General features: G+C 39.2%; 1 protein-coding gene across 1 annotated transcript; it reads left to right on the forward strand.

Moving 5' to 3' along the window:
* Positions 1-9677: 9677 nt before the first annotated feature.
* On the forward strand, positions 9678-48435 carry LOC140924970 (forkhead-associated domain-containing protein 1-like). The gene is made up of 32 exons (XM_073374963.1): positions 9678-9719; positions 11284-11449; positions 11714-11989; positions 12149-12282; positions 14372-14530; positions 15392-15417; positions 16323-16521; positions 18506-18583; positions 20726-20830; positions 22830-22937; positions 23604-23774; positions 24491-24559; positions 26052-26150; positions 27311-27401; positions 27568-27643; positions 29263-29503; positions 30049-30159; positions 31625-31739; positions 33459-33669; positions 35011-35290; positions 35932-36051; positions 36620-36758; positions 38202-38326; positions 39089-39193; positions 39907-40026; positions 40677-40777; positions 41988-42039; positions 42831-42944; positions 43603-43683; positions 46017-46088; positions 47364-47432; positions 47974-48435. Exons 1-32 carry the CDS (start codon positions 9678-9680, stop codon positions 48034-48036), a joined length of 3918 nt encoding a protein of 1305 aa, XP_073231064.1. The 3' UTR covers positions 48037-48435.
* Positions 48436-53932: the final 5497 nt, after the last annotated feature.

The following is a 53932-nucleotide window of genomic DNA, read 5'->3' on the forward strand; positions in this document are numbered from 1 at the left end:
GGCATTGATTTTGTCTTGTTCAAATACCCTGTAATGGAGGGGATCATACTCAGCCCCTTGGAAATTGGAAATGATAAGGCCAATTACTTGGGCTACCTCTACAATAAAAGGTTTTGTCTTTTTTAGACAAGTTGTGGTGAGTTGTTGACATCTTTTCCTTCATGGTAATTGAATTAAGGATGAAACCAAGGAATACAAGTATTTGTGTAGGGCTAAATATTGATTTGGTAGTGTGAAAACCTAGTTTGGTGAACAGTTCCACAGTACTGACAATGTTATACGTGTACCTACATTCTGCATTTGTATCTCCCTGCAAGTTCGAGACATCAATATTTTTTTTTGTAATAATGAAATCAGAATACAAGAATACAGAAACATCACACTAAAAGAGAAAGAAAGAAAAAAACTAAATGGAAATTATTTACGTTACGATACTTATACTAATTTACAATAACATTGATTACAGTTTACATTATTAGTCTAATTACACATGAGAAGGTTATAAGAGATAATGATTACTTCAAGTTAATCTTTCTATTTTCCATTGTGTTCTTAAATTAGTTTATAAATTGCATATGGTTAAGGGGTATTCCATTAATTTTACAGCTATATACATACTTTGTAATAAACAGGATGAATAGATCTAGTCGGTGTCTGAAGTTATTATTATTTATAGGACCAGGGATTTATATTTTGGCAACAGAATTTGCTCAGGGGAAAGATTTATGGAAGTATTATGGGACACATTAAACCAAGGTAAGATTTGATGATAAAATCATCATTAGTTACTAAAATTCTATGGTAACCAAAATCTCTGAATTTATTGTCTTCCGTCGATTTATAAATTGTATCGAATGACTGTTCCCATCTAGTAGGGAAGTAAGGATGGAAGCTAGACCAGCATTTAATAGCTGTAGGCTCTGTCATTTGACATACTTTCCTGAAATAAGTTGTGATAATCTTTACATCTCAATTTAGTCAAGGAGAGTGGTCTATTGTCGGAAAAGTAGAAAACCTCTTGTTACTTAAGAATGTCTCTTTTCATACAATGTAACTAATTTGGATAAGCCCAAGGTCTTAACCAACCTTGTGCATGCAAATAAAGTTAGGTCTCTTGCTTGCCATAATTATATTCAGATTAGTGTCCATTTTGCAAATGTTGATAAAGAAATTTAAATAAGTTATGCTTGTTGTCATGTTTGTAATACAATTATAAGTTAATTCCTAAGGATTTAATCAGTTCTTTATAAGATTCAAAGCCTAGAGGTTTAGTTTCATTATTTTTGGCTGAATCAATCCACATTGCTTTTGTTTTTTCCTTATTTGATTTAAGGCCTGATGTGGCACTAAATTTTTTTATAAAATACATGTTTTCTTTGAGCGCTTTTATATCCCTCCATATGAGAGTGGTATCATCTTGGAATCGACTAATTTTGGCCTTCCTTTTTGGGCCTTTACCTCTTCACCTAAAACAAATATTAAAGGACGTCCTTAAGGGGCGTCCTTGTCAAATGCCTATAGAGACTTTAAAGTAATTAGTCAAATAGCCTCTGTTTAAGACCGCACTTTCTACATCACTTTATAGTACACAGATCCATTTCCATTGTGTCAAATGCCTTTCCAAAGACAATAAATAAACGGATTCCTGGTAATTTTTTAATGTCTGTATATTCCAATAATTATATCGTCTAGTAGTCTTACATTATTTGTCTAATGTATCTTCATTTAATAAAGCCTGTTTGATCAGAATGAATCAATTTCAGCAATACTGATTGAGTAAAGTCAAGAGTGTCCTCGACCCTCTTAGATTATAATTACAGATTTCAGTTTTAAAAAATTCTTCTATGTAGCTTGGGGCTTTCTTATTGATACACTCACCTTACAATAACTAAAACCAGGGCCTGAAATTGTCCTCCTTGTTCTAGTGTTTTTATACCAACCATATTTAATATAATGATTATAGGGTCTAAGAATATAATTATTAGTGTCTTCTAGCTTTTTAACTTGACCTCTTCCAACTCCAAGCAATAGCTGAGAACAATATTATACACGTAAATGGAGCAAAATATATGCTTTATATGAAGGATATTACATGGTGGCGCGAAGATATGAATTTTATTTTCGAGTGGCAGAACAATATTTTACGAACGAGCGCAGCAAGTGACTAAAACATTGTTTTTGCCATGAGAAAGTAAAATTCTATCTTCAAGCCGCCGTGTACTGTTCTTTTTATTATATAGACAAAAAGACATCAATAAAATAATAGATGTTTATTTGCCAAAAGGTAATTGTGACGGCTCAAATTCACAGTACTTAAACAATATACATAGAACATCGTTTACAATAATCTTGAGAAAAATAACTCTGACCTAAATAGGGCTCTGCAATGACAAATTATAAGCAAAGCTTTGAAACATCTGTATTTAAGTAAAATTCAAAACATGATAAGTAATGAAAAGCTTTGAATTATAACAGAAATAATTATTTTACCGTATGTTAGTCATAAGGCGGCAAAAAAGATGAGAAAAAAAGCATGAAAAAAGGCCAAAGAATGATTTATTGGCTTTCATCGCTGCTATCAATAACAATTCTCCCTCTTTTAAACTGATGTATTTTCTCAAAATCGCTGCCTTTTGGATTCTGCGAATTTGTGAAAATGTTCACTGTTCCTACCTGGCACTGGTAAAGAAAGGGCAAAGTTCCTGCACTTGTGCTGGGTTGAACTGTAGATACCGGTGTAATTTCATCTACTGTTACTTTTGGCGAAGACGAAGTAGCAACAGAAGTAGAAGATTCCCCTCTTCTGGATAATACTGTAGAGGTGTGCTGCTGTCGTCTGTCAGATATAGCAGAGTAGTTATCCAGTGAATTGATGATTTTGTGTCCAGTTATTTGCACAATTTCATTTGGTGCAATATTATTATCCACAAGTTTCTGGACCAGATGCTCTCTTGTGCTGTGGTTGACCAATTTCTTGTCTGAATGAACTTGGGAGGCTCCTAACATGTTTGTCACCATAGATCTAAGTGAATTTACTCCCAGTGGAGCTGCCTTGAACCATTTCTTTCCTGCCTTCGGAACTTCTGTGTTGACAGCGAGATAAAACAAAGAGTCGTCTGCCATCATTTCTGGTGGTCTATGTTTGCTTATAGGCCAAATAGGTGCTGACAGGACAGCAATCATCATTGTCAAGGTTTTCGTACATCTTTGGCTTGCTTTCTCTGGTGATAATTCTTGTGTTTTCACCAGTTCTCATTTTTGTTTGGTGCTCGGTGAAAAACTTCATGTAACGAAGCCCGTCAGCATTAGTTTTCAGCTCTAAATATCTCGTTGCTCCTGTCCAGGCCTCATGCCGAAATAGATACAATTGTTCATCCAAACTGTATTCAGAAGTGCTCATGGTGTTTTATTTCCGAGCACTCCTGCCCGGTAGAATTCCTCTATTTCTTCATCTGTTAGTGCATCGGCACTATTGGGCTTCTTTCCCTTTCCTATGGCACACTCTATAATCGCAAATTTGGCTCACATTTAGCGAGTTAGCTGGTGGGAATTTCGAACCCTGATGTTTTGAATTTGTGGAGGCGTACTCTCAAAAAACCTTCATACCTCTTTGAGTACTTTTCCGTATGCATCCCATGAGGCCTTTGGGATTTTGAGAGTGAAGTTTAAATACACAATTGCACCACGAGATTTTGTCACGATTGGTGTTTTTCAAATTATCTTTTACGTCTCTGCAATTACCATTCAGGGATTCCTTGTCAAGCATCAGCTTCTCCAAATTCGTTTTAATTTCTGTTAGGACCCTCCATAATTATGTCAGTCAAAGAAGGAGTATTATTCCCGCTTTTGTCAGACGCCCTTGCTGCAGTCTGATTTGTATGCTTCAACTTCTTTGTGATGGACAGTTAAAGGACCTTTAAAACTTGTTGAACTACCTATTGTAACTTCTTTCTTTTTCTTCTTCCAGATTTTGTTACACTCGTCTAAATTCACATATTAGATTATTCTGTTCCTCTCTAACGAGCAAGCTCACTAATAGACGTCCATCATTGACAGCCACTTGATCCAGTCTCCTTTTTTTGTAAATTTATTAATAAGCCCCTTGCTTTAAATTACTTTGTTTAGTATTTACAGAGAAAAACTATTGAAAGATTCACTTGACCCTACAACTACATAGCAAAAATATTGCACAAATGTAAAGTTTGTGATGATAGACAGACATCTTCAACAAAAGACGATTTCAGCATAATATACTAAAGGTGTTTCTTTGCCATCTCAGGCATACATAGTACAATTTGTAACAAACTGGGTATTGCTTACAGACACTGTACTGATAGCGCGCTTTTGAGGGCGGCTTTTGGAAGAGTTTTACACAAAAAATAATTTTTTTAATTGGTTGCATTTCTTCTTCTCTTAAATGACTGTTTCTCTATCACAAGAGAAGTTACACGAGCCTTTTCCAGCACGTTAAACTTTGCGTGACAATTTACTTATCAATGAAATAGGCGACTCGCAATTTTACCGCAAACTCAAATATTCAAATTTGGTAGAATGAAATTCGATAATCACACTGTCTTATTGTGTGACGGGGTCCTAATCTCTTTAATTATACTTCTTCAAGTGTTGCTTTCTTCTTGACGCAGTGCGAGAAAAGTACAGTTATGTTTCCTACGCGGCCTTGCATTTTATTTGCAGAATCGTAGAATTCAACTGAGATTATGTGAAACGCACAAAATTTGTCTGTGACTTGAGGGCATAAGGAGTTTGCATAAGGAATTCGCTTACCTGTTATACAATTCAACAGAAAATACATGATACTCACAAAATTTGGCATCCTAGTGAACAAAACTACCTCTTTGTTCACTTCAATTAGAGATAGCAATATTTCCAGGGGTGTGCAAAAATTTTGGAAATTCCGGAGGGGAGGGGGGTAAATTTGGGGGCTGATTTTGGAAAATCCAGAGGGGAGGGGGGGATCATACGGCAAATCTTTTCCATGGAGGTGGTATGGATATTTTCTGGAACCACACATTTAAATAACAGTGCATTTACAGCAGTAAAAAGGGATGCAAAGTTCAAAGAATCCCTTATGATTAGAAATTACAAGTTAGTGTATGGATCCTATACAAATAACCACTGGGTTTACATTATGTATCAACATCAAAATGTCTCCCTCTGGCAAACCCTGGGTACATCAATGGGTCATGCAGGGGTTTGACAACTTACTGTAGTTCTTACTGAGGTGGGGAATTTAACACAAAACAAATTGCATCATTTTTCACGTCTCTAATACCATGATGAAAATCATAGGTTGCATTTGCATTAGTCACTGGTGATTGTTCCTGCCAAGAGAGATGGCTAGATGCATGAACCAGTGACCTCGTCTTTGATGTAAATTGAAAAAATTGATTTACATTGTATGCAGTAAGTTCACCAGAGGTGACAATTGTACTCCAAGCTTCTAACACTTTTAAATTTTTTAAAGACAAAACTTAAGTACTATGCTGAGCCCTTGGATTATTATATTGTCAATGTCATTGTAAGGTTAGCTACAGTGTATGTTAATTATGAGAAAATGTGCTGATTATGTGATAATTATACTTACAGGTCATGGTGAGTTTGGTGATAAAAACATAGTCCATTAAGCCAATGTACTGTGTGTGTTTATAAACAAGAATTTATTGTTAAAACTAGAGGTATCCTCGAAATGCAATGTTTTCCTCTTGGTGTGAAAGCATGGTTGTTTTTAAGGAGTAGGAGCAGCTAGGGCTTGAAAAAAGTCCCATCCGGTCGTCCAGAAGAGTGAAAAATCTAAATGTGAAGGTAGCTAAAAATTGATGTGTAGAAGGGGTTTCGATTTTTTGTATGCTTTAACTGCTTCAAAAGTACATTCAACCAGCAGTTATGGTAACTCGAAAAACCCAGTTTTAGTCAACTCAGCGTGCCAAGAAAGTCATATCCGATAGCCCAGGGCTAGTGGATTTTGCTATCGGGCTAGTGATTTTTGTTCTCAACCTGCCTGACGGGCAAATGCTGTTTTTTGGGAAATTCAAATTACAGAAGGATTGCATGTAATCAATCCTGCTAATCAAAAGGGTTTGGGGGCTAGTTGAAATGACTTGTGGGCCAGAACATACTAGCTACAGCTTACCCGAACGGCAGGCTGTAAAACTGGCTTTCTTTGCAGCCTGTCAACTTTTTTATGATTAATATTAGTGGTAAAATAATAGTAAATGTTCTCTGATGTTGGCAAAGTCTGGGTTGGAACAACCTATGAAATCCTCAGGGCCCGGTTCCTGAAAGGCCGATTAGTGCTAGTCCAGGATTAAAAATTAATGTTGTTCTCTTTTCGTATTAACCTTCCCATGTATTGCTTAGAGTAACATTTTGTCTTATCATTACCATATCTTGGAGTGAAGGCTCAACAATATTTTGTAAGCTTGAGTTGCGTTTTCTTAGACAAGAAAACTTTGATTAAAATTTTGCTTAATCCTGGATTAAACTTAACCATCTTTCAAGAAACCAGGTCCTTGCCCTGTAAACCTTTTGTGCACAGTTTAGTGACTTACTTGTGTAGTGGTTGTTGCCAGCATCACAGATGAAACTAACTCTGGTTAATTCCGTCTGTGAAACAGCACTGAAATCCTTGTTCTGGGCCCCAGCTGTGTACCTGGATTCAAAAACTGTTAAATATTTCTTTCAATATTATTTTGTCCCCATTTTACAATGCAAAGAGTTTTTTAGCATACAGTGTAGCTCAGAGATAAGCGACCAACGGAGACGCAAAACACACGCATGTTTTTTGCGTTAATGCAAAATCGTTAACTAGTTTGAAAGCACGTTTTTAAAACTAGCTTTCGCTTTTGTTATGCACTGTTTAATGCTTCATTGTTTTCGCTTTGTTTTCCCTACCCTGGGTGACTACATGTATAACAGATTTAAATTCGACAATCAAGTCGAGGATCTAGTTTCGCGAGACAGAAAACAAAAGATTCACCCAAAACTGATTTCTCAATATAAATTTCACATAGACATAAGCTGTAACAAAACACAGCATGGTTTATTAGCACAGATGACTGTATGCTCGAAACAAGACAAATTAAAGTTATAAAGCGAATTTTTCTTCAAGGACATCTATATGGTCTTACCTTCAATACAAAGTGTCGCTAGTATGTCGGTAATGTGTCAGTTAACTGTCGATCAGTTATCTGTCAGTTTAGGATAGTTGTTCTTCACAATTACCCATTGTTTTGACCCGTCACAAATAAGCCGTGACCATGCTAAAATTTGTTCGGCCAGTCAACATGACTGGCAACAGTCCAAAACCTACTTTGTGCCCTGCTGTTACTACCACTGTATCCTTGCTTATTAATTTTCCTACTTTATTGGACAGGAATAACAAGCAGTGAGTAAGCAACATCTATTGAACTATTCAGCACCACTTATCATGGTATCCTGTTTTAATGGAATCACAGAATCATTAGCAAGTGAGTAGAGATTTAAATACAGCTAGAAACTTAGTACAGAAGAGAATAATACAGTCCAACCTCTTTAATACGGACACCAAAGGGACTAGGGAATGTATGATTTTTGGCATTTCTGGGATCAAACAAACTGTCCGTAATAGAGATGTGTCCGTAATAGAGAGGTGTCCGTAAGGAGAGGTTAGACTGTAATGTCATAGTGCCTTATTTTTGGGCACATGCACAATGCTATGTTCAAGGCTTGTGGCAGTCGTAAAAGTTTAACATTGTATGTAGGTGTAAAAAGTAAAATGCGAACAAGTTTGTTCCAGCTTTTGCTTCTCTATGCTGAAACAGAAGAAGAGAGAGACAGGGGCAAAAAGCATTAATAAATTGATTTTTAGGTTAGTAAACATTGTGAATGAATAGAATGCTGGCCAGACTGGGGAGAGATGTAAGAGAGATGGCTTGCATGCTTTGTGCAAAGAAAACTATTTTTATAATTGAGAAAAATACAACTATTTTGCAGTCTATGTTTGTCATTAATAAAATGACACAATGGATGGTTGTTGGCCTAAGGGGAAACAGGGTCAGTGGAACGAGGGATTCTGCTCCTGTATTCCCACTCCATTTTTACATTTTTATCCTGCACTTTTTTTCATCGCTTTTTGGAATCCCATTTTTTGTTTCCCAAGTACATTAGTTGAAAGTCTAATTGCTGCAAAACCCTGTAAATGTATGATGTAGATATTTTGAATCATACCTCAGTATGATGGAATGGAAGGAAAAAAGTGGAAGAAATGAAGAGGAAGAGAGGAGGGTTTTTCCCCCTCTCTCCCTACTCCCATCTCCTCAATGTTTTTTCCTGCTCACTTTTCTTTGCGCCTCCTCCAGTATTTGAACACCTGAACAGGCTATTCTCTGGAGCTAGAAGACTCGTCTGATTTCAGTAAGGGAACAGAGCTGAGATCATTGTACTGTTTCCCATAAGTTTAACTGTTCAAATAATTTTGAGATTAATGATAGATGTAAAAGCTTGAGCAATCACTAGTATGCTAGGACCACAAGCTCATTCCTGGCATCCAGTTGTAAAAGTGGGGCTTTAGTCTGCTTGTCTGTTTAGTCCAAAGGATCTCAGGTAAAAGGTCTTTGTTTCAGAAACATCCATTGTAAATTACTTTCTTTTCTACATGTTTCTTTTTTTTAAAGAGGCATCGGCAAACATAGATGTCTGTGTTAAAGGTCAAGTTTTGCCTGATCCTGGAAAAGAAGCTCTAGTCAGCCATGTTGATCAAAGACATAAATTTCTTCAGTCCTCGTAACAAACAATGGTAAACTAGCTATGTGTAGTTTTTTAATCTTTATGTGTCACTTACATGTACATGACTTGTAAAGTTTATTGTCTAAACGTATTGCCCTTATGGAGTTAAATGGTATGGGACATATATGGCCCAAGTTTGGAAGTGATCAATATGGGAAGAGCTATGGTCCATATATGTTTATTATGTGGATTTGAAATGGGCTACAGCCCTACATATCAAACCCATAGATGTCTCTCTCTTTCACTCTGTTGTCTATTGCTATGGGATGACTGTATAATTTATTTCGTAAAGGTCCATACATTGTCCACAGCTTTTTGCTTGGGAATGGTATTGGTGTGCCCCATAGCAGTACCTTAATCCTCACCCTGTTCTGTGGGATTGCTATGTATTTCGTAAAGTTCCATATAATTCCCATAGTACAGCATAGATTGATCAACTGGCAATGGATATGGGAGTGCTATGGGACCTTTGATTCACATCCCATATCAATACCATAGGACCCAAAAATTACCCTCACAAACTATAGGAAATGTGTGGGCTCTTACATGCACCCATAGCAGGGTCCGAAATTATGCCTTCCTGGTCGCCAATGCGACTAAAAATTTAGTCCTGGCAACCAGAATTTCATAGCTGGTCGCCAGCTAGCGACTTGTAAAGCTGGTTGTTATTGTGGACTTAAACGTTCGGAGAAACTGACTAAGAATTGAAACCTCGAAGCTATTTGCCAACACGTGTCTTACTTTTTGTCCTGCTGATATTTTTTAATTAAAAGTGAAACGAAGCTTCCTGTAATAATACCTCCACAACAGCTACTATCAATAGGAGTTGAACGTTTCCAAGCCGCCATTACGAGTAATGTGGCACAAAAAAAATGTGGCCTGGTACGAGCAACATGGAGGCTATGTTTCGTGGTTGTTTTGTGGATTGTTTTGTGGTAGTTATCGGAAGAAAATAGTTTTGATATGTTCCGGTGCAGTCATGGGCAGACAGCTTTCTGTTCCTACGTTCTAGATCAGATGGCTTTACATGTATATCTCCAAAAAGTAATTTGTGGAAAAAATGAGACCACTCGTACACGTACGGTTTCTTTCTGGTATCGGGAGCGGAAGTATTGCAATTTTTAAGCACAAAAACGTCCATACCATGCATTTTTTATTGGTGTTTAAACTTTTATTTGAAAAAAAGGGAGGGGGAATTTTTGGCGACCACAATTTGCCCTCTGGCGACCAAAAATTTATACTTGATCGCCAGTTGGCGCTCGTATTAAAAAGTTAATTTCGGACCCTGCATAGGCAACCCATATATAGCTCAGTTAGTTTTCAAATACATGCCCTCAAAAAACCCATATGATTTCCACATAATGACTGTGTAAACATATTCAACTGAGCAATGGGAGGGGATTGCCTTTAGTTACTAGCTACTACCATTAAACCCTTACTGTACAGGCCCTGTCCAATAATGTCAGTATTTCCTAAATTAATATGCAGCAAAGCCACTGTTTGACATTTTCAAAAGCTTTAATAAAAATGACCATTTAAAATCTCTGAAATTCTTGTAAATACAGCATTTATGTCTTATACAAAAAAAAGAAAAAAAAGATAACGTACTCGTTCAAAAATGACACAATGAAACAGAAGCCGTGAAGAACTACAAAAGCATCAAAGATAAATAAATTCTGAAATAATATTAAAAATCCTCATGAAAGATACTGTACATTCAGAGTCAAGAAATTTAAATCTAGAACTGTCCTAGTGCCTGTTTGCTACGATTTGCTTCCTGTGGCTTTGCAACATGCAGTCTTTAATTGGGGTCTTCTTATCTCCACACTTTTCATATTAATTTTTTGCACAACTTGACTTGGCAAAGGGCATTCTTTGGGAAACTTAGCACAAACTTTGCCTGAAAAAAAGGAAGAAGCAGAAAAGGAGAGTTAAAAGAGAAAAAGAAGTTTGAGCCTTTCTCTGACCCTGTGTTACAAAAAGTTTCACTATCAAAAAACAAGATAAAACAAGAGGCAAGACATAACCGGTATTTTAATTACCCTTGCATCAAGAGCCTGGTCAGACCGGGGTAGACCGGGGTCAAAGCCTGGCCCAAAAGCCTCGGTCAGCCTGGCGATTGGCCGAGCTGGCCAAGCGATAAAAATCTGGGGAAGCCGCGGCTAGCCCTTTGAAACTCAAAATTATTTTTGAATACAAATTCTCTAGACTGATCTCTGCATACATTTTGTTAAAGAGTTAGTCGAGAGAATTTGATAAAGGATCAAAGCATTTCTCCTTTGTGATCATTTTACTGATTCTCATAACCTTCTCTTGATAATGCATTGATTTTGTTGGTAAAAGATTGTTGTTGGTCACTCTTAGTTTTTATTTATTAATAAATATTAATTGTTTAATCTACAACTGATTTGTAACTTCCAGGTGCCCAGTTGCTTCCTATGGAAGTCAATGAAATTTACAGTGTAGTTTACCTTTTTCCTTTATTTTTTATCATGATAGTGTTCTAATGTGGAGCGGCAGCATGCTGTTATAGAATACAACGAGGCAGAGGGTTGTTTTGTGGTTCAAGATCTAAACTCAGCACATGGTACTTATGTAAATGATTGTCGTGTACAGAATGCAGCTGTGAGACTTGCCTCCGGTGATGTAATAAGGTTTGGATTTGGTATCCTTTTAAAAATGACAACAACAGTAAAAGAAAGTGTGTGGTGAGTGTAGTCCTAATTAATGCCCCAATATGACTGTTGTTGACAGTGACTGACATTTCGACAACCGACAACCTTAAGTCATAGTCAGTCAGAGTCAAAGTCAGTTGTATCTTTTCAGTTGATGATATTTGATATTTTGCTCAATATAGTTAAATGAAGTTACAATGCATACCTAATGTCTTTGATTACAGAACTTCCTTAACATGTGTACAACTACACAGGAAATGCAGGTTTTGAATTTCTTGTTGATTCATCCTCAACACTTCATTACCCATCCTTGGGTCTGTCTAAGCCATGGGAATCATACAGACTCTGTGTTCTGTCATCACCAATGGCAACATCACAGTTGGGTGGAGTCACCTCCCTTCCTTATATCAACACTGTGACACCAGTGAGTACTGATGGTGTATCACTGTATACAAGCACTGAACCAGTCAGTTTGCCTGAGACTGGTGGCTCAGTATCAGAAATAAGAGGCCCATCTGATCCAAAGGATAGTAAGTTGTTATGAATGCCAGCCTTCAAAGAAAGTCATTTCTGATAACTTGGGGGTGGTAGATTTTGCAATCAATCTAGTGTATATTCTTTTCTCAACTTGCTTGACGGGCAAGTAAAGATTTTTGGTGAAATTGAAATTTTAAAAAAAACCGAGGTAGATTATTCAGTCAGTGACACAGCTGCAGCTCGAAAGAAGAAACCCAGTACTTCCATTAGGAGTGGAACCTATGACCTTGTGGTTACTAGTTCAGATGCTCTACCACTAAGCTACATGAGACTCATGGGAGCTAAGGTTACTTAACTGGGTTCATGTGACAAACATATTGCATGCTGCTTGGACTAGAATATTGATATGTGATAGAAATGTGATGGCGAATTCAAGGCCTGGTATATATGGTACCTACATTCAGGTAAAAGGTTGATTCTCAGTTTTCCTTGTCTCCTAACCCTAATAATATAAATGCGTTAGAGCTAGGATACAAAGAAAATTGAGAACCAACTTAGGTTAAAATTTTATCGTGAGTTTAATTTTGACCTAGCTGTAACAAATATACAGTCAAGAGGTGTTTATTAATTGACTAAGTGACACAGGCAGCTCTGAAAAAAAATCTGACTGCTCCCAAGGAGCAAGGAGTAGAAACTATGATCTTCTGGTTACTAGACCATGCTCTATAAGGCTTATTGTAGTGTGGTTGTTTTTCAGGCTAATGTTAAGCCACACCCTCTCTGAGATCTCGCCCAACAAGTGCTGGTGTTACCAGGACTCGACCCAGCTCTGCTGGCAGAGAAAGGATACCTGGTCCTCCTGTTGCTAGAGGTAACTATCATCATCATTATCATCATTATTATCATCCAGCCTTTTCAGTTGGGATGCTGTGAATAATGATCTTATTCCATGCATTCCCGTCTGACATTGTGCTCGCAAGGTCCTCCCTGTTAATTCCGGAATTTCTCAAGATCATATCGTTGAATAAACACGGCCACTTAATTGGTTTCCGTAGAAGAAGGGATTGAATGATCGCCCCCTAAAACTATAATATACCGTAAAATTCCGAAAATAAGCCCCTTCAAATATAAGCCCCCCAAATCGGTAACGCAAAAAACTCTCTGTTAAGTCGCCCCTCCAAATATAAGCCCCCGGGGGCTTGTACTTGGAAAATTGCCCTCAAATACAAAGTAAAACAAAGCAAAAACGGTAAATTTACGTCCAACTATAAGGCTAGCCCAATCGATTTTGAAACGCAAATTTCCCTCCGTAGATAAGCCCTTCAAAAACGGCCTTTGAAAAATATGAGCCCCGGGGCTTATTTTCCAAATTTTATGGTACAATATTAAATGATAGTGCAAAATACAAGGGAAAGCAGTAAATACAAAAAAATGTTTGAGTGAGGTAGGGCAGCCAAAGAAGAATATTACATTTCCGTTAGCAAGAAGTTTAATGTGGTTAGTCCAAGAGTAAGAAATGAGAGGAAATGGAGTTTTTAGGAGAATGTTCACCAAAAATGGTACACTGCCCTGTATACTATTTAGGAATAGACTAATCAAGTTGGACATTCCTGATTAAAAGTGAAATTCTGAACATGACTGGACTAGTCTGGCCAGTCTGCATTTCTGATGGAGTTAAAGTTACAAAGATTTGTTTGTTTTGGTTGCTTATTTGCTTTATTTGCAGTGGGCAAATGAATGCAACAGATGAATTTTATGCCTTTATAAATTCGAGAAAACGTTCTGTTGGGGATGCAAACTTCTAAACAGAGTATGTGAAAGGGGTACCATTTGTCAACAGAGGGTGTACAAAATGGGTCCCTTTTTCGTGGAAAATGGTGTATAAGACGATAACGGGTTTGACCTCGGAGTGGAGCCTCCCCGTATAAACACTTGTTCAGTACACCCCCCGCCCCCGGACGCAAAGTCCTTGTGTAGAGCTATGAGTTATTTGAAATGGCGGATGCTATAGAAATATTATGTTACCTGGTAGGCCTATTTATCGTTTAAAATTGTCTCACAAAAGTCTTTGTCATTGATTGCTTTGTTTCGACTGCATACTGCTGGTCACGCGATGGTGTCAAGTAAGAACTATAATAATGTTAGTAATGTATTTCGTAATTGCTTCAGCTTGGTGCATTATGGAAGCCACAATGCATACTGCATATTTTTCAGGACAAAGGCTTAGCACGGACCCTTTTTTGACCTTGAAATTTATCCTTTTTTACATCGTCTACGGTTCTCAATTTTAGTGTAAAAAATTGAATCAATTTTGTGTGCTTACTTTTCCGACTAAATACCCTCAGAAATTGTTGTGTCACAACTTTCCAAATCTTATCCTTATCTTGCCTATCTTGTGTCACAGTTTGTTTTGTTTTTGTTTTTATTTTCTCCAGGAGGAGCGTCTGTTACGCATGGGTAATGAACTGAGCCGACTAGCTTCATACGAAGCAGAGTGTCATCGTAAAGATGGTGTCATTGCAGCTCTGAGAGATGAGGTTGTTGATCTGAAAGGAGTTATGCAGTCAAGTTGCAGTTTCAGGTCATTTGCTCTTGTTAGTGTCCACTTAAGACAGTGGTTAGCTTGTTCCAGGCTCTAAGATGGTCGGGTCTGTGAGAAAGTGCGAATGCGAAAATAGAACGGAAGGAAACCTCCTTTTTCCAGATTATGCGCTCATATTTTCGCGCGCCTTTCACTTACGCGTCATCCCTGCCGTCTGATAGTGAAATGATCTGAGAGCCTGGAACAGGCTAGACAGTGAGTGATCCATCTTCATAAAAATTTTATTGCAATTTGTTCTGAATAACCTTTACAAATTTGTTGAAAATGTACATCAGAAACCATGGTCGTGTAATCTTGTCGGTTGAAAGTAGTTCTTTGCATGTAGTCAATGAAGTAACTGACATCTGATTCAACTTGGCAATAAAAAAGACCAAAAATAGCTAACGTTGCTTATGTCGAATTGGTATCCGCATTTGACTTGCAGTGACGTATACGTTAACGGTACATCTTTTGTTTCCAATTCGAATTCTGGTTTGTCGTTCTAGTCAAGACGATAAAGTGACTGGTTTTGAGTAAATAGAAATTGCCTTTTAGAGCCCTTCTTTAAAGATGTTTTACTCGCATTGAAACGCGGTTTCTATTATAACAGAAGACAATATTCCTACCGCACATTTTCCTACCTGTGTACGGTCGCTAGATTCGAGAATTATTCTCTCTTGATTTGAGCCATGCTTCGGAGAAAAATGGTCAATTCTGAGAAGAAAAAGAAGGTACAAGGAACAAGGCAAATGTAAAAGAAGGCTCGGATGGACAAAGTTTAAGAAGATTGAAACGGATTGCAATTCTGGGTTTTTAAAACTAATTAGCCTTACAGTTATTCAAAGTTGTTTGCAGCATTTAATATACTGCTTAGAAGGCATGGTTGTTTGACAAGAAGTTGTAAGTTTGTCATTTATAAGTAATTTCTTTGCTAACGTTAAGTTTCATAGCGCAGGGGCGCCAAACGAGAATATAGTTCAAAACCACTTAAACATAACATTGTCAAACGTATTTTAGTATTTAAACTGTAGATATAGGCATATTTCTATCCTCTAAAAATTTTTCACACGTTCGGATTTCCTAGCTGAAGGTCTAGTGATCCGAAAATTCAGAAAATTATGCGGATCAAAATTTACCTTTTCGAAAATTTCAGCCAGAAAAAAGGCCCCCGACTTTTTAGGGTACAAATCCGTTAAAAATTGGGCAATTATACCATTTTTTAGATGTTCGAAAATCCTAGGAGAGGCAGGCAAGCAAGAAATTTTACAACGAATGTTCTGAAAATTCAAGTTCTCAAATCGTCTTCCGAACAGATATTTTCCGAAAATGGACGTTGGGTGTCCCTGATAGCGAATTAGGAGGCGTAACTTACAATATTGGCAAAATAAACTAAAACCGTCTCTCCCAGAAAAAGCAGTGAAAAGAACCAAAAACAACAACTCGTCAGGTTTATCAAATTTTTTGGTAAGTTTTTTAGCCGCCCACGGCTTACTGCACGACAACAACGTGGCATTCTCTAATGCAACGTTTTATGGGGTGTTAACCCGTAAGCTGAACATTCGTTAAGGAATTCTACTCTTGGTAAAGTCACCTGCATTTGACATATTGAACAATATAAAAAAATCCGTGACAATTCAATATTTGAAAGGATTCGAAAATCGTCTTATTGGTAACTCTTTGCTACTGTCGCCTTTGTGATTGCTAAGCTATTGCAAAGCCGCTTGTGATCACTTTAAACAATCAAAATGCTGTTTGAAATCATTTCACGACCATTATGTGATGCTTTCTATTTTTACTATTATCAGAGCTGGAGGAGAGGATTCAGCGTTTTCTAATGCAAGTATAATTCATCAGCTTCGTGAGCCAGTATCGCAGTTGCAAGCGATTGTACAAGAAAAGGAAGAAAACGAGAAGGCAGCAGCGCAGAAACTAGCGATGTACCAGAATCAACTGCACGCCAAAAACGATGAAGTTGCTACTTTAAAGGACCAATTGCAGGCACAGGTTTGTCCTAAATATTGCCAGTGGAGATACTCTCCATGATGCCTATACGGGGAGGCCCCGCCCAAAAGGGGAACCTTTTTCAGGCTTCGGGTATATGTACAGGGTAAGGATTTCGTGAGTTGAAGTATAATGTATGAAAGTGTCGGGAAAATCGTCTTTTTTATGGATGTTCAGAAGGGGCTAAACTTGACTATTTCGAGCCGACGCATCTTACGGCCGTATCAATTTTATTTTATCAAACGCAAAGCAAGAAGATTAACTGATAGTAGGTATGAGATAGGGGTACCATTGGTCAATGGAAGGTATACGAAAAGGACTACCTTTTCTGCCAAAAAATGGTACATTAAAAGGTAACAGTTTGGATAAGGCCTTTACCTATGGAACGTTGTTGAATCCTGATTATATGAGCTTTGCTTCTACAATTATGAAAAGGGTTTTGAGGGTGTTTTAACTAGCCGGCCGTAAGCAAGATTATAGTTGTTATTATGATTAATAAACATCGTACTTGTTCTCAATGAGGGATGGCAAAAGCACGGTAGAAGAGTATTAATTATAGCTGGAGTGTGGTGAAACAGGGAATGATTACAAGCAGAATGTTTTCAATCTGCGTGTTGCTTCATGTGCTTTAAGCGCCGGCAACCGGAATTTTACTTGAGTTACTATGAAAAACTATAGAGAAAGTAGGCTTACTGCAGTAAATTTAAGGAGAGAATTTTTCAAGGCTTTTTTTTTCAATGAAGGAGGAAGGATTAGCACAGTTGGTTAGTACGCAGCCTTCTGTGCGGGAGGTCCTGGAAGTCGGGAGTCAGGTCGTTTCCCTGTTAATGCCCTGACGCCACCAGATTTGTATTGCTAAGTGTTTTAACTCTTATAGAGACAATTTGCCCAAAATTAGGGCGAGGCCACTAGGCAAAAGGCAAAAACACTACTTCCAGTTGACGTGCATCGTTTCAAAATGTCCTTTCTTAAGCTCACTATTGAACCGTTGGAACTAAAGCTACAAAGCAGCTTAAGCAACTACGACGGCGACGGCTACGAAAACATCACTTAAAAAGTGAATTCGCGTGGCTTTAAACTTTATCGCGCTTATTCCATCTCGTTCAATTCGTCAAATATTGACAAATTTTCCAAGAGTTGAACTCTAAAAGACTGATCGAAGTTCAGAGAAAGAAAAAGAAGGTCGTTGTCTTGTGTTCACGTCCTTCACAAAACGTGAAATCAGGAAGTTTCACGTCGTAGTCGTGCAGTGACGGCAAAGAAATGTACAAAAAAAGCGTGATGCACGTGCAAAGTTGTTGTTTTGCCAATCTAAACCAATTGCTTTTTTGCTGTTCTCGTTGACGTCGCCGTCGTCGTTGCTTAAGCTCCCTTACATGTCACTAAAAACGACAACGTTCAAAGTGTCCAATCTCCTTTTAACATCCTGTATAGTATTTTTCACTTAAGGGTTAATGAGGGGCACCCAACGACGGTTTGCTCCTAAATACATTGAAAACACTTTTTAGGCTATCCAGAGTACTTTAAGATATCTAGAAAAGCATTCTAAGCGGCGTTGTAAAATTTGTATCTGTTCGGTCATCCTAAGGGAACATGAGTCTTTTCGAAATTTCAAGGGCTTCAGTATTATTTTCCCGAACATTTTAGATGAAATTTGACGTATTACGAAAGTGAGACATTTTCTTATTCATATCTCCATCACATGTTTCCTTTTTTCAATGAAAAATAACCTAACTTGGGAAGTAAAATGCGAAAATTAAACTTCAGAAAATCGTAGGGAATTTATTAGATACGCTTTGAAAATTGTTTATGAATGGAACGGTCATCTAGAAATTTTTAGCCGTCGTCAAGTGACAGATAGAACATTCTAGGGAATAGTTGCTTTTCCAAACAGATATTTTAAACAAAACAGTCTTTGGGTGCCCCTGGGTTAATAAATATGTACAAACTGTATGTAACAATCAAGCTTTCTTTCTCTTATTTGCAGCTGGGAAGGCAAAAGGCCCCTAAAGAAGTGGAGAAAGAGGCACAAAAATTAGAACAAGAGCTTTATGCAACAAAAGGGGTAAGAATTGAGTGATCTGTTATAAAGGTCTTCCCATCTGAAACATCACCTTTTTTTATTTTAGAGTTCTAGGTTTAACACCTTGTAATCGGTCTTATAATTAGTAAACAGCCAGTACATAGGTACAGTTTCCATCGTGTTTCATTTTCCATTATGTGGAATAATGATTAAGGATGTACTAAAGAATTAGTTAATTTAACTATCTTAGCCATTTCTCCAAGAGCCTGTTTACATGGAGGTGGGGGACCCAAGGCAGGTGAGGTAACCCGCCTGTCCTTATAATATCTCATTTTAATTTGATCATGTTTACATGATAGGTGGGGTGACCCGCCACATCTTACTACACCTACCTGGGGTCCCCCACCTCATAAACAGTCGCTAAAATCATGTGCTGCTCTTCATTGAAATTGCGCCCGCAGTGAAATATTAAATTCACTTGTCAAACGCTACCAAGGACCTTTCATTTGGTCAAAAGTCAGTAGTGAGCTCAGAAACTTGACAAGCCTCAAAGCATTCAAGAAACACATACGCGGTGTGGACCTTTCTAGCCATATAGATAATAATAGTAACTGCTGTGACTTGTGTAAATTCTGAGTCATGAACATTTGTATATAGTTTTAGGTTTTAGGTAAGATCATTAAAATAAAAGTCATGTAATAGATTAGGGCCAGTATTTAGGAATGTGTCCCCAGTTAGCTAATATAACTGTTGAACTAAATACATTGACAATAAAATAAAGTTATTATTATATTTGTTATTATTATTATTAGTAGTATTATTATTATTATTATTATTATTATTATTATTATCATTAAACGCTTAAAACTTTTTAGTACATTTTTTTATTACATACATACGCAACGGAGTGTTAGAGATATGTTAAGCCTATATTTTTCAGATGTTTACAGGATAATTTGGTAGGCTTAATTTCATAGAAATTGGTCAAATATTCGCAGAGTTAAGACGCTATGAGGGATTAATTCATGGCAAGCCTTACATAACTCTAATCAACAATGTTTTTTTTTTAGGTACATGATAACCCCCTTTGGCGGGTTACTTTAACTCCTCAGTATTAACTCCAAACCTGGGGTGATTTTTACTCCTGAAAAAGAGTTCTTTAATCTCCTTTTTGGAGTAAAGATAACTCCGAAAAAAATAACTCTACTGTAAGGAGTTAAATTAACCCAACTAGAGCTGTTATTATAACTCCTTGAAAATTACTGTGTGCTCTTAAACTTCCGCTGTGACTATATTACGCTTGCAAATACGTGCAGCTAGCGTGCAACAGGAAGTTCGTTTACTTGTTTACTTAGTGTAATAGTTTCGGCTTTTGAGCTTTTGTGTTGTTGATACATCTTTATGTTTTGAAAACAAAACGAGACAAATGTCCTTTCAGGAATGTCAATAAACTGAATAGTTATGTTTCCCTGTAGTTTCTTAGTTAATACCAAAGAAGTCTGGATTGTCCAAAATCAAGCATGTTTTATCAGAAATTAAATATCCTTGTTTCTGTTAATACTCTTGTCTTTCGCAAAATTTCTGTTATTTTTTTCTTATTCCGTTGTTTTTAATGGGGTCATAATTCGTTCTATATTGTCTAAATGTCTAGGTTTGTTCTGATCTGAGCGGCTGACAGGTTTTCAGAGTCCGTTGAAGTTTAATGAATGTCAAGCCACTTGAAAAAAACATGTAAATTTTCTGCACAGGGCCACACAATATTTTAGGTTTATCGGGAAAGTCACACTTTAAATTTTTGCGGAAAGTAAAGCGTCCAAGTTTCCACGAAAACAGCTACTGGAAGAAGCTAATACCAACAGTAATCACAGTTTTATTTCGTTGTAGTTGTACATGTGATAATTTCAATACATGCTTGTATTGCAAGCTCGTTAGTGCAGGTAATTCCTTGTAACTAATTGCTCGTTTACTTAAGTAGCTTTGTCCTTTTCTGCCGGTTTTACATGCATTAAGTTTAGCCGTAGGATTATTTGTAAACGGCTTGCATAGACAGTTCATTGAGATGGATCATTTGCGCATCGTTACCCAAACCTGTATTCAAACAGTGTCGACTATTGTCTGTTCGTGTGAATGAGAGTACCAATTATGTTATTTTACTTCTTTGATTTCGTTTTTTGCCGTTTTCAGAAACTTCAAACCACAGAGAAGCAATTGAAGGAAAGGATTAAAACCATCGCTGATTTAGAACACGAGTTAGAGAAGATGAGAGATCATCTCAGCGAAGGAAGACAGGTTAGTTGCCATAGCACCTAGACTTGAATATCCCGGATGTTGTACCTGAATCAGAGCAAGTCTGACCACATTGCGGAAGGTCATAATATTACCAGATTTTATAATTCTCTTAACAGGAGTCGAGCCTATGGCCTTCTGGTTATTACCTTTTTATAGGAAATTAACGCTTCACGAATTCAAGTCGCGTTTATTTCCTAAAACGGTAATTTTCCCGCCGGTAACATGGAGCGTAGCCGCCCACGAAGGTGTTTTAGGGGAGCTCGTATTTCGTCCGTCCCCACAAACGCCTGCTCAACCGAGAACAACATTCCTTTCTCAAGCTAAGCCAATCACATTGTACCTTCCAAATTCTGGAAGGTTGACTTCGACCGCAGAGTAACCCGATGTTAGTCGATCTGCATAAAACACTGGGACAGCTTTATGACCTATAATAAATGTTAGACTCAGAGCGACAAAAGCAAGATTTAGTCAGATTTTAGAATAACCCGTGCACTGCATAACCTTAGCGATAGCCTGCTAGAGCACCCGGTTTTTTCTGCTCTAGTTTCACCCGCCGAGAAAAACCTTCGGAGGGAGAGAAGCGACACCCGGAAATACGTCTGCGGCTCGCAGGCTAACTTAGCGAAGGAACGAAAAAAAGGAAATAGGTAACTCTAGGGTCGCGCTTTTACACTACCACGAGATTATGAGTCGTGTTTAGCGTGTCAAAACTTTATTTCACTTTATTTCGAAACTGTTGATTGGTCACTTACCACGCAAATAAAACAATGAGAAAATAATGTTGTTCTCGGTAGAGCAGGCGTTTGTGGGGAGGGACGAAATACGAGCTCCCCTAAAAACGGCTGCATGGGAGGCTATGTGAAGTGTTGATTTACGCGACCTTGAGATTTCCATTATTTTGGATACACTTCGGACATTCTTCACACGTACAAAAGAGGAGTGTTTTATAAGGATGGAGATCCGCCAGCAACAGTGAAACTGCGAAGAACCCTCGAAGTGGCCAGACTTCTTCGTTAGACTCCCTTCCTGCGTTAGGGAAAGTACCTCGAACAAAGTTTCCATTTCAGATTATACGTTTAAGGCCCAGTTCAAACGTCGAACTTTTCATGTACCGATTCTAATCCCTTCAATTAAGAACATGAAGAGATCGACATTTGAATTAATTTAGTGCGACATTTTAAATTTAGTTCGACCCATGAATTAAGATCGAGTGGCCCACATGGGTTTTTCGACTGTAGAGCGACTACGTTTCAAACTTCAAACTTCGAAATTTCATGTGCCGAAACTAACGCATAAATTACTAAATTCATTTCACTGATAAGCACTGTAGACCATTGTACATCGTGAAAGCGAATTAAGTCCGACTAATTAAGTTCGACGCCTGAATTAATCGTCGAATTGTTGTCATTTGTGCCGACCCAAATAGGTATTAAGTTTGGTACACACAAAGTTCGACGTTTGAACTGTGCCTAACTTTGTTTCTGTTGTCTCAACAAGTTTAGTTTCTTTGTGAGCATCCCGTTAATTTTCTCCATTTTGAACTGTTATTTTCTCTTCCTCGTTAATTTTCTTTATTTCAAAGTCGTTTTCCTCTAAAGTCGCGTTAATTTCCAATACCATAATTTCATGAAGCTTTAATTACCCAAAATAGGGTAGTCCACATGCTCTACAACTGAGCTTCAAGCAACTTGAGGACAATAAGACCATTGAGCTGGGTTCACTGAGGAACACCTTGTAGGTTGTGACAATGTAACATCGACCCAGGGGAGGTTTTGTGTCCAGCGGTTTTTAGTAAAAATAAGGGTTAGTGGTGGTTGCTCAGTCTTGATTGCGGGCTCAAAAACCTCCCTTAGGTTGATCTTATTTTGTATTTACCCACCTTGTATACTTAAATAAGTCCCATAATGCAGTTCGACAAAAACCGACCCAGTCCCACCCACGCTTAACCTTGAAAATGACCCAGTCAGGTAATCAGTAAACAAACCTTCTCTCTTAAAAGAGCGACAAGGCGATTCAGCAGGAACTGGATCACGCTAAAGCTCAGTGTCTGGACGCACAAAGAGCTGAGAAACTGCTCAAGGTTGACTTTCATCAACTGGAAAAAAGAGTAAGTGAACTTGGATTTTACAGTAACGCATTTTATTGAAGCACTGATGACATGGCTTTTTTGAAACAATGAAACAATGTTGCTAGGGAGAATACTCCCTTACATCAGTTTTATGGGTAAAGGGGTTAAGTTTTTGGTCGCCTTTTGGTTTAAAACAGAAAATAGCATTTCAACCGTTTGGGTTTGATATAGGGCATGGTTTTGTGCTTTCTGTGGAATTGTGTATCCATTAGTGTCTTTTATCATTCGCCATTCTACAGACTTGATTTTAAAAAGAGCAGGAAAAATCAAATATTTTGCTCTGAAATATTTGTAAAGAACGGCTTTACTATCCCCAGCTTCTTGTAGCTTGCAAGTAAGCAATAACATTCTGGTATAACAAATGACATTCTCAGCCAACAGTTAGAGGCAAATTTCTTGGATAAAATCCGCAGTATTAACATGTCCTTTCCTAAAGGTTACACTTCACACTCCCCCGGCAATTTGTTATATCAGGCTGTCATTTTATTTGGGTATCACGGGAATTAGGTCACGTGCAAGCGAGTAGCCAAAGCAAGAGAGAATGATCTAGTTCATTCTCTCTTGCCAAAGCGATTCACAAAATGGGAATAGGTGGGGCTTACAGAAATTTCTTCAAAATGGCTGTGCATTTATGTCCTTCCGTAGTTTGATCGTTTCCGGCGGAAGTTGGTTGAACACACATTCCGCGGCGATGTTCAAAGAACAGTTGATCATGAAATGGATGACGATGAATTGCTTGATCACGTGAGGAATCTGGCTCAAGAGAAGTTAACTCTAGTGGAAGAAATCCAGCACTACGCAAACTCAGAAAGTGAAGTGAGTTCAGTATTTACTGAAGAGCCTCGTTTGTTTTGAGTGTGAACTTTACCCCGAACATGACTTTTTTCATTTTTTTTTTCCTTTAAAACTGCCTTCTCACTTCTCCCCTCCTTCAGAAAACGAGAGGGAGTTGTGCGCTTCGTCACCCACATCCACGGCTTTTTCCCTCAAACGGAACGAGCTCCTCTTTCCCCTACCCCACCTCTCTCCTCCACCCCAACTAATACTCGCGTTATCCGGATAACACTGGGAAAATTAAACATCAATTATTTTTATGTGATTAAGAAGATGGGTTTTTTCATAACAGTTCCTTCGCGCGGAGGTTTTATTAGGGGGTGTGGTTAACTGATCTGTGAGCCTTAAATGTTATCCTTCGGTTAAGAGATTCCGCGTTTTCCCACCGTAAAAAAAAACTCCTACGTTACGTTACGTTACGTGACGTAACTCCTAATTAGAGGCTGAACTAAAACTGAAAAACTAAAGTTCCGCACCCCCCCCCCCCCCCTCCACACTCTTAAATTTGTCAGTCAATAGCGACCCTTCTGCCGCAGCCTTTTTTAATTTCTTAATTCAGTTGATGTTGTCGCTCATGGACGTACGACAGCAAGCTTGCTAAATCTGAATAAATGTGTTAAGAACTGAAAAGGTTTCCTCTTTTGGTAATGATCAGCTTTTTAATCATTTACCCTTTTTGCTTTCTTTGACCATGGTAGAAAGAAGCAAAAGACAAAGACTTAAAAGATTCAACGGGTGAACTGAGGAAACATCTAGAAGGCATGCTGGTGAGTAAATCACAGGACACCCAACATTAGTCCTCTTAAGGCTGGTTTTCTCTAGCGACGGAGTCGTAAACGGAATCGTAAAAGCGCTTACGACTTGTTGAAAATAAAAAATCGGAGTCGTCAGCAGTCATAAGCGCGATGGAATTGGAGTCGGAAGAAGCAGAACGTTTTCATTTTCTTCTTACTCCGCTTATGACTCCGTCGTTTACGATCAAGTAAAACCAGATTGTTGGAGTTGGAAGCATAAGCGGAAGGATCAACCAATCACAATGCACGTTCCCACGCTTTGTGATTGGTTTAGTTCTTCCACTTCAGCTTATGACTCCGACAACCTATTTTTCACTTGATCGTAAGTGTCGGAGTCGTAAGCGGAATCAGAAGGCTCTTTTCACTAGATCGTAAAGTTCTTGGCTTCTGATTACGACTCCGACTCCGTCATTATTGAAGACCAGCCTTTATGGTGCACAACATTCTCAACAATCATAAGTAAAATTTATCGAGACGTTTGCAATAACAGAATTGCAGGTTACCGTGTTATTGCATGTCATTATAAGATTATACAGCAAACGAGGTAACAACTCAATTCACAACTCTAAATCTGAACGCGCGAAAGTGTGAAGTGTCACAGACATTTTTTGTAAAAGAGAGGAGGATAGAGAAGTTAAGAAAATGCAATTTTGGTACATAGATGTTACCTTGGGAGCATTTGAAACAGGTAAACTTATATTTTTCATCAACTTATAACCAGCTGACAAGTCTTCACATTTTTATGGGAAATCTCTTTGTAAAGTCTCAAAAATGTCACAACTTACCTATTTTATGGCGGCAAAGAATGCCTTCCGCCATAAAGCAGGGATTACATCTCACTCTCTAAAACGATGCCTTTTATTTGTAATCTATTGGGCTAAAAATGCATCATTTATTATAAAGACTATACCATTGAATTTTCATAATTTTACTTCGTGGACCGTGCTTTATAGGTTATTATACATTCCAGGAGTTTTTCTAGTAATGTTTTCACGATAGTGGGAACTTCATTGAAAGTAGTATTAGCAGTCGTTTTGTTACGTAAACTCATGTTAAGAAAGATCATACATTTCTATGCAGTGTTTTCCGGAGACGGTCTGAACAGCAAAAAAGCTGTACTTTTTATTACTTAAGCTCGTATTCAGAAAGATCGTTTATTTCTCTGCTTTGTTTTCCAAAGACGCTCTGAACAACAAAGAAGCTGTACTTTTTATTACTTAAGCTCGTATTCAGAAAGATCGTTTATTTCTCTGCTGTGTTTTCCAAAGACGCTCTGAACAGCAAAGAAGCTGTACTTTTTATTACTTAAGCTCGTATTCAGAAAGATCGTTTATTTCTCTGCTGTATACTCCATCGGATCAACCCAACATTTTGCCCCAAGTGAGACGCAAATGTTAACGTTGAGTTAGGGTAGTGGTAGGTGGGCAGTTTCCCGGAAACCTAAATTGGTCCACTCCATCCATAGAAACGACTGTCAAAGTCAGGTCGGACATGCACTTCGCTGGAAGAAGAGCTGACTTTAGTTGAGGAGCTTACAACGCATGATTCACTGTCATGGATTAAGGTAAGATTATTATAACAAAAAGTTTACCTACTTAAAGCTCCTTATCCGGCTTTGGAATTAAAGAACGAAGATCGCGAAAATAGGTGCCTAAAAAAGAAGGGGAGAGGATGAGGTTATTATTTTCCATCTTTAAACAGAGAGATCTACCAGCCTTGGAAATGTTTTCATTTACTATCAATGGTTAAAATTATGATTGTTATTAGATAGCTTTTGTATTTCTTATAAATAGGTTAACAGAGTTTTTGCATTGAAGATTTGATTAGTTAAAACCATAAATAGAAGAGAGATTAAAAACAGGTCGCCCTTGGAAACACTACCATTGTTAATCAAGTTTATCATGGTGCTTTGCTTCTATAGCCCCGTGCAAACGAACGCAACATTGTTGGCAAAAAACTCCCAGCATTGTTGGATTTTACATGTTACGTCCGTTTGCATACCCTGTTGCACGTTGTTACGTGTTGTTGGGATCTGTTGCATCCGTTTGTACACCAGTGCAACATAGACTACGAGTAGTCTCCATTTTTCCTCAGGGATAGTAGAGCGAGTGAAACGCGAACGCACGTGAAAATCACCCCACGCGAGAAAAGGCGACACGCGGCGGGGAGAGAGAAAAATGAGGCGCGTGTCGCCTTTTCTGGCGAGGGGTGATTTTCACGCGCGCTCGCGTTTCGCTCGCTCTACTATCCCTGAGGAAAAATGGGGACTACTCGTAGTCTAAGTGCAACACGGACGCAACAACACGCAACATTGTTGGCGCAACAATGTTGGAAATCATTGCCTCCCTTTTTCAGGTAGCTTATGACCAAATAGCCCACGTTCGATGTATTAAAATTCTAACATGACTCTGGGGCTCTCTGGTCATTTTTCTATACTTTTGGTTTGGTTTGTGCTCAAGTCTCTTCTGGGAATTACCAGACGATGGATTCGTGAAAAATTTCCAATTTTGTCCCTAAATTCTCGGAGTCATGTTAGAATTTAAATATATCGTCTTAACGGCCGTGCTCGCCATCAGATCCTCCACAGCTTCGTTGGTTAAAAGGTCGCAATAGTGATGTGAACCGAGCGAGAGAATGGCATCTTTGTTTTCACTAAAAGTAGATAGGGAGAAAAGGGCTTTGTGGAATGAATTGTAACGTGGACTTTTTATTTTATTTTTTCAGGATTTTGTTTGTAAGACGCTGTCTAACGAGGCTGTTTGGCAGCAAAAGGCTGAAGACGCTCTGAAGAGAGCCACAGAGGATTCCGATTCTGGTGAGTAAAAACTTCGGGGTACCGAACGTCGCCTTCGGCAAATCTTCGTGCAACATTATGGTGAGGTTTTGGAGTCTTTTCTTAAAATTTCGAAAGAGCAGAAAAGGCCGAAAACCTGTATCACAACTACCGAGCAACTCATCTGTTTTTGCTTTAATTTTGGCAGAGACGTCTATCAGCGTGGAAGATATGTGTCGCCAGTTAAGAGATCAGAAGGAAGAGTGTCGGAAACTCAAGGGAAAGTAAGAATTCCAAGCTCACTGCACTCATTTTTACTCTTAAAGAGCCTATGTCTGTACAAGGATATTTCTGTTTTAGGTCAATTCTGTGCCGAAGCTACTACTTAGAACCTTTACCCCAAACACAAAAAAAGAAGATATCAAGCAGATTTCATGGGCGTTTGTCACATGGCGGCCATATCAATTTCGGTTTTCTGGGCTTTTCCGTCTGCTCTCAGGCAAAAGCCGTTTTGGGTTATGAATCGTCTTTAAAGTGCTGTACTCGATTGTCGAAAATGATGAGAAGCTTCCGCTAACAGTTTTGCTTTGCCGTCATTATTTTTGCCAATGGAGTGTTCGTGTGAGCTGTACGTTCGAGAAGAATAAAAATGTAATCGTCTAATTCCAGTCCTAGCATTGTTTAACCCTAAAACAGGAAAAAAAAACGTAAATAGTTTGATGTAGAGGCTCAAACACAGGGCGCAGAGGAGTTATTTGTAACCTTGATTGCAGTTTTAAAATGTTACAGTTCGATTCGCGATTCGCCTTTGTTTACCGCAGAATCGAATATGAACTTGACCTATCAAACTGTCATGCGATTAGCTGCTGTTATTCGTCCACAGTCATTAGCTTCAGCGGTTTTCTGGAGCATGCCATAATATTTTATCAGGTTTATAACACCGAATGACGGTTTGCTCGATTCAACAGTATAAAAACAAATGCGATACTAGGGTATAAACTGCAACCTCGATCCGTCTGTTTTTGATCTCAATAGAACACAAGGGTAGATTTTAAGTGTCTTCATAGCAAACAACAGTAGAATTTTTCAGATCAGTTAATAATAATGATAATAATAATGGTAATTGAAGTACTTCTATAGCGCTATTTACATAAAAATGATCAGTAGCGCTTTACAATAATTCACTTAAAAATCTATTCTAAAATGATATAACTGTACAATGTAAAATGTGAAATGTAAAATGCAATTGACTAAAAATTAATTAATTAATAAATCAATGAAATAAAGATATAGTATAATACAATAAAATCAGATCAAATTAGCTAAAAAAAGGTCCAGATGAAATCGAACTTCTAGTCTAACCTATGCGAAGAAGGTACGTTTACGTTTAAAAATAGTTAATGAATGAAATTCGCGCAATTCAGCAGCCTAACTATTCCACAAACATGGCGCAGCAGCATAGAAGGATCTGGCACAAAGCGTAGAAAGCATTTTCTCTTTAGGCGGCTCAAGTAGAAGACTACTATTTGATTTGATATTGTAAGAGGACTTCGATCTAACACTAATTAAATCCCTGATATATGGTGTTGCAAGTCCATGAATTGCCTTGAAAACTAAAATTGACTTCTTAAAATGGATACGAGCGCGAACTGGCAGCCAGTGAAGATCTTAAAGTGCTGGTGTAATATGAGAATACTCGCCGATGTTCATAGCAAGTTCTGAATACGTTTCAATTTGATGACAATCTGTGACTTAGGTTAACCATACAAAAAAGTGTTACAGTTCTTCATTAAGCTGGAAAAGCTATGTAAATTCAATAATTTGGGTTGTTTTTGTGTCGATGGAAGACTAGTTTTGTAAGTAAAACAAATTTCAATAATTTTCTTTTCTTCATTGTGTGTAGGATTGCAGAAATGGAGGAGACGCACCAGGAAGTCGTGTTAAAGTTACGAGAGGACATGAAGAGAGAGGAAGAAAAACACATTTCCCGCGCAGTGGCTCAAGTGAGATCTGAGGAAGAAGAAAAACAGCGTGAAATGATGCATGAGTTTAAACAAAAAGAGCGAGAGCGGATACAAGCAGCAGTGGATGCGGAGAGAAAAATCATGGAGTCACAACGTGGTAGCGTTACCCAATTACAACAGGTACTGAACAAATGCTTAAAGGCCTGTTTCAAAAATGCGATAATACTGTTCGTTGTCCCTCCGAAGTTTTGCATAAGCATTGTTTTCAATTTCTCTTGTGACTTATAATCGCCCCAAGAGAAATTGACGGAATGCTTCAGCAGAAGTTTAGAGGGACGACAACCAAGACTATGATATTTTTAAAAAAGGCCTATTCGCGAAGATGTCAGTCACTGGAAATAGGCCATCAAATTTAAAACAACAGTGGGAGCTGCCACCAAATTAAGTAAACAGTAAAATAACCGCTATTTAGCGGACGAGGGACGGTTTCACCACTGTAAACCCCTGGCCCTCCGCCTCCGTATATTTATAGCCAAGAGGGCTGCCTGTAACGTAGACCACGAGCGATGGGCCTGTGGCAAGCGTTTCCGCGCGAATTCGTTGAGAAAGTTGGGAGGTTTGCTACGTAGGCTACTAAGAGCCGCGCACGGCGTGCGAATAAAAAAGACTTCTCGCAGGCCAGGGTTGGATCGGCGGTAAACTGAGTTACTAAGTTTTCTATGCAGGTACTTAATGAACGACAGAAGGAGTTAGAGAATCACAGAGTTGCCTTGGCAACAGCAAAGTCCCAGTACGAACAAGCTAAAGATGGATTACACAGAGCTAAGGAGACTGAGGTACGTTCTTCAAAGTTAGTGTTTCTGCACCTCTCGTATTTATATCCTCAAGCAGAAATACCGTTTTCCCTTACTGTCTAATAACCGCCGCCTACTTAACTCAGTTAGGAGAGCGCCGGTCTGCTGAGCGGGAGTCGCGGGTTCAAACCCCGACCGGACCAAAACTCAGGGTCTTCAAAATAACTGAGGAGAAAGTGCTACCTTTGCAATGACATCTGCAAACGGTTAGACTTTCTAGTCTTCTCGGATTAGGACGAAAAACCGTTACCTGTTTTTTGCCTAAAAATGAACTTAAATTTTCCTATTACGGTTGCCTATAACGATTTGCGATTTGTAATTCAGCAAAGAGCGGACTACACAATTGAAAATCAAAGATCGGTCTGAAAGATAGGTTTTTATTGTATTTTATTGTTTTTATTGTTTTTATTGTATTTTATGTTTTTTTATTGTATAGGATTTTTATCATCTTCATCAGTCCTGTTCGTTCAGCCCTCTTCGTGGCCGAGTGGTCAGCGCGTCGGACTCGCAATCCCGCGGTCCCGGGTTCGAATCTCGCTCTGGCCACTTGTAGGATTTGTTCTCGGTCTTCCCGAGTTCAAATCCTCGGCCACGTTTGTAAATAGCCAACTGGTTGCCTCCCTGTTGGGATTTTTAATAATCGTATGTTGTATTTGAATTCTTTGCTTCTAAGTATTGGGTGGAGAGCCTGTAAAGTAGCTGGATAAGCTAAGTGCAGTTTCCACTATAAACAATCCTTTTAACCTTTAAACCCCACTAAATTTTACAATTTGACTCTATTTTGACTCAAACCATTACGTCCTCTCTCCTCATGTTCTCATATCCTTGTGCGCTTCAAAGTGTGTCTTAGCCTGCGAACAGCAGACGTATTTCCGGTCGTCTCTAAGTGTGTCTGGGACTCCCCTGTGGGATCCACTAAAGAGTTGTCTTGGCCACTTGTTTGTCTTGTCTCCTCAGTGTTTTGCCAATCCACCGCCATGTTCGTTTTTTATCTCCTCCTCTATCGGCCGCTGCCCTTCCTGTCTCCAAAACTCTCAATTTCGGATTCTTTTGGGCCACCAAATCCGTCGGATCTTCCTTAGGCACTTGTTAATAATCACCTACAATTTCTGCTTCAGTTAATTCCTTGATCAATCTCTAAGTTTCTGCACCACACAAATGTAGGGCCATTTGGTAATTTTTTAAAAGGTTTTTGTGTCTCGGAGTTAACTCAATATATTCTGACTTATAAACTGTCCAATATGAGTGTCGACCGAAGCGAGCGGGGATGCTGCGCGTGACTCCCCCAAATGGAGAGGTGAAACCCAGTTAACTCAATACCCTAGTGAAGCAATTCAGTGATTTTGTTAAATCGACCTCGCACGATTACCCGACAAACTCAAATAGAAAAGTTATCAAGATATTACAGAGATTACATCGTTGTCATCATTTGTTTATATACTTACAGGAACAAACTCGACAACACGCAGTCACGATAGTGGCAATGGAAGAAAGACTGTTAAGACTGACTCGGCAAAATCGACAGTTGGAACAGGAGGCAATGCACGCTAAACAGACCACAGGTTAGTAAAATGCTCGTTGGATTGAATTTTTTAAATGCTTTTCACGATTAGCTGTTACCGAGACCACGTTCACGCGAATCCTGACTTTTCTAAAACCGCATCTTTTCTTACCCGGATTCGTGTGAACGGTGTGGGATAAACCAGTCTGGCGAGCGTTTTCACCGAACAAGAGATGGTTTCGGTTGGCGGATTCCCTGGTTTCGTGTGCACAAAAAGGCTAATTCGTGCCAAAAAAAGGATGCGGCTTCAAAAATAACCGGATTCGTGTGGATCGGGCCTAAAGCTGTTGAGCTTGGCCTACTTGTTTCTAACCAGTGTTTTGTCATTGGATTTAGATATGATTTGAAGAAATAATATTGTAACGAGCTTCTACAACTGAAAATGGCAGAAGTTTGCAGTTTGTTAATTGAAAACTGTTGTGTTATTTCTTCAAATCGTAACAAACTTCTACTATCAAGTACGTGTTAGATATGAAAAGTCAAAAAAGGAGCACACCATTGTTCTTTCAAGCGAACCTGTTTTCGTTTACGTTTTGGAAAAAAATATCGGTTTCCTTTCAGAGAACACATTTTTTTGCTTTTCAATTTTTGTTGTATTGATTTTCTCTTTGCTCCCATTTTCTGATGTGTTTTTAAGTCCTTAAAATAATCCAATGCTCAAGACACGTTAATCCTTCTTTTCAGTGGAAAAGAAATAGAATTCCCAAGAGTTCGCGAAAAATAAAAGATCTGTTCTTAGATTATTTATGGCTGGTTTATTTTCAGACGTCTAAGTTGGAGTTCTAAATTTAATGAAGACTGCTTCTAAATCAATTAGCTTCGAATAATTAAGGACAGACTTAGCATTCAAGATATAAATTGTTTTGTTTCTTTTTATCGACACTCGAGATCTGTTATACAGTGTTTAACGTCAACTTTTAAGTATCGTAAGAGGCCTTGACTGACTACTTTGGTGCGTGTTATGTTAAACTGTTTATGAAAAATTAGTATCTCCCTTTTGGTATTGGAAAACGTTGAAAGCAAAATTCAGAGAACTTTCTTTTGTTCTCTGTTGCTTTGCATTTGTACATTAAATGATCTGATTGCGCACGACTTTTTAATGGATGTTAACGGTAATCTATTTAGCCCTTAAATCGTTATGTATCACTTAGGCAATGTTAGAAATTAATTTCGTATAACGATCGTTCTACTAAAAAGTGAGAAAGTTAGATTCTGTCTGGTGAATGAACACCATTTGTTATATAAGTATTCTCTCCGTTTTCTTTCAAACTAGGAAAGACGAATTCTGTCTTTTTAAAATTATAACATGAAAGATGTATATTTTAAAAGACAGTCCCTATAAAGGAATCGTTGCATTACATTACCGTTAACTCTGCAAATCCGGTTTGTATATAACTTCAGCCTTTCAGTGTAAATACTTTTCGTTTTGTCCAAGTCTATCAGTAGGTTTCTGGCCTGTTTCATGATCCGAGATAGTCGGGTACGCGAAATTGAGACCACGCGCTCATATTTCGCGTGTCTTTCACTTACGCGTCATTCTTACTGGCTGAGAGCCTGGAACAGGCCAGTAGGTTTGTGTACGAAGAAATTGTTTGTGTTCTGTTTGTTTACTGCTTGTTTGATGAAGCAAAACAAAAACGTGGATGCGAACATTAGATGAGGACGTTTTGGTTAACGTAAGTTTAAGGACAGAAGTAGTGAAAGATATCATTTTTTGCAGGCAAAATCAGACCGACATCTCCGCACAAAGAATCATCCCGACCCTCCTCCCCTAAGAAAGATCCTATGAACTCCTCTAGACCTCAGTCTCCCAGAAAAGAACCTAAACCCCAGACGAGATCAGTAGAGACGGAGACTGTGCCCCAGACAAGCGTGGAAGCCACTCTGCAGTCAGATGTCTACAAACTGGAACAACTGGTCTTGTTACTAAGGTAACAGCTACTGCAGGACCGTATGTAAACGCAAAGCGAAATACTTGAATCCTATTTTCGTTTAACGCGTTCAAAGCAAAGTACCTCCTGAAAAAAGTTGTCTTCGGATATTCAGTTGCTGTGGTTTTCATGATAAAGGAATGAAATCACAAGCAATTTCCGAGTTCCAAAAACTCTCGCTTTCAAAACGAAGCTAAGGGCGCTCAGTCCATTTGTCAGAACTTGCCGGCCGGACCATTGCCGGACCAGTCAGTTTGAAAATGAAATGGCCTTTTCAAGAGTTTTTGTGGAAAAACCATCTTTTTCGTGCACACTATTCAGTATTTGACTGATCTAGCTGGATAGTTTTGATTAAAAGTGAAATTCTCGTTACAACGGGAAGGGGCTGGCCGCTCAGTTTTGACAAATGGAAGCAGCCTAAGGGTTTTATTTCAGTGCATGGGAATAAAATCTCATTTTCATATCAGTGGCTTCACACATAGCCTCGCTTTGAAACAGAGGCTTGGGGCAACTCGAAAATGGCCTTTTACAGGTCTTACACACTCTCAAACTAAACCTTAAGCATCATTTTTTTTTTAAGTAGATTGTCTCTATGATGTACTGCTTTATAAAATTCAGCATTTATTGCTAACAATACATTTTCAATTGCTCCAATGTGGATTAATTCTGAATTCAACTTTGCCTGTTTGCTGTCCGCCTTTTCCCTTACAATCCGTCCAGTTCTTATCCCAGTCAGGGCAATTGCAAACGACGTTGCGCCCTCGCGTGCATGGGTTACGAGTATAGTTAATTTGTAATGAACACACAGACTACACAAGATCTTTTAAAGACTGCGATATAAGTTTAAACACTTTTTTTCCAAAAAACACATATTTTTTACCTGTTGTCTCCTTCGATGGCCTTCTAGCCTGCGAGCAAGCTCTCCATTTGGGGGATATCGTGAAAAGTACACGCGCGAGAGGCACGCGGTCCCTCGCGGCTTCGCCGCTCGCTCGCGCGTTCGCTCGCTCGCGCTCGCGTTCGCGCGCGGCTCGCTTCGCTCGCCCAAATAGGAGAGCTTGCTCGCAGGCTAATGGCCTTCAAGAAATAATGAATTTTTGTTCTTTTTTTGTAACATCATTTATTTACAAATCGGAGAATAAAAGAATTAGACTACGCGCAGTCTCTCTTTTTTTCTTGGTCCATGACTGCTCGCAGTCTATAAAAGAATAGAAGTAAGGAACGTTCGAAAAGAATCCCTATAGGTTAACTAAATAAGTGAAATACAAAAGGAAGGGTCTGAGCTCACAAGCACGTGGCCTGCTTGGACCCAGACCCCTGAAATATATATTTTTTTTTTAGACGCGAAGCGACCCAAGCTAAGAAAGAGGCTGAAAGTCAAGGAGATGTGGTACAAGCATTAAGAAGGGATCTGGCGGGTGCTGCAGCACGCATGTCTGATATGGCCGGCGAGTTAAGCGATAAACAGAAACAGAAACTGGAACAATACGAGGAGAGGATACTAGAGCAAGACACTGAGCTGGAAGAACAAAGAAAACAGCTCGTGCAGCTGTCTGCATTGGTGGATGAACAGCAAAAGGAGATTAACTCCAGGGAAGACAAACTTAGTGAACAACAAAAGGTATGTGACGTTTGTAAGATATGTAACTCTGTTGCTAAGAGTCTTCATTGGTGGTGATGTAAGACCATGAATAACCCACATATTATTATATTTAAAATATCTTGAGTGCCGTCCAGATCAGAAGAATATGATTCAAGATCACTCGGGTTGCCAACCGCAGCTTAATTAGCTCGGTTGGCTTAACACCGGTCTGCCGAGCGGGACGTGGCGGGTTCAAACCCCGGCCGGACCGACACTCGTGGTGGTCGTCAAATAACTGAAGAGAAAGTGCTGCCTTTGTTATGTCATCTGCAAAAGGATAAGGAGAAAAAACCGTTTGCTCTGTATGGCCGCAGCCTTTGTTCAAATGAAAACTGTGAGACTTTTTTTTATTGTTCATCATATTTGCCGTACTACAGGAAAAAACGTTTAAACTGTTATGAAAAAGAACCCATGCATAAAAGTGCATTAGAATCTGAAAAGCAAACTTGTTGCGAGGAGCGAAATGAAAGGCAACAGCGAAATAAAAAGAGAGCAAATTCCGAAGATTACCCTTCTTCTCCCTCCCCAGTCTTTGCTTGCCGTTTTTTCACCGTAGTTTTTCTATTCGATCGTTGCAACTCAACTGAGAGCCTGAGACTGGTGTTTTTAACTGTTCCTAGGCGTTAGTAAGGCAAAAGCGGGACACGGTCAAGAAGGGAACTGAACTGGTTGAATACAAAGAACAACTGGCCACAAAAATTGACGAGCAGGAGGAGAAGATCAAGATGATTGAGAAAGAGGTGACAATTTTCAGTATTCAATACGTGTTACATCGTGATAATTATTTTTTCGTTTCACTAATATGATTACAGTTTACGTAAAATCAAGCTTTCAGTACTTGAGGTTTTAGTATTGATTAAACATTGCGCCGTTTATTCCAGGTAGTCCGTACATTCTTGTTTAGTTACTTTTTTCTTGTTTAGTTACTTTTACTAAAAATGTCTGGTTGAGTGCTTTGTGTCTGCGACCTTTCAGGCAAAGGTCACAGAGGCTTTGATTAAATTCGCTTCACCAATAAATCACTTTAAAACTTCTTAATATCTCCGATGTTATTAGAAATACAGTTTTTAAAGTATAAAAAAAATCTCCTTCAAATCTACATTTATCCATTTAATTCTTTCTTTTCCATATCAGTCTACTTCGGACTTCGACTTCCTGTCTGTTGGAATTTCTGTCTAGCGTGTCACGCAACGTAAAGCTCCAATTTTGTCACGCACCACTAAAGAAGCTTTAGTTAATTCACCATCAGTTTAATTGCGCTAAAGTCAAGTTTAATCTTTTTTGCCAGTTATCTGGTTTTCTCTACAGAATCTTATGACAGGTGAATTACACGCTCTTGGGCTGCGATGTCGAGGAGAGAGACATGAGCTAGTGATAGCGAGGCAAAAAGAGGCTCTGGCAGAACTCGGAGGCCGAACAAAAACACTGGAGCAATTTAAACCACCACGTAAGTCTTGAAAGTAAATCTGTCTTACATGATAGACTGACGTCTTTGATCGCAGGGCCTAAACAAGAGCTTTGACGAAATCCACATGGATGCAAAATATGCATAGCTTTTTATAAAACTTGAGCGCAATCACATTACATTCATTCTCCAGTCTGTTTCAAGTGACAAAAGAGCAGAAGATTTGGAGTGAAAATTATGTGAAAGACGTCCCTTATTTTCTTTTTTTGCCACGTGAAATGGGAGATGTCTACACGCAAACTATGTCTCCACTTTTCGGGAAAAAAAACTCTTGGGTAATACGCTTGGTTGCGTACAAACCTTGACAGTAGCCTGATCAAGGCCACCGCCCTCTTTCTCAGATCGCGCGCCTTCTTATTTTCGCTTGGCTTCTGTTTATTTGGCGAGGTCCCTACATACTGAGAGCCTGGCACAGTCTACCTTGACGGTGGTTGAACCATGAATGTCGCGAAAAAATTTTAAAAAAAGAAGTGATACGCAGCTGGGGCTAACCAGGCAATGATCTCCACCTTAAGTCCCTTTTACACAGGCAATTTAAATTCGGGCCTAAACTTGAAACTTTTATCGTGCCTTTGGCCTGCGTTTCAAGCGTTTACTACAGCTATGTTCGATTTCAAAAAAAGGGTCGAGGAGTTCCTATCTCTACTCTCCCCAATTTTCCTCTGTCATGAAATTAATGATGGCGGCCGCAGCAATACGATCATAAACAAGCAGCTTTTACCCACTCTAAAAATTCGTCTGCATCGCAATTTAGACAACGGTTGGCTTTATATACTAATAAGTCTTTTCCGTGTTCCACAGATGAAACCTCACTTTTAAAATGAGGCCAAATTGCAAAACCTTTTTCGTGAAAATGACTTTCATTTGCGTTAAAAGTCATTTTCATATTAAAAGCTTCGCACTAACGCTCGTTTTGCAATTTTTGCGGTTTTTTTTTTTTCAGCGATCCGCAAAGATAAGTTCCCGCAAATAAAAATTACCGCATAATCTTTTTCCGGAAAAATTTACTCCAGATTAAATATTCTCTAACTTAAATTCGCCAAGAAATCGTGTCTGTTCAATTACAACTTATCTCTTTCGTTCAGAAACAAAGCGGTTTACAATGAAATATTGACGCACACCGTAGTATTGTTTGAAAATATGCATTTCTTTGCACGTACTCAATAACAACGAAAATATTGTCAATGCTGGGTATTGGGTACTTTCTGAAAATCGCAAAAATTAATTCCCAGCAAGAAAAACCAGTCTATCCTAATCGGAAGAATTAGTTCCCGCAAAACACAAAAAATCACCAATCCGCAAAAATAAACTCCTGCAAAAATTTCGTGCTTCATGGTGTTGGCCCGTAACGTAGGATTTGCCAGGGACACGTTACGTGTAATAGACGTATTTCTAGTTGATAAGATGGTTTTTTTGTTACGTTAGTTCCAAATCATGAACAAGCTTTACAGCAGATTGTGGCTCTCAAAAAGGAAGTCAGTGAACTAAGGGCGAAGCTGGCCTCCCAAGAAGAGGACTACCACAAAAGCGAAGGCGAAATGCATGCTGAGGTAACAGACGTATCAGTGTGATGCTCTTCTAATTCATGGAGTTCTTCGCTTGTGTTTCCCCTTGACTTCATATTAAAAAGCGACGTCCTTTTGGCGCGTCACGTATTCTGTTAGGAAGGATTGCGTGACAAAGGGTCCCGTGGTCATAGCGGACTACGCGTAGTCCCTGGTTATTTTCTTAGGAATAGTAAAGCAACCGAGTTACTCAAGCGCGCTAAAATCACGACCCGAGTGTCACCTTCTTCGCGGGTGGCGATTTTCACGCGCGCCCGCGTTATTTGCTTGCTGTACTATTCCTGAGTACATTTGAATATCAGCGTGGCAGGCGAAGGGGTAGGAAAAGAGAGGAAAAGGGAGGTTTTCCCCCTCCTCCTCTCCCTCCCCTTTTTGTGCCTGTCACGCAGGCTGTCACTGAGAAGAATGATGGGCTACTCGTAGACCACCCTAGTCAGGTCGTTTGTAGAGTGAGTCCTTGCTATTATTTGCCCTCTATACTTTCACAAGACTTTGTTGTATGACAAAAATAATCATTTTTGCTCACTTGAAAGAGTTCAAGTATGATCCAGCAAACTGAAGAGGCTGAAAATAGGCTAAAAACTGTCGTGGGCCATTGTAAGAGTGTGTCATAGATCCTTCTTCCCCTATTTATTTCAATAATTTAATATTCCGCGAATGAACGTTTACATGTTCAAATGCTATAGCATGCTCTCCATGCCGTGATAGTCGTTTGTGAAATACCTTATATCTGTTTCCTTGTAACAGCTCAGAGTTCGTCGTGAGCAGGCTTCTGCCAGTCTCGCTGAAACCGATTTGGAAAAAGGCGCTCACCAGCAAACAAAGGAAGCATTAGATCTCAGTGAAAAGACGGTGAGTTGATTTTAATATAAAGACGAAAAAATTAGTGAGGAGTATAAGAGCTTGAGCAAAAGCGTTTTTGAGCGACCGAAACTAATGGCTTGACGCTAATAAATGTACGCTCCGGTCATCATTCGCCGCTCAAAAGGCCTTGGCATGAGCGCCTTATTGGCAGCTTTTTGCAGAAGTAAATACAAAGACGGGGTAATCTGTCAAGTGTGCCTTACTGCAAATAGTTCACATGCTATGTTATAATATAAAGGTGAAATATAGTCTTTCATGAAAAATTGATTCAACTTTCAATGATAGTTGATAGAAGATAGTGTCGGTTCATCTTTTTTTTCTAAAGTAAAAAAAACTAAAGGATACCTAATTCGTCCCATGAAAAGGAAGAACGAAAAAGGAAATGAATGATCAAGATTACTACTGCCCTTCATGCACGTTTTTGTGCGCACGACAGTAGTACCCTCTGCTGTTCCCTTTCGAACGCCTGGCACGGTACCAAACGCTGTTCGGAAAATTAGCCCGCGCTCCTCTGGGAGGACTGAGACAGCGGCGGAAATCGAGTCCATTACTTCGGAGGCTGCAAGACTATTCTTGCGTCGTTTTATTTGAGCGCGTCACTCCTCTGTCCTTCAAACACGCAAAGAAACAAGGTATTTCAGTTGCGTAAGTCGTTATTTTTCCAGGCTTTTTTTAACTTTAACTGTTTTTTCTTTTCGCAGTATCTGAAGTTGGCTCGAACACTCGGTGCTCTGCTTGAAATAGACTCGTTACCAGGTTGTCGCTCAATGGCGCACCTCCCAGTGGAGGAAAGAGAGAGACTGGAACTAGACAGGACCAAGGTAATTAGAGTTTTAATTCCTGCTTAAAAATACGACCTGTGTATACTGTTACATGTACATGTGTCTTTGTTTCACAATGCTAGAATAAAAGTACTGAAGATACCACAACACGTAATCGTTAAAAAAATACCAATGACACTTAAATAGTCGAAGCTTTCTTAACGGACGCTTGCGCAAGAGCTGAGGACGGCTCTACTTGTGGTTGGGTCGATCAAAAAACTCTCATTTTACTCGCCATTGAAAATGAGTCAATAGCGCCTCGAGTAAGATCTGCGATATTTGTGTTTTAAATAGACTGCTCCAAGCGTGTGATAAAAACCAATTGACGTAACATGCCCTGAACCTGTGCGATATGTTTTGGAAGATCATTTCAGTTTCACTAGGCCAACAGAAAAGAGATATTGAAGTTGAATTTCTTAGATGAAAGTTATTTTCCTTAACCCATTCGCAGAAGAATCAACACATAAGTCAACATATTGTAATTAGGTGGTTCGTTGTTTTTCTTCGTCTATTTCATGAGTGAGGGGATAGTTAATTGTTTTGCTTTAGTTTTGTTTCATGTCTGAGCTCCCTTCTTTTGTATCCATTCTTTTGAGTGATTTCTATGAAGTTTTAATTTTCCCTTTAATTTATTTCCCTTTGAATATCAGGCTGTGGAGCTGATGGTCACTAAAGTTCAACAGATGAACGATCGAATGGAAAGAAAAGTCCAGCTTCTGGGTTCTTATGAAGATGACTTGGTGCATCTAAGGTAAAGAGACAAGAAACAAAATAAGTAAATAAATAAATGCACTTTATTTTAGTTTCAATGTATTTAGAACGAAAGTACCAATTGTGGACACTATTTTTACGTCTCCTACTGGAAACGGGACTGCCATTTTACGTGGTCATCTGAGCCACCCGACGGTCTAGCCGCTCGCACTGCAAAGGGAGTACCTTCATTTCTTAGTCAATTTAAGACCCTGAGTGTTGGTCCGGTCTCGGGAATCGAACTCGCGACGACCGCGACCTCCTGCTCTGCAGTCAAGCGCTCTACCGACTGAGCTAATCCCGCTGCGGTTATAAAATGTCTTATAAAAAATGCTTTTAATTTAACAACACCATAGACCGTTCACAGTCCCCTATTTTTGGTAAGATCTTAAGGGTCGAGCTCTTACCGGTACGGCGACTATCTGGGTCTCATATGTACCGAGGGGGCGGGCTTCGGGGTCCCCGCCCCTTAAAGTAGATTTCACGCTCATCCCAAGACTGGACTCGGAAAATTTAAAACTAAGATGGCAGCCTGATCTCGACGATTTTACGAAAAAATAGTTGACTGATAACAGTCTAACATCACACAATTGTTCTGGAACGCTAAAACCCAGGCAAATATCCTGAATTAATCCGCGATCAATTCCATAATTCTCATTGCCTATGTCTTATAATGGTCTCGGTTATAAAAGGAGAATTTCAAACGATAAAAGCAAAGCTCCTGTTACATCTTGTCGTCATGGCCTCGTTCTTCTATTTTCCTTGATTTATAGACTGTTCTTAGACCCCTATTTTTCAGTAGCATCGTCGAGATCGAGTTCTTACCCTTGGGGGCATCCAGCTTGGTTTCAATTGTACTGGATCTGGCCTGGGGATTTCCGTTGAGTAACAAATCTACTTAGAGGGCGGGGGAAAGTTTAGGAGGAGACGAGAAAAATTTCTATATTTCTCCCCTGCCTCCCGCCACCGCTAAAACCTCGACACCACCCGACCCTCGGTACATTCGAAACAAAGATGGTCGCCCGTAACGGACTCGTAACGTTAAGTGCTCGATCTCAACGATGTTATGACAGAATAAAGGACAGTGAACGTTTAGAAGTCAGGGTAATATGTCGGGAAGGTAAATGTGTACACCTATATAAAATAAATAGATGGAAAAAGTGAAGATTTTTGTGGTCGAATTACGCGAAATATTTCGTCCTTCGTTTTAGAAATAGTGAGACAGTGGCAGGACAGAAAACGGCTGAAGCTACAGGACTTAAGGTTGGCGTGTTGCTCGGATATTGTTAGTTGCAGTTGTGTAGAACGTGTCCTTTTCTTCATTATAAGATAATGTAACATCTGTTTGTACCGCATCCCTTAGCCTTCGTAGCTGGCGGGATTAGCGGGAGTGCTGTAGTTTTTTGGCGGCGGAGCCGCGTGAAGATTAAGAACTAGCTGGTCAAAATCCCTAGCGGCTTTACCGCTCGCTTCGTCAATAAATTACACCTGGCACAAGCATCCCGCCCGCAACGCAGGCTACCGCATCCCTCTCTAATAACTTTGTAGGAAGAGAAGGCTAAATAATGGGATCAACGTTAAATTCACCTAACCTAAAAACTCTTTGTTTACGACTGTTTTCATTAAGGCTCTTACTGACATAGGACATTAGCGTTAAGCCGTGAAGTTATTGCCATAAAGTCTATGAAGGGTCATAGGGAAGTGGATTGTATTATTCATTCCTTTCATTGGTTAATGTGCGGGGCCCAGTTATTCGAAGGCCAATTAGCGCTGAACCGAGGTTAAATTTCAATTCGGGTTTCTTTTTCTTTTGATCAAAAGCATTTTTTCGAATAATTTTATCTATTCCTTTGAGAGCATCCAATCATCAAATTATAACGAAATTTATTAAACTGTATTCGATTTTTAAGCTTTCGTATCTGAATTCAAATTTCCTACTTACCCTGGGTTATCTTAATCCAGCTTTGAACATCCCTGCCCAGATTACATTAGAGCTGTTTTTTTTTTTTTTACTGGAATTTTTCACTCTGATTTTGTCGTATTGTACCTCATAGATGGATGTTCGAAATCGCCAGGAAGAGATCGCCTACCTTAGAGCATCAATGAGTAGATTAAGAGACGACCTGGATCAACAGCGGAGACTTAATGTTTGTTTAAAGGAAAGAAAGGTAAGATGATTGTACACTTTGTACACTTTTTACACTTAATGTGCAAGAACCAAGTAACCGCCTTGACTGACAGTTCTACTTCTATTCTACCTGTGACAACAGGTAAATCAAGCTCACAATAAGAGCTCGTAAGCAACACTACCTCACATAGCTAATTAATAATGGTATTAAATACGACTGAGTGGAGTCCAATTCGGTCGTTAATCATACGAGTGATAAACCCGATTTGTTTAATCACGAGTATGATTACAGACCGAATTGGACGACACGAAGTTCTGTTACCAATTACCCATGACTGTAACAAATTTAATCAAAGCACGAGAAATTCCGAGAGTTTTTTGCTAGCAGGGACTAAAAAAGCCATTTAAGCGCGCGCGTGATGGCGCGTACTGTCCAATTACTTAGGCATGACGCGTACTGTCCTATTAGTGCTGAAATCGGTACAATTGATAGCCAATCAGATTTGAGGATCGGCGGGGCTAAATGCAGGGTGCATTCGCAGGTCAGAAAACTGTCCGCGAGAGAAAAACTAAATGTGGTATCCTTCATTCTCGTATCCGATCTACTCTCACTTGAAACAGAGAGTTTTGAAAGGTTTGTGAAAGAACCTTGTCGGCAAAAAACAACTAACTTTGTTGGCTTTTTTACTTGTGGCCAGAAATTTACCATGGATATGGATGAGAGTGATACAAAGAGACAAACACATAGCTGTTACATGGACGAACACACCAGATACAAGGTGCTGATTGATAAGTATACTATATAATATACAGTAAATATTGTTTCACTGTCCATGCACTCGTTAGTTGTGGCAAAGTTCCCTTTCGTAAACGGTTGCTGCCATTTTTAAGACACTTGTTAGGACATTTTTTACCCGTGATTGAGAGTGTTTCTATTAACAAGAAGGTCAATCGTACCCCAGGGTCGAACCCGGACCTTTCGTATCCTAATCCTTCTCCCTTACCACTATACTACAACACCGATTCGCCAAAATTTGGAAAAATTTAAGTACATAAACTAGTAAACTGTCTTTCTTAAAACTGATACATCAATAATAGGTGACCCTAGCCTTTTCTACGACTATTCAAAAACGCAATGTATAGGTTTAACTAGGGCTAAAAGCGAAGCTCTCGTTAATATACTTTTTGCCCCATTGTAATTTTATTATTGTATATTTGTTATTAGTAAAATCCAACTAGTGGTCTATTATCAATGCTGTGTTCTGATTGGTTGAACTACTACTAGGCTTTATGTTATAGCCCACTAGTAGGGAAAAGCGCCGGCTTTGAAAACCAAAACAATGGCGGCTGAATCGCGTTTTGCTAGCTAAAGTTGTTTTGTCTCGATATTTTTGACCAGCTAGTTGGATTTTACTAAAACAATTATCCCTCTCGCCCTCATGGCCTCTGAGTCAATAGCCCATGAGGCCGATATTGACTCAGAGCCCATTCGGGCTCGAGTCATAATTGTTAATTATTGTATATTACGACAGAATAGCCCCGTATAGAGGAGTCGTAATAAAGTGTATGTTATGTTATGTTATGAGTTACTCAAACAAACAAATGCAATCATATAATGCTAAACGGTGACGGCAACGAGAACGGCAAAAAATATCAATTGTTCTTATTAGCAAAAAAAAAAGCTTTGCAAGTGCAGCACGCTTTTTTGTATATTTATTTGACGTTGTTTTGCACGACGACAACATGAAACGTCCCAGTTACACATCTTGTATAGGAAATGTCGTATGTGCTCACTAAAATTGTTGTTGCTTGTGTCCTTGGTCGCTTTTTTTTTTCACTGCCGCTCATTGTCACCTCGCTGGCTGCTGGCATTTCTCATTTTCTCACCGCCTTTCTCTCATGTTTTTCATCCAACGAAATTCGTCTCTTTTGTTTTGTACCTAACGCTTTACCTCTTTCCCTGTTATCCACGCCAGTAATGACAAAAAAATGTAGTCAGACTCGATTTTGTTGTTGTTTTTTTCTCTCTAAGAGGTTCGGGTGGCCATGCGATGACCCGCCAAAAAGCCTAGTGTTGCATTTGGGTTGCTATACCTGTTGATTGAATTATTTCACATTGGTATACCTGTGGTGCGGACGGAACACGTACGGTCACGTTATTTCCAAATTTTCTCGTATGCATAGATAACCAAATTTTCTTACTCATAGTGCTCCACTGCGCGCTTGACTGTTCACAGTCCCCTATTTTCCCGTAAGATCGTCGAGATCGAGCGCTTTGCGTTACGAGCTGCCATCTTGCACGAGTGTCAAAACTACTTAGGGAGCGGGGAGTGGTTTGGGGGGAAGCGAGAAAAATAGGGGGACTGTAATAACATCACTGCAGCTCGCGTTCACGGAGCGCGTTGTACCAGCAACGCAGGCGTTTGATTGTTCATTAAACGATAGATGTTAATTTGCCTTGACAACGGGTTTAGTTGAAGTTGCCGACACTGACAAGTCGCTGACGAGTCGTCGTTTCTTTTAAACGTATGCTTTCATAACACATAAGGCACATCTTGCGCAAACACACGAAGGATTTTTGGTATTTTGCGGATGAATCACGTAAGCCAACATGCTTTTGAATCAGCCCGGCCAGTGATGTTATTACAGACCCTCTATTTTTCTTTCTTCCTCCCAAACCGCCCCCCGCCCCCCTAGTAGTTTTGACACTCATGCAAGATGGCAGCCCGTAACGCAAAGTGCTCGATCTTGACGATCTTACGGGAAAATAGGTGACTGTGAACAGGCTACTGCGCGCACTCTCCTTTACTTCTGGCCTTATTGTAACTTAATTAATCCAGGGAATGTATTACATGTACCTTACCAATGGTAGCGTCGACCGTTAAAAGTGGCAACGACCGTAACGAAGGGGAAATAGGCGTCGTCGTGATTTGTTACCTTTAGTGAGTGATTATGGAGGTGAGTCAGATGCCAAGACAAAGCATCTATAATTCTTATTCTGCCTCAGCCTTCGGCTCAATTAATAACACTTTCCTCGACCTTGATTACTCCGAATATCACACGAACCTCATCCAATAATTGTTTATAATTAAGTATGTAATTTCCGTTACAGGAGGAACTTAAAAAGAAAAAGGCAGCAGAGAAACTTAAGAGGAAAAATTACGAAATAGAGTCACTCAAAAAGGTAAGAAATGTGGGAGAGTTTTTCATGTATTTACGGTATGATGTGGTCGTCCTGGATTGGTAATATTTAATTCTATAATCTATAACTGACTTCAATTAGGTTTACTTAATTTCAGACTACATTACGGAAGAAGATCGGCGACAACATTGTTGAGACATTTTCCTCAAATGGTGTAACTTCGGAGAACAAAACAATCCACACCTCTCCTCTGTCCCCTCCATTCAAAGTTGGGGTGTTTTATACTTTCTACAAGTAACTTGAACAGCAACACAGCATTGTACCGAGGGGGTGGCAAAAAGTTAGACAGGCCCTTTAGGGCAAAGTGTCTCAATTAATTTTGTCGCCAATGGTAGATAGAGAGTTATGCAAGTTATAAAGTGTATCTAATGAATAATGGTAAAAGTAGAATTTTATAAAAGCTTTTGAGAATGTGTGTAGTGGCTACAGTGGCATATCGTGTAGAGATAATGACCACACAGAAAATAAGAAAGATCTGTTTCAGCCCCAAAGTGCCAATTCAGCCCTGCAGGTCAATGTCTGATCCAGCCCCTCCTGGAGTCATTCAACACAGTTCAAGCGAAAACAGCCCAATCTAAAGGCTCTTCCAGCGTACGCTGGGGCTCATTTCAGCCATTGGGTCCAAATCAACCCTAGGTAGCTGGACTGTATTGGCCCTGATTTATGGGAGCTAAATTAGACTCAAAAATAGGACTGTATTTTACTTACCAAAACGGCCCCATTTTTAGGGCTAAAACAGATCTTTCTGATTTACCGTACACCTACTTTATAACTGAAATCCTCTCTTGCTGAAATGCAGAGGGAAATTTGGTTGAAGCCTTGTTTTTCGTACATTTCAGCATTTTCCCCTTAAAATCTTGACGAAACTTCATTGGGTCTAAAACTGCTGAATTAAAATTTATGGAAGGTGCTAAATTGGTCGCCTGTGTACAGTCTCCCCCCCCCCGCCTCCTCCCTCCTCTTTTGCTGAGGGAAGGGGGGTCTGTACACGGGCTACTCAATGTGCTGCTCTGTCATTGGTTAAGGCGCGGCGTTTCTAAGATCTCTGCGCGCCTTCGAAACTGTGGTTGCGTTGTCTGTGCTAAACTAAATCTGCCTACTTTTTTACGTGTAAACTCTTTTCATCCCCTCTTTCGTCAATTCTCAATTCACCCCATTTTCCCTAAAAATTCAATCTCAATGCCCCTATAAATGACTACGCGTGATGTGAACGTGTAGAAGCTAAGGTGTCTGAGGTTGTATTTTGTTAATTTATAGGAACTTATATCCGCTGACCGAGAACTGAATGAAACTACAGTCAAGTTGCAACTTCTTGAGTCCAGCAGGGTAAGTGGAACTCCGTTTTGTACATGTATTAACCTTCCTTAGCGGACATTGTTTTGGCTCAAAACATAAATAGTTTTCACAAAATTGAACTTTGTTATCTCTGACAACACATAGTTCCATTCCCGATGTCAATGGTCATTAAGGGACACTAGTACCAAGAATATTGTGTTTTTTTTTCCTTTAATCTTCTTGATGTGTTTCCCTCCGTGGAGCAGTCATATTTGACTAAGCCATTTACTGGTAGGCGTGTTTTATTTACCATCATTCGTAAGTCTACCATTTCGTCAAGCCTCTGAAGTCGCCGAAGCCCGAACTTCTGGACCAGTTAAACTTGTTCTCTATCGTCAAACTGGTTTTTCGAGTGCGAGCATCTGTTTATTGATAAACCGCTGCACCCGTTGTAACAAGCGCAGACGTGGGTTGGAAACTGTGTCTTAGCAACAAGCAGCACATGCTCATGCTTACCCGATTAATGCAGTCTTTCCAAAGGGTGGAAAATTAGAAATTCGTGACAAACGTATTCGTTTTTATTCTGTTTCAGAATAATCTAACGTCTCGCAGCGGTCATAGTGAAGACAGCGCTTTACTAGATTATGATGAGTGAATGAGTTACTGCATCTCCGCTACACGGGACTGACGAGTATGAGCCCACGATACCATAAAGGTTGTTCACGCCCTCCGCTTAGTATGATCAATGGTCATACACGTGATCTGCGCGTGCCAAGCAAGCAATCCGGCGTGATATTAGTCGTATCTACAATATTCTGAGCGGGAAGTTTGCCTCACATCATGGGAAAAACTTTCACTGTTCTTAATACTTGAACATAGTGTAAATAAAATGAAAAACATCAGAATATGCAATCATAGGACAAAAGGACGATCCAGTTGTTTTCAATGGCAACCTGGCTTGACTGAAAGAGTGAAATAGAGTGTGTTAAAGATTATGCAGTGTCAGTATGTTAAGCCGAACCCCTTTAGATTAACTTGTGTAAATACAAACGAATTTATTTTAAAAATAAATAATCGCGACTGATAACAAAGGTGATGCACAGCGAAGTTTTTCGCAGATACTATCAGTTTGACCAATCAAGTATAATAACGCACAGTTTCTCGTTCCCCCCCTTTTTTAAGCGGCGGTTGTTCACAAAAACAATTCAAATTTGTTTTTTTAATTCAATATTTGTCTTTTTTCGTTTAAAGCCTCCTCATAAAGAATTGTTTTGTTATGAGCCAATTTTTCCTTAGTTTCTATTGAATACCTAGTTGTGAACTCTACATGTACGTACCTTTTTCCCTAGAGGAGAAAAATAAATTGATATATGAGATCTAAAGAGGATCCCCCGTTAATTTATAACCCTCTGGCAAGCCCTCAGTCCCCAAAAAAATTCTATCATAGCAGATTTTATGAATTGACGTCTTCGTTTTATAGCTGTAAGGTATAATTTATTACGGCCACGTTTTCTGCATCCAGTGGATGTTGGACATAAGTTGTTTTCATTTCCAAGGTGTTGGAATGGAAAATGACTTGTTGTCCAATACTTAGGGTGCGTTCGATTGGGAAATCTGGATTTAGATTTTAAAATCCGGATTTCGGATTTGCAATAAAACGCCAAATCCAAAAACGGATTTCAACGCTGAGAAATCTGTTTTTGGATTTCCTATTTAATGTTCGATTGGGAAATCCGAAAAGGGATTTGAAACTGACTGTCCTTATGAACAGTGGTCTTGCACGCGCGCGCATAATTAGCAAAAAAAGACCGCTGGTCACGAGAACAGTTTTGCAAATCCAGGTTTCCCAATAGAACGCAATCTTATATTCGGTCGGCAGGCTCCGAGAAAGCTTCCTCTTTTCTCACAGAGTCTCAGTAAAGCGTTTTAAATAGTCATATTCGATGTGTAAAGTGAGTTCATGATCAGCTCGTTACCTGCAACCATCTCTCCAGGGAAAAAGGGCTCTTCGAAAAGGAGAGTAATGCTACTTTATCACTGAATTTTTGTTTAACTTTTGATTGTGCAGCCGGTGAAAATACGATTAATGTATTAGGTACACTGATGTCTAGAGGTGTTATGCATGTGAAAGGAAAATAATTTACAGAGTAGGAAATGAAATTAGATTGAAGGGGATCGGTTTTCTTGACAGTTTTGTGGATACGTTATGCAGTACTACACCACATCATCTGCTCATGTTGCGGACTGTGCATTTTATGGAGGCTTCAGCCGTGGACATACTTTTTATAATTGCGATGTTGGGCAATGTATATATCAGGCTGATTTAGCAACAGAACGGGAACGTCATTTGACGACGGGAAAGTGCGCGGAAAGGACTAATCTCGACTTCCAGTGCCCAATTTGCCACTCTGCCATTAGTCAAGCCAGTTATTTGGTTTGCGCGCGTCGTTGTTAACTGACGTTCCCGTTCAATTGCTAAATCAGCCTGTGACGCCTGCCCTTTCCGTAAAGTTTATGCGCGCGTATTCTCGTCAACGTCAGTATGGCAATGAATGTAACACCCTGAAATGCGTGCGGCAAATTGCAAAAACGGTATTTACGCGGTGTCATACTTTAAGGAAATGTTCTTTCCTGAATTCCTCAGTCCATTTATTTGGATAGTCTTTGTTTCCTTCACATTGGCCTCTTTTCCCCTCAGTAGAAATTCTTAGATGAAGATCACCGTTTGGTATGCACGGAAAAATCTATTCAGATGTGGACTCTTTTCTTTTTATTGAGCCTCTTCGTAAAGTAAATCACAATTTGACTAGTTTTTTTTTATTTTTTTATTTTTATTATTATTTTATTTCCACAACAAGTATTGACATACATTGTAGTAGTACATATAGTAAAATAAAATCACAAAAAAGTCATACAAGATATTTGATTTCAAGTCAAGGGATTCTACATTTTACAAAGCAATTAAAAAACGTGGACATGTTTCGAGTATGCAACTAATTTGTATGGCTAAACAAAAAAAAACAAATATTGTCACAAAAACAGAAAGGTACGAGACTAAAATAAACAGATAAATAAATCCATCAAGCAAAAAGTATATACATATAGTAAAATAAAATCACACAAAAGGTCATACAACATATTTGGTTTCAAGTTAAGGGATTCCACGTTTTACGCTTCTTATATATTGTTAATGCAACAGATTTTGTGACAGGTTATTTTTAAAGCGAGACCATTTCCGTACAAAGACGTTTGAGTCGTTATTGTGGAATGCAATGTGCTGTTCAATTTCTATCGAGTTCATAAGTACCTGTATATACACCTGCAGCTTAGGAAGCTTGTTCCCAAGTCTGCAGGTGTATATGTAATGTCTAGCTATAAGGAGTAGGTGATGAAAGAGAAGGTCTTTTACGTCGTCAATGAGACCGAAACAGAGAGACAAGGAGGGAGAGACGTTTTCTAAATCTTTGAAATTTTGAGACATCCACTCGAACATGCTCTTCCAGAAGTTCTGAGTGTATCTGCAAGTCCAGAATAGATGAACGAGGGTTTCTTTTTGTTCCTCGCAAAAGGAGCAGGAATCTGTTTGTTTGATACCTATTTTGTACAGGAAGTCATTTGTGGCTATTTTTCTGTGAAGGAATTTAAATTGGAACGCTCTAAGCTTTGACTCTCTTGTACACAGAGATGATAGGCAGTACGTATTTTCCCAGGTTACTATTATACTAAGATTACAATGTATGTCTCTCTCTTCCAACCACTTTCCCCGACTCCTTGATGGTATAGAAGCTTTTTCGTTTATTAGACATTCATAAATTTTCTTGGAAGCTTTGGTGTGAGACAGAAGGGTATCAACTGGATCCTTTGGAGTCGAGTCATGATAGGCTGTAGAGTGTACTTTCTTGTAATGTGCTACAGCAGATATCACTTTGTGATATTCGAGATAATTGGTTTTGATGCTATATTTATCTATGAAGGCGTTATAGCTTAGAAAATTCTGGTCGTTATCTAACAGATCTCTAATCTCGTTTATCCCCGCGCTCAACCATGATCTGTAGAAGAATGGGCGATTTTCGATTCTAATGTGAGAGTTGTACCATATATATGTGGAGGCAAAATCGAGGTTATCGTCTTTGTAATTAAATTTTGTCCAGTACTGTATGATTTCTTTTAAGAAAGGGTCCTTGAGGTTGAGCAGTGCAGAATCTTGCTGTTTCAAATTGTTTCGGAACAATAGTTTTCCCCCGTACTTCCCTAAGTAGTGGTCAAAAAAAAGTTTCCACTTCCCTTCCCACAATTTGACTAGTTCCTAGATCTCATTATTCCGCACGGCCTACGTGTTTCCGGTCACGTGGTACGAGCGAGTTTGTGTGTTCCCCCTCCGTTCGTCTTGGCACGTGCTACACAGGGACTAAGAAATATCACTTTATCCTGTGAATGGAACTGTTACTTCAGCGATGCCATTAAAGTTTACCTTTCTCGTGACGTTTTATTTGCGCGCGCATGTTATATACGTCACAAACAAAAACAGCATTTCTAGCAAAATTCTTATACTACTGGTTACAAGTTACTTGAAGTTGAGATATAATTTCTCTTCCTACCCATAAAAATACACTAATTAATGATTATTTCAAATGAAGAATCAGCTAAAAACTGCAAGTGGCAACCATGGATTCCTTACCAGATGACGTTTGGTTGGAGGTGTCTTCTTTTCTTTCTCAGAAAGATCTTCTCAGAGCTGCTCTTGTTTGTCGGACCTGGAAAAGACTGTCACGTGACAGCTCTCTCTGGTCATGCCTTGATCTCCAACCATACGCCAGATCGCTGAGAGAGGATATTATACTGAGGCTTTTGAATACCATGTTTGCACCCCCCGGAAGACAACTCAACCTCAGTAAGAATTTGGTGACCACGGAGATTTTAAAAACAATATTTGAAACCTGCCATCGACTGCATATATAGGTATATAATCAGGACGAGGAATCTGTTGCAAACTCCTTTAATGAATTTTTTACCTCAGTTGGCCGAACCACTGTTGACAAAATCAAAGCACTTGCCTCTGAATGTAATTACGATCTTACGAAAACAAACTTTGTCCCTACGCACTATCCATTGTCTGAACAATTTTCTTTCCATTCTGTTAATTGTAAGCAAGTTGAACAGATCATCGCATTGTTACCATCAAACAAGGCACCGGGCTTTGACAAAATTTCTGCACGTGTAATCAAGGATGGACTGTCAGTTATTTTGTCGCCGATTACTCACGTCATCAATGCCTCTCTTACAAGTGGCGTTTTCCCTGGAGGATGGAAACAAGCAGAAGTAACACCTATTCCAAAGGAGGGAGATCATGAACAACATTGTAATAACAGACCGATCTCGTTATTACCAGTATTGTCAAAGGTGTGTGAAAGAATTGCGTTGAACCAGCTGACGGCATATTTAACAACAAACAACCGTCTTTCTGCGAAACAAAGTGGAAATAAGAAATTTTATTCCACAGAAACGGCACTTATCCGCTCCACAGATGCCATCTTGACTGGCATGGATAAGCAGGAACTCTCTGCTATGGTTTTGTTGGACATGAGTAAGGCATTTGACAGTATAAATCATGATATTCTCCTTTTAAAACTACAACATCTCGGTATTTCTAAATACGCTCTCGCGTGGTTTACTAGCTACCTGACCAACAGACACCAAGTCGTGCGTATTAACTCGACCCTCTCGAATTTGTTGCGTTTAAATAGTGGTGGTCCTCAAGGAAGCATTCTTGGGCCGCTTCTTTTTAGTATTTACATTAACGACTTACCTTCTGTTCCTAGAAACTGTCTAACGCAATGTTACGTAGATGACACTAAACTTCAGATTTCTTTTAAGATGCGTGATTGTCCGACTGCTATGAACGATCTAAATAGCGACCTTCTTTTAATACGTAATTGGTGTTTTAACAATTTTCTACTTTTAAATCCTGACAAAACAAAACTCGTAGTCTTTGGAAGCCGACAACTACTTGCCAAACTCCCCGACTTCAAAATATCTCTTCTAGGAAAAGATCTCGCTCTTACATCTTCGGCCAAAGATCTTGGGGTTGTTCTAGATCCGCAACTAACGTTTGATGACCATGTTTTAAAAACTACGTCATCTTGTATGTCAAGCCTCGCACAAATCAGTCGGGTTAAACATGTTCTTGACCGTAACCAACTGGTGACAGTAATAAATGCCCTAGTCTTTAGCAAATTACTGTATTGTTCCACAGTGTGGTCGAACACCTCGCACAAAAATATCTGTAGACTACAGTCAGTGCAGAACTTTGCCGCGCGCATTATTACAGGTACCAGGAAATTTGATCATATAACCCCCGCACTAAGAGATCTACGTTGGTTTCCAATTAAACAAAAGCTGTTCTTCCGCGACGCTCTCATGGCATTTAAATGCATGACTGGTCAAGTTCCACATTACCTCAGCGATCAATTTACAACAAGAATTGCGGTCACCGGGCGCGTGACTCGAAGTTGCCAATTATTAAACATCCCCTTGTATAAGTCGAGTACCGG

The sequence above is a fragment of the Porites lutea genome, chromosome 1 (genome assembly GCF_958299795.1).
Source record: "Porites lutea chromosome 1, jaPorLute2.1, whole genome shotgun sequence".
NCBI classification, from domain to species: domain Eukaryota; kingdom Metazoa; phylum Cnidaria; class Anthozoa; order Scleractinia; family Poritidae; genus Porites; species Porites lutea.

Bases quoted from the DNA above. Each gene is read 5' to 3' on its own strand.
- LOC140924970 (XM_073374963.1), top strand. From the start codon at position 9,678: ATGGAGGCTATGTTTCGTGGTTGTTTTGTGGATTGTTTTGTG. The intron at 39,194-39,906 runs GTGAGTTGATTT...TTCTTTTCGCAG, and splicing joins TAGATCTCAGTGAAAAGACG to TATCTGAAGTTGGCTCGAAC. The intron at 42,945-43,602 runs GTAAGATGATTG...ACTTGTGGCCAG, and splicing joins TTTGTTTAAAGGAAAGAAAG to AAATTTACCATGGATATGGA.